This window comes from Pinus tabuliformis, chromosome 6, assembly GCF_031772625.1.
Source record: "Pinus tabuliformis cultivar Carrire ecotype Pingquan chromosome 6, CPIR1, whole genome shotgun sequence".
Taxonomy (NCBI): Eukaryota; Viridiplantae; Streptophyta; class Pinopsida; order Pinales; family Pinaceae; genus Pinus; species Pinus tabuliformis.
Window position 1 is genome coordinate 1,638,079,332 of NC_142292.1, and position 72,089 is coordinate 1,638,151,420.

A 72,089-nucleotide genomic window follows, 5' to 3' on the forward strand; every position below is an offset into this window, starting at 1 on the left:
CTTCTTCTTGATCTCTCCTCAATTCACCCATTCAACCTCTGCCCAACTCATTTACCCTCCAACTCATCCATTAAACGCTTAGCTCCATTTACTTGCACTTTCATTGATCCCATCCTTCCAACCATCAACCCACTGCATGCACTCTTCCTCCCTTTGATTTTTCTGCTCCTGAGCCATCACCAACTCCATCTCCATCTCACCTATCATCCCACACCACTCCAACACTTCACCATCCCCCAAAACTTCCACGGCCAAACATCCTGTAGAATTGCACAGACTTCCTGTAGAAACCCCTGAGTTTCCTGTAGGATCCCCTCCAGACTTCCTATAGAAACCTGCAAACTCGGTTGCTGAGCATCCGAACGTGGTAGGCTTCTGTGGACTAATGATGGAGACCCTCTGGGACCTCCCTTAGCCAACCTTACCTTGCCCATGCTTTCCTTCCATTCCAATCGCCCCTGCACAACCAAACCCTAATCAAAAGCATCATCACAATAAATCCAACCACTTAATGAAAAAATACAAAAACATGTCTTTTCATATGCAAGTAGCTTAGATGCATGTATTTCAGTTCACTGCAAGTAATGGCATTATTGGTAGTTGTTTCATTCACAGTTTTGCATAGTGAGGGTCTAGCTAGTCAAATTAGGGTTTACTAGGGTTTCCATGCTTTATTGGTTTTCAGTTTCCTTCTGCAATTAGACTAGTCTCCTTTGAGTTAGCTTTCGTCCATCATTCATAAAGCTTCTTCTGTGAGCCTATAGAGGTTGGCTGGAGCCCTAGCGGACTTGTGCCAACTGACCAAGTGACAGCTGCGACAAGAGCTAGTACTTGTGCATACAGCACCGTCGCTTCCAAGTTTGTACGAACTACCGGGTTGATAAAATTAAGAGACAGGAAGCTCCAGGAGTTGTAGCATTATTGCTACAATACTGGAGCCCACCACACCCCATCCCCATTTGTCATGAAATGATTTGAAGATGTCAATTGTTTAGGGTTTTGTCAAAGAGTGCAGGAAGTAGGTTACCATGAGCATCTCACAAGTATATTTTCCCTCACCTTGAAGGAAGAAAATATCACCATTGCAGGGATTGATTTCACATTTTTAGTGGATTCCATCTCTCAAGCTACATGCATACCAAACCTTGGTGAAAACTGGTTCAAAGGCATGAACCTAGACCTAGAAGAGTACAAACCCTACTTGAAATCACAATACAAAGGAGCTCACTCACATGTTTTCCCATTCAGATACTTTTTGGAGAGATATGCACCATTGATGAAGGTTGTCTTGAAGTTCTTCACATGTGAGGGAAGATTTTCCAGTTTATACCAATACCACATAAGGTTGCTCATGCGCTTTACAACTGCCAAGTCTCTCAATTTGTGCAACTACTTGTGTAGGAGGCTAACCAAAATGTCTGAAAGGGTGCAATTGAAAGGAAAAGAGCATTACCCCAGCCTCTTTCACCATAGCTTGATAAAGGTTATAGTACTCCATCAGTTGTCAGAGAAGAACATGACATGGGACACCTTCATTGAGGCAGCCTTGAATATGCATATAACCACTTCACCAAGCTAGCACCAAACCATGTCAGCACAACCCGTGGAGGTGGGGTCATCAAGAAAACATGATGAAGTTTCCAAGGCACCTAGGACTAAGGTGACTAAGACATATCAGAGAGGCAAAAGGCTTGTGTTTTCACCTCAAATTGAGGAAGGGGCCAAGCCTACTACATCAGTAGAACAAGGATCACCATCACATCATGAGGTTTATTTGCATGATGAGGAGCACATTGAGCATGAATTTGACCTAGTTGACTTGGAGGCACAATATGAGCATCAACCCTACAAAAATTCATCAAAGAGAAGGATTCTCATATCATGGAGCTCAAGGACAATTTGGCAAGGGCCAAATTCATCATTTCTTTCCTTAAGCAAGAAAACAATCAACTTAAGGAAAAACAACTAGTCATGGAGAAAGTGAAAATCAAAGCCAAGAAAAAAGAGATGAAAGGCAAGACAGTGGTGGACCATGAGGAAATTGAGAAACATGAAGGACATGTGGTAAGGAAGAGACCAAGGACAATGGGTCTTAGGAAGGCACTTCAGAGGGAAAGAGAGAAAAGGCCACCAATGGAAGACTTGACCTTTGAAGAGAGGATTACCATGGAAATAAATGAGGATAGGGAGTTTTGACTTGAAAAAGTCAATTTACACCTTGAGAAGCTCCTTTACAAGGCCAATAGGGATAACAAGTTGCAAAGGAAAATGGTCATCCACTACTACAAGGAAAATCAACTTTGCAAGGGAAAAATAAAGGAGTTGAATTCCCAACTAGATGGAACCCTAATCAACCAAGAGGATAAGGGTAAGTTAGATTTGCTTTCTTATGTATCCATGGTTGCATAATATACCTAATCAGGCATCTTTGGACAAATTTTGGGAGGATTTGGAGAAAATTTTGTGTTTTGGTGCAGACTAGTGCAAACTTGCAATTTTTGGCAATTTCTGTCTAGGAGCACAATGAGCTCACACTGCGCTTCTTCCTCAGGGCTCAAAATTATGGAAACTCAAACATTTTGGAAATATTATGACCCCCTATAAAAACCCATTTTCCCACTTTCCTGGTCTGGGGCTCAGTTTTTGAGAAATTTTCAAAAAAGAGGCCAACAATCACCTTTCTACCCCTCTTTTTCCATTTTGTTGCACACCTAGAGACACCTTGGGATAATGGCCATATATCAGCCAAAAATGGGTCATTTTGAGTGCACAAATACTCTAAAGACATATAAAATCTCCCAAATTTCCAGAATAGGCTTCATATAAGGATTTGGACTTCAAAAAGGCTCTCAAAAATGGCCTCCAACAACTTGTTGTGTACCTGGAAATTTCTGAGATTTTTGTAAAATTTTCACTGTGTAATTTTTTGTAATTCCTAGTTTGAATTTGGTAAAAGTCAAAAGGATGATGTAATTTTACTTTTCTGATGTCATGATGATATAATTATGTATAAATTAGTTTAATAATTTTATTTTTTTTTTAATGTTAACACAGGCCTCATTAATGAGGAAGAACACAAATCGAAGGCTAAATGAAGAGTTTGTATTCAGCCTTCTCAGTCTCACTTGTTGGTTGAGATATTCTTGGGAACTATTCCACCACTCATGGATTCGACCCTTGAGGGTGGGGAAACTGTTTATTTTGGTCTATATGTATCATTTTCTTAGTCAGAGAGAAGGGTTGGACATTTGAGGAGAGAACTCTTGTAGCTTGTGCTTGAGCATTTTTAGGAAATCAAAGGAACAATTGCAACTATTATCTAGGAATTCATGTGTAGTGAGTTTGTGATCTTGTATTTTCTCTATTATAGTTTCATATGAAAGATATTCATCTTCTCTTTCCATTCATAATTTCTTCAATGGTTTTTTCCTTAAGTTTATAAGCATAATTCTTTTCATAAAGCTCTGTTTTGATGGGAATATCATTATGTGTTATTTTCTTTCTTGCTTAATGAATTCATGATATATATGCTCATTAAGACCTCTTATTTCTTCTAAACACTACACTACACTGACAAACCCTAAACCATCACAAAACTATTGCTACCTTTCTCCTTTATATCTTTGTTGTTGTTACCCTTTTGATCCTTTGACCTAGTTACCTGGTTTTCATCCCTTGTCCAACATCAAAACCCTAAATTTTCAAAACCTACCTAAGCCTAAGATATCTAGCCTAAAATCCTTTTATATTCCAGTCAATTCTGTGGTTGTGATCTCATAGAGAGAGCCCTCTTTGGTTTGGTACGGCTAGTTACCAAACTGAAAGTTTGGTTTATGGTTACCTCCGTTGATTCCTCTCAGCGTGGGACATTGTGGAGGATAACACCACCAACAAACCCAATATCTACTCTCCAATGATCAAGATGTAACCAAGAGCCTTGCTCTGATACTAATTGTTGAAAACCTTTGAGCACTATTGGGGGGGGGGGGGTGAATTAGTAGTGTGATATCTATATCTATATATCTATCTATCTATCTATATATATATATATATATATATATATATATATATATATATATATATATATATATATATATATATGTTTGTCTTTTATTACTTCAACTGAATCACACGTATGTTAGATGCAATTCATGAAACATGTGCATCACATACGCATAACTAAAAACCATAAACAAGTGAAAAACAATAAAAAAGCACATCACATCAATCACACATGAGACACAATATTTCTGGTGAAAACCCTTCTGAGAGAAAAACCACCTTTGATATTGTTGCTCTGATCTTAATTTCTATTATGTCAAGTAATGATCTTTTACATAGTCGATTGACTACTATCAACATGGAGACCCAACCTCATATACAAAATGCCAACATCGATCGGCTAGGAGACTCGATACTATTGTTAATCTCGGAAGACTTTGTTCTCTATGGATATCTACAGACTACCATTCGCTAAAGGCCAACACGATCAGTCAATCTCCCAACTACCATTGGACTATCTAGCCACCATTGGATTGAGAAAGTTCCTCCTTTCACTGAAGCTTCACCATCACTGCTCCTCTCCACTATGCACACCTCCTTTCATGTATTTTCAAACTGGATCCCAAGACACTATTCTCAAGTAGAAATTATCTATGCATACATGCTCTCAGCAACAAGATCTCATCATCAAATAAAAGATAAAAAAGTAAAATTATGGCCACATAAAAATTGAATACAATCAGATCCTCATAATAATAAAATGCTTCATAATACAAATAACATCATAAGGCACATGATTATGTGCTACATGCATCAAAAGCTCCTGCAAAACAAGTGTGAGAGGATAACCAACATATACTCCAACAACATAAAAAAAACTCTTCCATCAATAATCTCTACTCCAACAACATCAAATTTGATCTACTGGGAATCATGCTTTAGATCTGCATGTTATTTAGTCATTAGCACTCATAGGCTGAAGCATTTACACTCTCCACTAGGTCTGAATCATACACAACTTCTATTCAACTTTCTCACTCACATATATCCATCATCAATCAATCCTCAGCCTCAAGATCACGTATATAAAAAATGTAGGACGAAATTGAGCTTGGGGCTAGGATCCAAGGTGAAAAAATTGGACCAAATCAACCCACTAAGGTCATTACTAGTGCACTAAATGCATGCACATCATGAGAGAACCTTTTCAAACCATTTCTGACCTTTTTCACTTTTTATGGAAGCTTCTAGGAATTTCCAATCTAATTTTCTTTCGAACAATGAAAGGAATGGAGAGGAAATCTTTTGAAATACCATAATCTCTCCATTAACACTATCAGAACTCGAATGAATCTATAACCACTCCCTTGAGCTATCCTCCATGCAACTAGAGCTTTCCAACCACTTTAATAGGCCTTTGTGCATGCGACTAGGACTTAGACTCAGTAAAAACATCAGTTCTTTAGTCCAAAACCTCTGTCACTTGTTGGATCCCTTGCCCCTACATCTTTACTATCCTCTATACCTATAACTTGGCCTTTAACACATCTACAAGTAGATCAAACATGCCTCCCAAGTGTCACTTCCAAGTTGACCTAGAAGGGCCAACAAATGAGGTTGGCAAGTATGCCAACAAGTCCTCCACTCTCCATCAAACCTCTGAACAAGCTGCAACACATTTTAATGACCTTTGCAACATCAATATCACATCATGAAGCCATCACGTCACTACTACAAGTCATGTTCATGAAGCATAAGCATGAAGACCTAGATGAAGACCTAGTTGACAACTCAACTAGTGTGCCATGAACCATCTTTATCATATGTAGATCTGATCATCACCTGTAGAAGCCTCCTCTACCTATAGAAACATCAAAAATCCATCATGACATGTCCATCAATGCACATGCCAACTCCTCCAAGGCCATCATGCTACCATCAAGCTCCATCAATGCCAACACATACTGACACATGTCACGGTCCATCAATCTGCATCAACATGAGGTTGACATAAGTGCATGACCTCAATATTTGGCATCAATGCCAACACATCCATATCACTGTCCATGCATCAATGCCAACCTATAGGACTGCTAATTCAAACATCCATCACACATGCATATGACAAGTATGACCATGACCATGACTTTTTGACATCAATGCCAACATAACAATGCCAATAGAGAATGGATGGTTTCTCTTTTTTAATACGATCAGTGAGATGGCATTACTTTCCTCTACTATTTAATCCTCGTATTCTATGAAATGATCTTCTTGATGAAGGATTGGGAGGAGGAGGTGGAAAATCCATCATAGAATCTGCTTGGTCCTAGCTTAGTTGGGATGATCATGTGATTTGTCTTGCTTCCTTCTTTGGTTTGTTGGTTTTATTCTTTGTTTCTTTATCAATAATTTCTTTCCCTTTTTCCTTGAAAATTTGGAAAGTTTGAGCTATTTGTCTAGTTGTGATGTCATCACGCTTTGTTTTCCACCGAAGATAATCATTTGAATATAATTTTTTGTTCTCTATACTCAAATACCCCAGATCTTGTTGGGCCCCATCATTCACCAGGGTAACTAAACACTTTTTCTCTTTTGTGAGGTCTAACAACTTCTATTGCAATAAAGGGGCCACCTCCTAAAAACCTGGCAGAGTAGAAATATCAAAACTTACTTGTGTATTATCGTCCTCTTCTAGTTTTTGTTTGTGTTTGCTTTTGTCCTAAGCTAGTTCAGTGTCCAACACTTCCATTTGAGCATCCTCCCCTTTGTGCAAGTCTTCTTCCATATATTCTAGTGCCAAAAAAGTGTTCTTATCCTTTGGATTTTTTGAGTTAGTCATGTTTCGGTTCCTATTATTATGTCTCTTGGATGGTACCTTGGGGAAACCATCTATTGAAAATGCAACAAGAAAATCCTAATTTAATTTTGTCCTTGAATTAAATTAGAAATAAAATTGTAATTCCACATCACAAGATAACCTGTACGAGTTAACTAAATTAAATTGACTTAGTTGGCTCAGTTAATTTGATTTGAGTGTAATGCCCCACTTAAATCTTATCCTACAAATTGTGTTAATATTTACATTATCTGAAAATATTGAGGAATATTGGTCTAAAATAAATTTTTGATTTCCATTATTCAAATTCCCCACTTACCTTCTCAATTTGAATATTGTGTAGGATATGGTCTCCTTCCATTAATTCAAAATATATTTATTCATTCACACACCCCAAGGTACCCTCACATTTAATAAGGAGAAGACAAAGTCCTCTCCATCTTATCATCAATATATATTTATTCATTTCACATTCCCCAATGTACCCTCACATTTACTAAGGAGGAGACATGGTCCTCCCCATGTAATTACACTTCACATTCCCAAATGTACTTCCCCATTAAATTCTCAATTTTAAATTCATATCACAATTCCAAATGTACTCTAGCTTGGAAGAGAAGTCAACCAAGGATGGGTGAGAGTTAATGACATTAATGAGAGGTGGTTGAGGAAAGAGGGTATAAAAGGGAAGGGGGAAGGAAGAAGAGGGGGAGTTGGAGTTTTGCTTAGGATTGTGGGGGTTGGTTGTGATTGTTTGGCCTTGTTATGATTTTTGGGAGACCTTGGAAACCTGTGGAGGTTTCTTGGGTTTGAGAGGAGGAAAGTATCATTATCTAGTTTTGCACATTCTTCTTGAGGACACACTATATCTGGTTGGACTTGGGCACGGAGGGCTAGGGAACCTGTGGAGGTTTCCTGGGCTAGGAATCTATTTCCTAGTTGGCTGGGAGGTAAATCTGGTTGGGTCAGCCAGAAGGAGCGTTCAGCTGGAGCTATCAGACAAAGGTATCGTCATCAACCGCCGGAACAGGTATTTTTCCATGGACTACTCTTGTTAAGTTGATATCAATGGAATGCTCACCTTAATTTATGTTGCTTATGATAAAATGATTAAATGGTAAATGTTTAAAGCTATGTGAAAAGGTCAGCAAGCTCCTTTGTTATTTATAAATTAACAGAAAAATAGATATGTTAGTGTATAACGAAATAAAGGCTCTAATAATAGGATTCGGGTTCTTACACATGGTATCATAGCTTTGGTTCAAAATCTGGACCCAAGGCTCACTAAACCCCAAATTTCGTTATAAAGAAATTGTAACCTTCATAAGGATTTATAATCCTAAAATATATTCATATAACAAATTAAAAAAAAAAAACCCTAACTAAAACTATAGTCAATTCCCTTGAATATATTTTCTCCTTACTTTGTTGTCCCGACTCAACATGATTGCAAAAGGCTGGTTTGTGATCGTATACCTGTCGAGTTGGTGACATTACCGTCACATACATGTTCTGCATGACAGGGATCTACACTATTTTCCAACTTAATGTTTCCATCCTCCTTTTCCAATATGCATTTTTTTTGTTCCAATTTTCAACCCCTTCAAAGGGGAGGCAAGCATTACACATCCTTGGTTGCGATGAGATCAGCTCACACAGCCCAACAAGCGGTACAGTTACTGAGAGATTCGGAGTTCACAGAGCACCAGGTAAGGAAGACTATTACCAGAAACCCAGCTATTCTTTTTCTCAATACTGATCGGCAGTTGAAACCCAAGATTGAGTTCATGAAAACATTGGGCCTTTCTGCACAAGACTTGGGAAATGTCATATCCAATGGATCCAGATTGCTTAATGGGAGTCTCGAGAAAACTCTGCGTCCCAATATCCAGTATCTTCAAAACCTGTTTGGATCAGAGGCTAATGTCTCAAGTGTTTTCAAATCGGCACCTCTTATTCTACCTAAACGAAACGGGCCTGAATTTTGGGAAAAGAAATTGAAGCATTTGACAAGTTTTGGCCTCCTTGAAGATGACATCAAGGAGCTTGTTAGGAGGCACCCACTTATATTAAAAGCTTCCATGGATAAGGTGCAGAAGAACATGGACTTTTTGATGCATACTGCAGGGCTTCCTGCAAAGTTTATTTTTTCATATCCTCTGTTAGTGTCTTGTTTCAGCTTGGAGTGTAGGATCAAGCCTCGCCACAAGGTGTTGAGTGCTCTTAGTGCAATGCAACCTTCCAAGCGTCCTCCTAGTCTCTTTAGTGCGCTTTGTTTAAGTGAGCGTAAGTTCCTCGAAAAATATGTCCAGTGCAGTCCTCATGCCAAAAAGTTACTTGAAATTTACAGTGGCAAGCTTGCTCGCTCGTAAAAGACTAGATATTCGGGTTTCTGTTTTGGTCAGGGTTAGATTGTATCGCATTTCCCTTATTGATTGAAAGAGGTTTAAGAACACTAACCAAGGATCATCTGTTTGTTATGATCCAGTCCCATGATCCCTCCAGCCCGCATGAGTAATGGCTGCGAATTAGTGTATATATTTATATATTATCACTCTGGGTCATGACACAGTCAGTTGAGGCCTGGGATCTTGTTTTGGCCAGTTTATTGTCACACCACAATCACGATCAACATACACTATTGAAGTATACTGAGTTGTAATACAATCACAGAGAAATGCCTCTTGGAATGCATCAGGTAACACGTTTTTGAAACATGAAAAATGAAACTCGCATCACCAGATAATTTGTTTTTTGCTAATAGTTTTGCAACAATCATGCATTGCTCCCTCCCTTTAAAATGTGATGGGATAGATGTGAATTTTTGACTGTTTGAATCATGGTTAACTTGTAAATTAAATATTCAAATCTCATAGGCAGACGTAGGGACTTTAAATTCTTATGTTTTCTTACAGTAGTATGATCTTATTGTTTCCACATCTGCTATATCTATGAAACTTAACTGGAATTAATACATTTCAAATACAAGCTAAACATTAGACACTAGTTTGCACACTTTCTCTTTGTGCTTTGTCAATGGTCTCTGTTTCTTTGCTTGGAAAGAAAAAAAGTTTGTGGTAATGACTTTTCTTGCTGCTATCATAGACTATTACTAGCGGTAATGGAATGAGATCCATTTCAATCACACGTCTTGTAAAGCAGAACCCTAGCCCCTACTCTAAAACACAGCTTCTGATGCATGATTGGCTAGGCAAACAATCATTGACACCTTCCCTCGTCCGAATGTGGTTGGACGCTCACTTATCCTTGGTCCGACAAATATTCATAAGAAGTTTGTCAACTCTTTGTTGCACGGTGCCTTCCAAATAGGCAGACGAGGTGACACTCCACCAGATGAGGGATGGGAACCATTGATATTTTTGGTCATATTGGGTTTAAACTATTTGCAAATGCTTTCTTGCTGTTTTCTTCATTAGTTTTCAGTGCAACATCTACAGTGAGCTGTGCACATCTGGGATAACCTGTTGCATAATATTTTTCCCCTTTGGGATGTTGGCAAGAAGAATTTGACAAGCCTAATGGATCAGAATCAGCAGCCTCGTATTTGAGAAACTTGCTAAGGAGGTAGCCGTCATTCTTATAACTAGTTGAAATTTGCTTCCTTTTGCCCCTTCATCACTTAGTTGATCTATAGTGCCGTCTTTCTAAAATGGTGTGAAAGTTAATGATGAGATCTACCTTTTTAATAAGTTTAAAATTTCACATGTCCAGCACTGATCATGCAATCTTTCCTGCCAAGGCTTTCTTTAAGATTTTTTCAGTTGGTCTAGCTGAGAAAGATAATGAAGTAAAAGTGAGAGTTCTCATTATAAAAAAGTTCATAGGCTTAGAGTAGGGATATCTGGGTGAACGCTTGTATGGGAATCTGTGAGAGAGCTCTTGGGCCTGAGCTTGTGACCATACGTTCTTATGAAAATTTTCTTGTCTTATGTGCAGTTGAATAGTCTATTTTATCAATAATGTTTGTTGAAGATTTCTGCAATCTTGTTCACTACCTGGTTTCCCAGTTTCTATAATTGCAGTTGTGGTGTTTGTTATGATTATTTTAGGTTAACATAAAAGCAGACCAGTACTCCAAATTATTGTTTTGCGCTGTAAAATCTATTATTGTTATAGCTGAATCTACGGCTGTTATAGGTAAGTCTGTTGTTATCATAATGTTGTTATTTCGAGAAGAAAATTTTAGGAACTATAGATCAACAAGTTATTACAGAGATATCATCAACATGTTATTACAGAGATATTAGTTTGCTGTTGATAGACTTGGTTGGTTTGGGCTTGGCTTTTACAGCGATAGTAATAAGCATGTCAGTGCATATTTTGGGTCCATAACTATTACTCATAATGCACAATAACTCATCCATATTATATCTTAATTAGACTTCATGGGAGCATCAACCACAAATTATATCCTTTGATGATAAGGATGCCGGACATGATTGTGGCATGCACCAACTCATATCACTAAACCAGGGACAGATTTCATGTGTTGCGCCACCCCAACTGCCCGACACAAGTGGGTATGAACCACAATGAGATTGTAAGGATCAGCATTGCATGAGCATTAACCTTGACAAATGGCTTAACACTAAGTGTTAAGATATCAAAGCAAGTGTTAACCAAAGCAAGTGTTTGCCAAACTATTTAATATAACCGTGCATAAGGTGGTCACATCCCACCAAACATTTAGAAACTTCTCTGCTAATGCTGTTTACTATACAAATACACTTGTGACGTTAGTAACTAGTGAAGATCAGTATGGAATAACTAGTGAGGATCAGTATGTAAAAATGGAGATGGAAATAGAACCGTAAACTCAATTCCAGTCACCATTGGTTGAACAAATAAGAGGTAAGCTGTCTCAACAAAGCTGTATCTCCCCATGTGAAATGTGGTCTAAATTCTGAAGTTGATCAATGTGCTAACAAGGTCACAGAACTTAGTAAAGGGGTGTACAAAAAAAATGGGGGTCATTACAATTATCTAATCCCATAAGGAATTCATATGGAAGGGCACATAAAACATTTAGCATTCAACTCTCACAAGCATCACAAATCAGTGCATTATTTCCCTTGTATCAATATGGGAGCTCCAAGGATGCCCCCAAGTACCAACAGAACACGCAGTAACAACTCGGCTTCAGAAGATGAAGGGCTCAGTATGAAATCTCATAGGTCCTATGGGGCAACAGAGAATCAAACCTTCGGAATTGAATGTTTAGGTAGTTTGGGCATGATGGTGGTAGCTCCTCTATTAAATACCATCCATGTACTTGGAATGTTTGATGGTTTTGGCAGCGTTTTTCCAAATTGTCATTGGAATGTGGCATCAGTGGAAGGTCTGGAATATTGAGGTGGTGGAACTGGTTACTATTCTGGGAACCTTTCTCTGATTCTTAAGCCTATCCTCCTCATTCAACTGGTTCTCTTTCAGTATCCATCTATTTCTTGGTTCATCCCCTCTAGGAGTTATGGTAAAGATTGCTAGGTATTTGGTTTGTCTTTGGCTCTCTGTTATTTCTGGTTGCATATATGGGAACATTGTTTGTAGGTATGAATTCTGGTGGTGGCATCTATTGCTCCTCCACCAGATGTCACTAATTTCTCTTCAAGTCTCATATTTTGGTTTGTTTAGTTCTTTTACTTTTTTCATTAGAATTGACTCCATTGGATCACACAGTGAAGCAAATCTGGGTTCTGGGTTTTATTCTGACTTAAGTATCACGCAGAGTGTAGGGTACATGAAGGCTCCTCCCCTGCGTAGCTAAACAGTGACCATCTCGTTGATTCTGCCACCTCTTGTTTTCTTCACTTCTTGGAGGCACCAAATATGGATAACAGAGACATTCAGGAATTCAACAAAATCCTGAGAAGGCAAGAAGATATCATACAATCCAACAGGAGTTTGTTGTTTTTGGTGACAAAAAAAAAAAACCGAAAAATGTGCACGAAAATGAGCACAATTGCTTCTCTCAACATGCTAAAATCATAAACCTGCCAGTGCACCAAAAGCAAAGGATTAATGTATTGGAAACTGAAAGTAATATGCTGCAAAATCTGGCCCTGAATCTGAGAAAAGAACCCTTGTTATTTTGATCTCACACACACTAAACATTGTTTGCAGACAAAAATGAAGGAGACTATAATCATTCTGAGTTGGACAATTCCAACACGTCTCATGTCTTCCACGTTTAAATTTCAGATTGAGAATATATTCCAAGAAAAGTAATGAATTAATTAATTGTGAATTGAGATAACAACGACATGTAACTTATGTAAATCGTGACAGTAGTTCAAGCAAAGTTGATTCAGTAGTTTTTTCATATATGGTCAGGAATTCACTATAGTTTACTTGTGCCAACATTGCATACAAAACTATATAATTGTGTATAGGTTGACGTAGAAACCAAGAGCCTAGCATAGCCTGAGGATTCCTCTTCGTCAATTGAATATTTGCTTGCACAAGCTCCAGATTGAGAGAGATCATCACATTCTACAGTCTAACAGGATTTGTCAATTGTGTCATTTGTAGGAGATTGAGTCAGAGGAGAACCTCAGCTTTAGGTGACTCATTTATGATGAGATTAGATGGAGGTTCCAATGAAGGTGCAATGACATAGTCAATCAAACAGAGTCTTTTAAATCAGTTCTTGAAATAAATTGAAAGTCAAGAAAAAAATATTACTTTTTAAAAATCCTCAACCGCACTAATAGAAAGTTAGAAATTATAGAAGTCTTCTCAGAAACTTTAAGAAATTGTCCCAGACAAACTATTCAATTAGTCTTGCCATTCTCCTGTTTTGATTCCTTCCAAAATCATAATTTTCTCCGATCTTGAACCTCCATTATGACAATATTTGTTAGGAGGTCAAAAATTTATTTGTTGTGCATACATGTATGGAGTCCAAATTTTGTATGGCTTCTCTAAGCCAAACGATTTAGCCTGAAAATTCCCATGAACAGTCACCCAAAAAAAAAAAAAATTGTCAAAATACTTATAACTATATTTAAATATCTCCTTCCAACCCTTTCAACCGGTGATTAGCACTACACGGTTCTTGCTGTCATAGGGGACAAACATTTTGTTCTTCTCATCTTTCATCCATTTTCATTCTTCTCATCTTTCATCCATTTTCACTGAGTTGAAGTTGAATATTCACTATCCATGTATGAAATGCTTGAAATTGCTACAGAATTTTGATTTCGGTTGCTTGAAGAGATAAATTTGACATTGGGAAAATCTAAATTATTGCATTGATATAACTGTCTTGATGTCATCATGTTAATTTGTATCGCTACAAGAGGAAATCGTGGAGCCTCACTAAGGTCAGAGGAACCACATAAATTAACAGTATCCATATTTCTTCTGGTTATCACATAAGCCCCAATTTCTGCAAGCAGAAATATTGGGCACCCATTCACATTAGCTGAAACTAGCAAAGGTGATTGTTGGTTTACAAGACTTGAATCAAATGATATCAGTGGGTAGCAATTCTGTAGAGAGTCAGGATTGGGTGCCAAATCTTTTCTAGCATCAGCATTTGGTGACTCATGTCACTTGATACCTCTGCATGCACAGAAACACTAAACCACTTGATCAGAGGCGTGGAAAGAACCTGCAGTTACAAAGAAGCAGTAAAACGGAAACTGTTAGAAAAATTAACAACAGACATGTAAACATGTATCAAGAACAAAATGACAATTCCACACTAAATTGATCTAGGTTATAAATCTTATAATATCACTGTATCGAGGTAGAATTACAACTAGGTTATCAACCTGCATAAACGCCAGTGTATCATGTTGCAGCTTGAGAAAATTGGGAAAAGAAAATGAGTGACACGCAGACCCTACATAAATAATTTTCATATATGCATAATTATTAGATCATATTGACAAAGAAACTTCATAAAACAATATAGAACAGTAGCTATAATAACAGAAAAATAGGAATCAGGCCCCTATAATGTTGTTGCTTTGTGATGGGTACCCTCTCATTCCAATTCTGCATGTCCTTATCCACTAATCTAGGAAGTTCATTATCACCAAGTGAAGTGAAAAATTGCACAAAACAAAATCTGCAAATGCTCTTTCTGGAGGAAGATCCTTGAATCCCTTGTTTTCTTCGTTGACTTGCATCTGCAAACAAACTACAAGCACAGCTGACCCCGTGCAGGATAGAACTCCTGAAAGAAAAGCATTGAAAGGAAATGATCCAACTATTGCCATGTAGACAACCTGCACAACTGCCGTGAGAACTGCATAGACCACATACAGATCGATGATCTTCAACTTGGTAGGAGTTGCAGAGTATGCAGATCGAAGGGATGCAACGAGAACTTGTGCATCCTTAGCTGTTGAGGTTCCCATTTAACATATAATGCAAGTTTTCAATTCTAATGCATTTCAAAGTACATATGATGGTACATACTACAGAACAATATGGATTTTGGACATAATAAGTCGATTTGAATTAGAATTGTCAAGTCAACCTAACTCATGTTTGACTTGGGAGTTTGAGTCCTCATTGCAACTCAAATTGATGAGTTTGACTTAGGATCGAATCATATTTAGAATCAATTCGACTCTGCTTAATTTCCTCATAGAATGGAATTAGACATAGTCTTTCACTTGTAGTCAAGGAGGATGGTGACACTTCACAAAAAAAAAAAAAACAGGATACTTTTTCCATATTGATGACCTGAGCTGCAGGTAAATTTGGGTTTCTAGCTGGACTAGAAGAGATATTATTTCAAACTTCCAAACCATTTGCCAGGTAACACTTTAATAGCTCTTAGTGTAATCAGCGATGGAAGGAACAATGTACATTGATTAAATGAGCAGAGCCATGACTCCATGGACCACCAATTGGCCTGACCACCCATTATGTCTTGATCTGAACATGTTATTGGCTCAATGTCAAACAACTTCCCTGAGACTATAAAATTAATCGACATTGGCATGATCTGTTCACTTCATGGCATCCAAATCGTCATAACTTATGGAAGATGAGCAAGAACATAAGTTATTGTTGACAGACCCAAGAATTTTAGTGCCAGATTGAAAATTTTGGAAAGCTCCTCCTTCCCTACTATATACATGCAATTCTTGCTATGACATTAGATACGTTGTTCCATTATTATGCTTCACTAATTGAGTGTTTCTGATGAAATTAATTATGTAGTTAATGGATATTTGCATTTTTAATATTTATGCTGGTTTCGCTATATTAGCTATGTCTTTAGTTGCCACTAAAAGCAATAATAAAATGGCAGAATTTTATGGATACATAGTATAAAGTAATGGTGGTTCGTGATGAGTCCTGACATGGAGTAAGGTATACTTGCAAGTATGAAATTCCAGGAGAGTGTGAACGTATATTGAATATTCATTTTCTCAAGGGGGTTGCATGTGGAGTGGGTCTAACCCTTAATTACCCTGAATTAGCAAGTTGTTTCCGTGTTTACGGCAACTGTCCAACTGTGAAGCAATCAGTGCATGCACAATCAATTTACAGCACTAATCGTTTTTCACTGCTACCACCACCAATGACTGATGATAGCCACTTGTTTGACATTCTTTGTGGTTGAGACGCAAACACTCTGTTTCCATAGTTTAATTGCATATTATGGCACATATGCATTATAATAAAGGTTAGAATTTGTATGATTATCTCAGTGGTTGTTCAACACATATATGTTTCATATATTTAATATAAGAGCTTTCATGGGCCAAGACTTATCTGTTTTCCTTGTTGTCTGCAACACACATATACAGCAGCAATGAAAGTGCCCTAAGGTATGATTGTAAAACTCTTTTAGTTTGTCAGGATTTTGTCTTTGTATTATATTTGGCCAGATTGCAGATAAGATAAGATAAGTAAATTAATGTCCACAAAATGATACATGCCCTGTGAATAAAATGTGGGAGTGCAAAAGCAACTCCTAGGTAACACTGGAAGCAAGATAAAGAAAGATTTCCTCAGCTTGCAAATGGTTAAAACTCTTTCAAAGACCCATCCAATTGTGCCATATTGTTGGGAAATCACAGTTTTATGATGGTTGGAAACAAATGCTGATTTGAGGAACCATCTAAAGATTTGTGATTTTAAAATGGAAGCTTATTTAGTCAATAAAAGACCAGTGAAAATAGTAGAACACACTCTTACCCTAAATAAATAAATAAATAAGAAGCCGTGAAAAATAATGTGTCTCTAGTTTTGGATAAAAGGACCCTCAACTTTCTTCACAACTTTTGTGGTCACTGGCCACTTGTGAAAGGAGTAGGCACCTTTAGAGATACAGTGCCATTTGGAAGGGAAGTACTAATAGCAGCAGGGCGAAGGAAATTATTCCATTCATTTAATTATTTCTCATTGTCTGGTCATATTGTGAGCTGCATTATATATCATGAAATTGTATTAGTACTAGTAAACAATGATTAAATATATAATAAATTTGAACCTTTTGGCATTTAGAGGACATTTCTCTCAATTTACAAAAAAATAAAGTATGAAAATCATGTTGGAAATAGTTTCTGAAGTTTTGAGTCGTTTATTTCCAAGATTAACTAAATGGGTTTGGAAGATGAAAAACCATCAAATTGGAAGAGTGGGACTTTTATACTCACTAAGGTTTTAAAGAAATTATATGCATAAAACTTATACTAACACCTTCTAGTGAAATTGATAGTGCACAAATCTGTTGCTTGGATTATTTTGGTTTGGTACCACCTTATAGGATATCTGGGTTCAAATGCTATTTTCCATGATAGATAGTTGAATCTATTTCAACTCTAATTGTTATTGAAAGGTTCCACAAGGTTGTCACATGAGCATTTATGATGCCCCTTTTAACGTAGATAGCCACCTATGTTAAGATTCTATTTTGCAGTTCCATGTTGTTGTTTATGAACATTATACACATTTGGTTGGACACGTGAAAATCAATTGATGGATTTGGTATTGATGATGGAAATGTTGGATGTATGACCAGATGTGTGACTTACTTGGTTACAATTTATCTAATGCATGACTTGTCAGAGTTATTGTTGCATTGTATAGGCTTATATAGATATGATTTATCTAATCAATGACTTAGTGAAATTATGATCTATCTGATGTAAGATTTATTTCCAGTATGAACAACAAAAATTGACACGTGGACACTGGGCTTAATAAACATGATGTTTAAGATCATGTATCTATATCCATTTTGTGGTTGTATATATGCATGGATGAGAACTAAACTACAGGTTGGAAAGAACCATATGATAACCAAGATCTACTATTCCATTGAGGAAGGTCGAGACGACCAATGAGGAAAGGTACGATGTACATTGTTCTATTACATTTGGTATCCACTTGATGTGCACTCTTATGACATGAGTAAAATGCAAATGACAGGTGGCAAGATGACCTGACTGGATTATTCGATGACAAGTCCAACCAGCTCTGTAGTGTGCTCCGTGCTCTGAAGGAGGGGTGGAGGTGTTTCCCACCGTGTATCCTCCGAAACCTGGAATCGTGGGGAGGACAGCTGAACGCTCCCCCTAGACGTGTGATGACGATTGCCAGATGCCTGCTGGGGAAAGTTCGGTCGAGGTATTCAACGCTTCCACCATGTCGGTTTTATCAGTGGTTAGTATGGTCGTTGCCACTGATATAGCAGCAGAGGATGGATAGGGTGGGAACGGAAGTAGGTCAAGATGGATAGGAGGAAATAGATCAGTTGGAGACTCTTGATGGGAAGTAATGTCATTGTCTGACTTATCAAATTTTAATGCTATAACTCTCTCTGGTTTGTTATGCTTTCAAACTCCTTGTATCTTTTCATTCTAACTTCGGGACGAAGTTTTCTGAAGGAGGGGTGTATGTAATGCCCCACTTAAATCTTATCCTACAAATTGTGTTAATATTTACATTATCTGAAAATATTGAGGAATATTGGTCTAAAATAAATTTATGATTTCCATTATTCAAATTCCCCACTTACCTTCTCAATTTGAATATTGTGTAGGATATGGTCTCCTTCCATTAATTCAAAATATATTTATTCATTCACACACCCCAAGGTACCCTCACATTTAATAAGGAGAAGACAAAGTCCTCTCCATCTTATCATCAATATATATTTATTCATTTCACATTCCCCAATGTACCCTCACATTTACTAAGGAGGAGACATGGTCCTCCCCATGTAATTACACTTCACATTCCCAAATGTACTTCCCCATTAAATTCTCAATTTTAAATTCATATCACAATTCCAAATGTACTCTAGCTTGGAAGAGAAGTCAACCAAGGATGGGTGAGAGTTAATGACATTAATGAGAGGTGGTTGAGGAAAGAGGGTATAAAAGGGAAGGGGAAGGAAGAAGAGGGGGAGTTGGAGTTTTGCTTAGGATTGTGGGGGTTGGTTGTGATTGTTTGGCCTTGTTATGATTTTTGGGAGACCTTGGAAACCTGTGGAGGTTTCTTGGGTTTGAGAGGAGGAAAGTATCATTATCTAGTTTTGCACATTCTTCTTGAGGACACACTATATCTGGTTGGACTTGGGCACGGAGGGCTAGGGAACCTGTGGAGGTTTCCTGGGCTAGGAATCTATTTCCTAGTTGGCTGGGAGGTAAATCCAGTTGGGTCAGCCAGAAGGAGCGTTCAGCTGGAGCTATCAGACAAAGGTATCGTCATCAACCGCCGGAACAGGTATTTTTCCATGGAATACTCTTGTTAAGTTGATATCAATGGAATGCTCACCTTAATTTATGTTGCTTATGATAAAATGATTAAATGTTAAATGTTTAAAGCTATGTGAAAAGGTCAGCAAGCTCCTTTGTTATTTATAAATTAACAGAAAAATAGATATGTTAGTGTATAACGAAATAAAGGCTCTAATAATAGGATTTGGGTTCTTACATTGAGGGTCTAACTTGAGTCATGTAGAGTGTATCCTACATTATAGGAGTCCTGGTTGAGTTTATTTTGATTTGTAATTAATTAGTTCAATTTAACTGAGTTAAAGTCAGTTAAACTAGTTCCAACTAATGGAAGAACTAGTAGGAGGTCAGATAGTGGGGTGATGCTTCATGTGCTCAACTAGTTAACTGATGATTCACTCATAGATAACTCACGTATGTCATATTTGAGAGTTACCCAGTTGATATTGGAGTTCAGGGACAATGCACTATCAGTTGTATAATCATCTGAATTATACAAGTGGTGCATGTAGTCAGAGGAAGACCTATGAGGATTGCACAATTAATATTGAGAAATTTCCCTAATTAATATGGGCTAATTCCCAAGGAAACAACACAAGGAAATAGGGACTTGGAAAAGTGAGACATTGGTTAAGTATTGGCCTAGGCTTGTCTAGGAAGAAGTGAGACCGATAGAGATAGTGCATATGTTTCTCAGGCTTGAGAAAAGCATTGTATTCTTATCATATTTTCTTTCTAATGCAATCTACAGATAACAGGGGCTTTTAGTTTTGGTTTTCCCCAGGAAATAATTGTGTAATGTGTTTTTTGAATTCTTTCTCTTGTATGATTCAAGATCAGTTAATTGTTTCCACTGATGAGTAGAGTAGATTCAATTATATTGTTTCAATAAATTACAATTAGCAATTTGAATCTACAAGGAATTTTTACATGGTATTAGAGTAGAAATCACTTTAAAAGAGTAGAATACGAGTTTGTCTTTTGTAGGTGAAATCGAATTTGCAGTATCATTCTTCAGAGCTAGTAGGATGTCGTACTATGGATTGAGACTCGAATATGCCATTGAGGGTAGTTCAAACTATATTTCTTGGAAGGACAAGATGGAGGCAATGTTGGAAGACAATGGGTTGAAGGAATTCATAGACAAAGATATTCACCAACCTCCAGAAATTGATGCTCAAGATCTGGCAGAGTGGAGGAAATGTGTTGCAAAGGAGAGAAGGATCATACTAGAAGGAGTTCGAGATCATATTATATCAAACCTCCATGGGAAGGAGACTCCATATGCAATGTGGAAGGCCTTGAAATACCTGTTTCAGAACAACAGTGACCACAGGAAGTTTGCACTGAAAGACAAGCTCAGGAAAATCAAGATGGAGAAGAGTGACACAATACCAAAGTACTTGACCAAGTTCACCCACTGTCGGAATGAGCTTGGAAGTGTTGGTGTTATATTTACTGAATATGATCTAGTCAGCCTAACACTTCTTGGCCTTCTCAAGAGTTGGCACAACTACCAAGATTCAGTGAATGGGAGGGAGAAGCTACCAAAGTGGGAGAATTCGTGGTTCGACTTGGTGCAAAAAGAGATTCAACGAAACACTAGAGATGGATCCTCATCCAAACATGATGATGAGGCGAATTGTGCCTTAGATGGAAAGGAAAAGAAAGGGAAAGGGAAGTCATCCCATTCCAAATCAGATTCCAGTCATGGTGGCAAGAAGAAGGACTTGTTGAAGATAAAAAAATTTCACTATCATGAGCTGGGGCACTATGCCATGAAGTGTTCACACAATAAGGTAGACAAAAATCCCTGAGGAGGAGCGGCTGATGAAGCTCTTGCTTCACAATTCTAGTTCCATTTCACCCTCATTTCTTGCATGGTGACGTAAATGATGGGTAGTGTGTTATCTGGAACTTGGAGCCTCATTCCATATGATCGACAATAAAGAATTCTTCAATGACTTCGAGGAGAAGGACCTCCATATGCACATCAAAATGGGAGACGATGGAAGGTATAGTGTGACCGACATCAGTACTGTTAATTTTCAGAGGGAGTTTGGTTCTCCTCTCACATTAAAAGGTGTCATGTATGTTCCTGGTCTGAAGAAGAATTTGGTTTTAGTTCCTATGTTGGATGACCGTGGCTACGATGTGATATTTAGAGAAGGAAAGGATTTCCTTCATTACATATCCTCAGGACAAGTGAAACTGAGCGGGGTTCAGGTGAAGAACCTCTACAATTGGATGTAGAATATTGTGCTTCATTGAGCACAAAAGCAGAGAAGGTGCAAATTCGAGACATCGATGAATTGTGGAATAGAAGATTGGGCCACTTGCACCATGAAGATTTGAATATCATGCAACAAATTTCTACAGGACTTCCCAAGGATGCACTAGAGCAGAGAGATACATGGAAAGGGTGTACATTGGGGAAGTACACTAAAGCCACCTTTCATGATAAGGAATGTTGAGCGCAAAAAGAGTTCACTCTGATGTGTGTGGAACGTTCTCGACAGCCTCCATGGCCAAGCACATATATTATGTAATATTTTTAGATGATTTCTCACGTAAGTGCTCAATTTTTTTCATGCAGAAGAAAGATCAAACGTTCTCTAATTTTTGTGAATATAAAGCACTTGTTGAGGAAGACACCGGTAGGAGAGTGAAGGCTCCTAGGAGTGATAATAGTGGAGAATCTGTGTTGAATGAATTCAATAACTTTTGTGCGTCAGAAGGAATTCAATGGGAGTTAATAGCATTGCATAACCCACAACATAATGGGGTGGCTGAAAGGAAGAAAAAAAGTATTGTGGGAGTTGCATGGGCGATGTTACATGATCAGGGCATGTCGTTGAACTTGTGGGTTGAAGCATGCAGCACAACTGTATATGTGCAAAACAAGAGTCCTCATCAGATTCTCAGGATGAGTACATTAGAAGAAGATTTTTCAAGTAAAAAATCAGATGTGGCACACTTCAAGATCATTGGATTATTAGTTTACTGTTATGTTACCAAAGATGCAAGGAAAAATCTAGAACCCACAACTGAGTTGAGAATATTTGTGGAGTACACTGATACACCTCATAACTATCAGGTGTACCTTCCATCTCACAGGATGACAGTGGTTTGTAGAGATTGGAAATTTAATGAAGATAAGGCCATGAGATGTTCCCTTAAGAGGGAGCTTCAGTTGCATGGAGATGAGAAGCTTTTAGCTCCAAAGGAAGAACCTCAAGATGATGTGGAGCAACCACATGCAAAGGAGAAGAGTGTGGAATCACCCACTCATGTAGAGACTTCTAGAGATGGAAGGAAGCACGCTAGAGAAACTGACAGATTGATGCATGATGCTAGAGAGAATGTGGGAGCATCCACATCCAAGTGTAGGCAGAGGAGGTCACCAGATCGGTACACTGGCTACATGGTTTTGATGAGCGAGAGTGTATATATTGAGTCATCCTCATTTGATGAAGTGGTATATTAGCCAATATGGGTTGATTCCATGGTAGAGGAGTATGACTCCATTATCAAAAACAATGTTTGGGAAGTGGTCCCAAGACCAACTGACAAGTCAGTGGTGAGTTCTAGATGGCTTTACAAGGTAAAGTAAGTAGCAGATGGGAGTGTGGAGAAACACAAGGCCAAATTTGTGGCTAAAGGGTTCTCTCAGGTGGAGGGAATTGATTACGAGGATACCTTTTCTCTAGTAGCAAGGTGCTCTTCAATCAAATCTATTCTACCACTTTCAACGTAGATGGGATGGAACATACATCAAATGGATGTGAAGAAAAAATTCCTAAATGGAGAGATTGAGGAAGAGGTGTACATTGAGCAGCTGGAAGGATTTTAGACTTTCAACAGATATTTGCATGTGTGTGGACTCAAGCAAGCATTGTAAGGATTGAAACAAGCACCTCGTGCTTGGTACACCAATATTGATAACTATTTCACGAAGTTGGGCTTCACCAAAAGTGAAGTAGATGCAAACCTTTACCATATTATGGTTAAAGGTAAATTGTTGATTATAGTATTATATGTCAATGATTTAATTCTAATAGGTGACGAGAAACTAGTAAAATATTGCAAAGAGGATATTGCAAGAGAATTTGAGATGAAGGACTTGGAGCTCATATATTATTTCCTTGGTATGGAAGTATGGCAAGGAGATGAGGAACTGTTTATCTCTCAGGGCAAGTATGTCAACAAGATACTAAAGAAGTTCCACATGGAGAGCAACAAACCCATGGAGACTCCTCAAGCAGTGTTGAGATTGCAACAAGATGATGGAGCTTAGTGAAAAGAGTCGCCTTCACTAAGTGGGCCCGCAGGCAAATTATGGCGCAAGTTCTATTTTTGGATCCCAACAGGGATGATCACAGCAGGAGTGACCACAGCAGGGATGATCACAGCAGGAGTGATCACAGCAGGAGTGATCACAGTAGGAGTGACCACAACAGGAGTGACCACATCAGGAGTGATCAAATTCTATTTTTAGACTGGTTGTCCAAAATAGAAAAGTCAAATATTATTGTCTCATAATAATATTTGGACTATAAAATTGATCTTATTCTCTTGGAGCACTTTAGTTTGAGCTATAGATGTGGCCCATGCAGCTGTCAGAAGGAAGTACGCTTTTCTTATGAGTCAGTTGAGTTGTTGCATGCATGACTTCAGTTAGAACTCAATCAGTTGAGTTTGGTGGAGTTGATTGTGGAGTTGATGGAGTTGTGTTCAGATTTACTTGGTTAAACTGGTTGTAGTTAGTCTAACTGAAAATAGACTAATGATGAGTTGTTAAACTAATTATTAACTCATAATACAACTATAGAATACATCGTTTAACTCAATTGCATGTCAGTGCATGTTCAGTTCAACAGGGACAGGTGTTAGAGAATCAGATTGCTATCAGTTGTGACTATAGTTGTGCATGAGGATTTGCACAATCAAGGGATTGAGTATGCTAATGAGTTTGTTCATGTATTTGCCCAGTATTATAGCCTCTTCTCACGTCTAACACAGTGTGAGTGATTCTCTGGAGGTGAAATACGAGTTTGGTAAACCATTCTCATTGATTCTTGAGCAGGTATTGAGCAGTGGAGGCAGGCAAGTAGTGGAATAGATTTGGAGATCAGATCTTAGCTGTATTGTGTGTAACAGGTGGAGCTGGTACTGGATTGCTTGTGATAAGCATTGTACTTTGTAATGTTACATGGTCTCAATCATTAATATACAGATAGTTGGGGTTTTAGCGAGATGCTTTCCCCGGGTTACATACTGTGTTAATGTGTGAATGCTCTTGATGTTTTATTGTTATTGATGCTGCTATATTGATGATCAACGTAGAGGAGCTTATGTATTGTGTATGTATTCCGCAATAGTACATGATCAGGATAATCTCTGTTGAATATGTGTTAAATTATTCAAAATTTCTACAAGCAGAAAATTGGAGGAAGGAAGATGCTACTTTAGGTGAAGTAGTGGAGGCTACTATTTATAGGTAGCTTGTGGGTTCACTTATGTATTTAGTGAACACACAACCAAACATATGTTTTGTAGTTAACCATCTTAGTCAAGCAATGGTTAAGCCAACCAAATTCTATTGGAAGGAAGCTAAACATGTGTTGAGATACCTCAGAGGCACCACTCAGTTTGGTCTTTGGTACAGATAGGCATAGGGAGTGAAGACGCAAGGATTCACAAATGCAAATTGGGTAGGAAGAGCACATCAGGGGGAATCTTCAGTATTGGGTTAACAATAGTTTCTTGGTACAACAGGAAGCATAGATCAGTTGCACTCAATTCAACAAAAGCAGAGTACATGACTGCTAGTCAAGCAACTTGTGAGCCTATTTGGATGAAGAAAATCCTTGTTGGATTATTTGGTCAACAGAAGGATCATACAATTATTTAATGTGATAATCAGAGTTGTAGCAAAGTCTCTGAGAATCCAGTTTTTCATGATCGGTCCACTCATATTGATATATGATATCACCATTTACGAGATTGTGTGTAGAGGAGAATCATGTTGTTGGAGTACATTCCTATAGAGGAACAAGATGCAAATATTTTAACAAAGGCATTGTCAAGATGAAAATTCGAGTTTCATAGAGGCATGATTAGGGTAGCAGATAATCCCTTTCTTGTTGAGAGGGAGTATTGAAAATGCAACAAGAAAATCTTAATTTAATTTTTTCCTTGAATTAAATTAGGAATAAAATTGTAATTCCACATCACAAGACAACTTGTACGAATTAACTAAGTTAAATTGACTTAGTTGGCTCAGTTAATTTGAGTTGAGGGTCTAAGTTGAGTCATGTAGAGTGTCTCCTACATTATAGGATCCTTGGTTGAGTTTACTATTAATTAATTCAATTTAATAAAGTTAAATTCATTTAAATTAGTTCCAACTTATGGAGGAACTAGTAGGAGGCCAGACAGTGGGGTGCTACTTCATGTGTTCAACAGTTTACTGCAGATGCACTGATAAATAACTCATGCATGTCAGATCTGAGAGTTACCAAGTTGAGATTGGAGTTTAGGGACAATGTATTATCAGTTGTATAATCATATGAATTGTACAGGTGGTGCATGTAGTTAGAGGAAGGCCTATGAGGATTGCGCAATTCATATTGAGGAATTTCCCTAATTAATAGGGGTTAATTCCCAAGGAAACAACACAATGAAATAGGGACTTGGGCAAGTGAGAAATTGGTTAAGTATTGGCTTGAGCTTGTCTAGGAAGGAGTGAGATAGATAGAGATAGTGTAGAGGTTGCTCAGGCTTGAGAAAAACATTGTAACCTTCTCATATTTTTTGACTCGTGCAATATACAAATAGCAGGGGTTTTTAGTTGTGGCTTTCCCCACGAAATCATTTGTGTAATGTGTTGTTTGAATTATTTCTCTTGTATGCTTCGTGATTTTGCAATTGATTAATTGTTTCCGCTAATGAGTAGAGTAGATTCAAGCCTATTGTTTTAGTAAATTACAATTAGCAATTTGAATCTACAAGGAATCGCTACACTGTCGTTTGTCGTTTGAATTCCTATTAGTTGTTCTTTTATTCTAAGTGGGCATTCTTTTATCAGATGGCCATGTTCATGGCAAAGTCTACATCTAAATGAAACATGTTCGTAATCTAGAGGTTGTTTCCATAAGTCCCCCTGATAATCTAACTCAATGGATTTTGGCAATGGCTAAGATATGTTCATATAAACACATTACTTGGCATACGACATATTTTTTCCCCTCTTGGTGATTTCTGAGAGCTTTACAAAGCGTCCTAGAGCTTTTCCAATTCCTTTTAGAAATTCTGGTATCCAAAAGGCCATAGGAAGAAGGGAGTATAATCTTACCCACACCGACGCTTCAGTGAACTCTTCAATGTCAAAGTTGAAGCAAGTCTCCAAGTGCCTGATATAGAGACCAGTGTCGCTGACAAAGTACAACCCACCAAAGATTCGAGCTTTGTCTTCAACGTTGGAAGAAATAACCGCCAAGAAGCCTTTTGGCCCTAATCTCAAATCCACTTCGCCGTTTGGTTGCCAATTTTGTTGTATCCATCATTCCAATTCCTTCTTCGTAAGTCAGATCCCTATAAACATACGGATAAATACATGATCCCTCATGTGTCTTCTATGATCATCTAGAACTTTTGAAGGGATAATAAATCTAGGGTTTTGAGGAGCCTTGGGAATCAATTGACCCCGTAGGTTCTTTTGCCATCTATCAAAAATACCCAACACAGATAAGAAAAAAACAAAAAACAAAAACAAAAACAAAACAAAACAAAAAAACTCCAAAATTTTCACCATTAAATAATATATGTATATATATATATATAGTTTTAATAACAATTTTATAATATTTAATATATATATATAGTTTTAATAACAATTTTATAATATTTAATATTAAGGGAGAGAGACTCCTTAATCTAATAGCCTTATTAAAAGTTCACTCTGAGAAGAAAATTTGAAAATAAAATAGGGCAGCTAAAAGCTAATGAACTTAAAGAAAATGAATTTTTACCCCCATAGTTAAAAGACTTGAAATTCCCATATTTAACGACTATTTTCAAGATGCTTCTCCAAGGTAAAAGTATGTGTAAAAGTATGTGAACAGATAATGATGGATTGCATACTGATGACATAGTGGTGGTATGGTATGTGTGAACACAGGAGGGTTGAGAGGCTTCGACAATGTGCTATGGAAAGTGCAAAAGTATAGAGGAGGGAGGAAGCCATCTATTCAGTTCACTTACCACAGTGTGGACGGCGAACAAGGTGAGCCATCTAGATTTAATGTGGATTCAGAATATGGGTGGGAGGCCTAATTCTCATCTCATTCTTGTTGTTATTGTACAGAAGTATTTAAATTTAAACATCTTGACATTTTCCATTTTACTCATATAAAATATTAACCATTATGCTGATGCATATATAACCTGCAAATTAAGCTATTGACTTCCATTAACATGCATGCAGCGTTCATTTAGAAAAATAATAAGCAACGTTTTGGAATAGTTGCTGATCTCATCTAATCCCATCCCATCCCATGTAGAAGCCAAGCCTGCATTTCTACAGATTTTAAAATTCCATCTCCTTGGATGGGGTTTGGTTGAAATAAGGGATTGTGGGTTTCCAAGTTGAAAATACTGGTAGGTGCTAAAGTGAAGTGATGGGAGATTTTGAAGCATGGAATGAACTTGATGGGAATTGCAGACCTACTAACTGCCTGCCTTGAGGGGAATTACAGACCTATTAACTGCCCTCATAATTAGGAGGGAAATTGCAGACCTATCAACTGCCCTGATAACTACGAGAGATGCTGGTGAACTTGTTGTTTCTTCCATTAATGATTTGATGGATGGAAAATCACAATTCTGAAAACTGCAATTTTACCAATGAAATGGAAATGGATTTGTAGACCCTGTTTTCATTGGAAAAGCTCCTCACTGCAATTTCAATAATCAAAGAATTGTAATTCAACCCAGCCATCACAATTCCGACCAGAAAACTCACCTAAAAGAACGGGATATTTGCTCCTTAATTATTGATTATTAATATTGTTGACAGATAATCATATTGGGTAGCTCTGTCTCTTCTTCTTCTTTGTTATTTTCAACTTGAATGAACAGTCTAATTTTTTAAATGGCATCTAAGGAAGAATCAGCTGATGTTTAGGGCTTTGATTTTACCAGGTTCATATCACTCAAGGAGACTATGAGGGTACAGCTGTTATTGTCTCTTGGATTACACTCTCCATGGTGAATGAATGTCTGGGTGCCTTCCTCCTTTTGCAGCTCTGCATTTATGTCGCTAACCAAAGGCCTGTAACAAAATATTGCATATATGTGGATAACTAAAAGTCTATAACAAAAGTGTAAAAGTATGTGAACAGATAATGATGGATTGCATACTGATGACAGAGTGGTGGTATGGTATGTGTGAACACAGGAGGGTTGAGAGGCTTCGACAATGTGCTATGGAAAGTGCAAAAGTATAGAGGGAGGAAGCCATCTATTCAGTTCACTTACCACAGTGTGGACGGCGAACAAGGTGAGCCATCTAGATTTAATGTGGATTCAGAATATGGGTGGGAGGCCTAATTCTCATCTCATTCTTGTTGTTATTGTACAGAAGTATTTAAATTTAAACATCTTGACATTTTCCATTTTACTCATATAAAATATTAACCATTATGCTGATGCATATATAACCTGCAAATTAAGCTATTGACTTCCATTAACATGCATGCAGCGTTCATTTAGAAAAATAATAAGCAATGTTTTGGAATAGTTGTTGATCTCATCTAATCCCATCCCATCCCATGTAGAAGCCAAGCCTGCATTTCTACAGATTTTAAAATCCCATCTCCTTGGATGGGGTTTGGTTGAAATAAGGGATTGTGGGTTTCCAAGTTGAAAATACTGGTAGGTGCTAAAGTGAAGTGATGGGAGATTTTGAAGCATGGAATGAACTTGATGGGAATTGCAGACCTACTAACTGCCTGCCTTGAGGGGAATTACAGACCTATTAACTGCCCTCATAATTAGGAGGGAAATTGCAGACCTATCAACTGCCCTGATAACTACGAGAGATGCTGGTGAACTTGTTGTTTCTTCCATTAATGATTTGATGCATGGAAAATCACAATTCTGAAAACTGCAATTTTACCAATGAAATGGAAATGGATTTGTAGACCCTGTTTTCATTGGAAAAGCTCCTCACTGCAATTTCAATAATCAAAGAATTGTAATTCAACCCAGCCATCACAATTCCGACCAGAAAACTCACCTAAAAGAACGGGATATTTGCTCCTTAATTATTGATTATTAATATTGTTTACAGATAATCATATTGGGTAGCTCTGTCTCTTCTTCTTCTTTGTTATTTTCAACTTGAATGAACAGTCTAATTTTTTAAATGGCATCTAAGGAAGAATCAGCTGATGTTTAGGGCTTTGATTTTACCAGGTTCATATCACTCAAGGAGACTATGAGGGTACAGCTGTTATTGTCTCTTGGATTACACTCTCCATGGTGAAAGAATGTCTGGGTGCCTTCCTCTTTTTGCAGCTCTGCATTTATGTCGCTAACCAAAGGCCTGTAACAAAATATTGCATATATGTGGATAACTAAAAGTCTATAACAAAAGTGTAAAAGTATGTGAACAGATAATGATGGATTGCATACTGATGACAGAGTGGTGGTATGGTATGTGTGAACACAGGAGGGTTGAGAGGCTTCGACAATGTGCTATGGAAAGTGCAAAAGTATAGAGGAGGGAGGAAGCCATCTATTCAGTTCACTTACCACAGTGTGGACGACGAACAAGGTGAGCCATCTAGATTTAATGTGGATTCAGAATATGGGTGGGAGGCCTAATTCTCATCTCATTCTTGTTGTTATTGTACAGAAGTATTTAAATTTAAACATCTTGACATTTTCCATTTTACTCATATAAAATATTAACCATTATGCTGATGCATATATAACCTGCAAATTAAGCTATTGACTTCCATTAACATGCATGCAGCGTTCATTTAGAAAAATAATAAGCAATGTTTTGGAATAGTTGCTGATCTCATCTAATCCCATCCCATCCCATGTAGAAGCCAAGCCTGCATTTCTACAGATTTTAAAATTCCATCTCCTTGGATGGGGTTTGGTTGAAATAAGGGATTGTGGGTTTCCAAGTTGAAAATACTGGTAGGTGCTAAAGTGAAGTGATGGGAGATTTTGAAGCATGGAATGAACTTGATGGGAATTGCAGACCTACTAACTGCCTGCCTTGAGGGGAATTACAGACCTATTAACTGCCCTCATAATTAGGAGGGAAATTGCAGACCTATCAACTGCCCTGATAACTACGAGAGATGCTGGTGAACTTGTTGTTTCTTCCATTAATGATTTGATGGATGGAAAATCACAATTCTGAAAACTGCAATTTTACCAATGAAATGGAAATGGATTTGTAGACCTTGTTTTCATTGGAAAAGCTCCTCACTGCAATTTCAATAATCAAGGAATTGTAATTCAACCCAGCCATCACAATTCCGACCAGAAAACTCACCTAAAAGAACGGGATATTTGCTCCTTAATTATTGATTATTAATATTGTTGACAGATAATCATATTGGGTAGCTCTGTCTCTTCTTCTTCTTTGTTATTTTCAACTTGAATGAACAGTCTAATTTTTTAAATGGCATCTAAGGAAGAATCAGCTGATGTTTAGGGCTTTGATTTTACCAGGTTCATATCACTCAAGGAGACTATGAGGGTACAGCTGTTATTGTCTCTTGGATTACACTCTCCATGGTGAAAGAATGTCTGGGTGCCTTCCTCTTTTTGCAGCTCTGCATTTATGTCGCTAACCAAAGGCCTGTAACAAAATATTGCATATATGTGGATAACTAAAAGTCTATAACAAAAGTGTAAAAGTATGTGAACAGATAATGATGGATTGCATACTGATGACAGAGTGGTGGTATGGTATGTGTGAACACAGGAGGGTTGAGAGGCTTCGACAATGTGCTATGGAAAGTGCAAAAGTATAGAGGAGGGAGGAAGCCATCTATTCAGTTCACTTACCACAGTGTGGACGGCGAAGAAGGTGAGCCATCTAGATTTAATGTGGATTCAGAATATGGGTGGGAGGCCTAATTCTCATCTCATTCTTGTTGTTATTGTACAGAAGTATTTAAATTTAAACATCTTGACATTTTCCATTTTACTCATATAAAATATTAACCATTATGCTGATGCATATATAACCTGCAAATTAAGCTATTGACTTCCATTAACATGCATGCAGCGTTCATTTAGAAAAATAATAAGCAATGTTTTGGAATAGTTGTTGATCTCATCTAATCCCATCCCATCCCATGTAGAAGCCAAGCCTGCATTTCTACAGATTTTAAAATCCCATCTCCTTGGATGGGGTTTGGTTGAAATAAGGGATTGTGGGTTTCCAAGTTGAAAATACTGGTAGGTGCTAAAGTGAAGTGATGGGAGATTTTGAAGCATGGAATGAACTTGATGGGAATTGCAGACCTACTAATTGCCTGCCTTGAGGGGAATTACAGACCTATTAACTGCCCTCATAATTAGGAGGGAAATTGCAGACCTATCAACTGCCCTGATAACTACGAGAGATGCTGGTGAACTTGTTGTTTCTTCCATTAATGATTTGATGGATGGAAAATCACAATTCTGAAAACTGCAATTTTACCAATGAAATGGAAATGGATTTGTAGACCCTGTTTTCATTGGAAAAGCTCCTCACTGCAATTTCAATAATCAAAGAATTGTAATTCAACCCAGCCATCACAATTCCGACCAGAAAACTCACCTAAAAGAACGGGATATTTGCTCCTTAATTATTGATTATTAATATTGTTGACAGATAATCATATTGGGTAGCTCTGTCTCTTCTTCTTCTTTGTTATTTTCAACTTGAATGAACAGTCTAATTTTTTAAATGGCATCTAAGGAAGAATCAGCTGGTGTTTAGGGCTTTGATTTTACCAGGTTCATATCACTCAAGGAGACTATGAGGGTACAGCTGTTATTGTCTCTTGGATTACACTCTCCATGGTGAATGAATGTCTGGGTGCCTTCCTCTTTTTGCAGCTCTGCATTTATGTCGCTAACCAAAGGCCTGTAACAAAATATTGCATATATGTGGATAACTAAAAGTCTATAACAAAAGTGTAAAAGTATGTGAACAGATAATGATGGATTGCATACTGATGACAGAGTGGTGGTATGGTATGTGTGAACACAGGAGGGTTGAGAGGCTTCGACAATGTGCTATGGAAAGTGCAAAAGTATAGAGGAGGGAGGAAGCCATCTATTCAGTTCACTTACCACAGTGTGGACGGCGAACAAGGTGAGCCATCTAGATTTAATGTGGATTCAGAATATGGGTGGGAGGCCTAATTCTCATCTCATTCTTGTTGTTATTGTACATAAGTATTTAAATTTAAACATCTTGACATTTTCCATTTTACTCATATAAAATATTAACCATTATGGTGATGCATATATAACCTGCAAATTAAGCTATTGACTTCCATTAACATGCATGCAGCGTTCATTTAGAAAAATAATAAGCAATGTTTTGGAATAGTTGCTGATCTCATCTAATCCCATCCCATCCCATGTAGAAGCCAAGCCTGCATTTCTACAGATTTTAAAATCCCATCTCCTTGGATGGGGTTTGGTTGAAATAAGGGATTGTGGGTTTCCAAGTTGAAAATACTGGTAGGTGCTAAAGTGAAGTGATGGGAGATTTTGAAGCATGGAATGAACTTGATGGGAATTGCAGACCTACTAACTGCCTGCCTTGAGGGGAATTACAGAGCTATTAACTGCCCTCATAATTAGGAGGGAAATTGCAGACCTATCAACTGCCCTGATAACTATGAGAGATGCTGGTGAACTTGTTGTTTCTTCCATTAATGATTTGATGGATGGAAAATCACAATTCTGAAAACTGCAATTTTACCAATGAAATGGAAATGGATTTGTAGACCCTGTTTTCATTGGAAAAGCTCCTCACTGCAATTTCAATAATCAAAGAATTGTAATTCAACCCAGCCATCACAATTCCGACCAGAAAACTCACCTAAAAGAACGGGATATTTGCTCCTTAATTATTGATTATTAATATTGTTGACAGATAATCATATTGGGTAGCTCTGTCTCTTCTTCTTCTTTGTTATTTTCAACTTGAATGAACAGTCTAATTTTTTAAATGGCATCTAAGGAAGAATCAGCTGATGTTTAGGGCTTTGATTTTACCAGGTTCATATCACTCAAGGAGACTATGAGGGTACAACTGTTATTGTCTCTTGGATTACACTCTCCATGGTGAATGAATGTCTGGGTGCCTTCCTCTTTTTGCAGCTCTGCATTTATGTCGCTAACCAAAGGCCTGTAACAAAATATTGCATATATGTGGATAACTAAAAGTCTATAACAAAAGTGTAAAAGTATGTGAACAGATAATGATGGATTGCATACTGATGACAGAGTGGTGGTATGGTATGTGTGAACACAGGAGGGTTGAGAGGCTTCGACAATGTGCTATGGAAAGTGCAAAAGTATAGAGGAGGGAGGAAGCCATCTATTCAGTTCACCTACCACAGTGTGGACGGCGAAGAAGGTGAGCCATCTAGATTTAATGTGGATTCAGAATATGGGTGGGAGGCCTAATTCTCATCTCATTCTTGTTGTTATTGTACATAAGTATTTAAATTTAAACATCTTGACATTTTCCATTTTACTCATATAAAATATTAACCATTATGCTGATGCATATATAACCTGCAAATTAAGCTATTGACTTCCATTAACATGCATGCAGCGTTCATTTAGAAAAATAATAAGCAATGTTTTGGAATAGTTGCTGATCTCATCTAATCCCATCCCATCCCATGTAGAAGCCAAGCCTGCATTTCTACAGATTTTAAAATCCCATCTCCTTGGATGGGGTTTGGTTGAAATAAGGGATTGTGGGTTCCCAAGTTGAAAATACTGGTAGGTGCTAAAGTGAAGTGATGGGAGATTTTGAAGCATGGAATGAACTTGATGGGAATTGCAGACCTACTAACTGCCTGCCTTGAGGGGAATTACAGACCTATTAACTGCCCTCATAATTAGGAGGGAAATTGCAGACCTATCAACTGCCCTGATAACTACGAGAGATGCTGGTGAACTTGTTGTTTCTTCCATTAATGATTTGATGGATGGAAAATCACAATTCTGAAAACTGCAATTTTACCAATGAAATGGAAATGGATTTGTAGACCCTGTTTTCATTGGAAAAGCTCCTCACTGCAATTTCAATAATCAAAGAATTGTAATTCAACCCAGCCATCACAATTCCGACCAGAAAACTCACCTAAAAGAACGGGATATTTGCTCCTTAATTATTGATTATTAATATTGTTGACAGATAATCATATTGGGGGTGTAGCAGCTAATAGTAAATCTTTGTTTGCTGTTATTTAAAATAAGAATAGTGTCATGCAGGTTTTCCTGGTGACCTGGATGTATCAGTGACTTATACAATAAGTGGAGACATGGAGCTGAGACTTGATTATGAGGCAATACCGAGGAACAAAGCTACGCCTGTGAGCTTAACCACTCATGCTTACTGGAACCTTGCAGGGCATAACAGCAGTAGGGATATACTGGACAATGCTGTCAAAATATGGGCTTCACATTATACTCCCACAGATGATCATCTGATTCCAACAGGCCAGATATTGCCTGTGGAGGGAACTCCGTTGGACTTCAGGAAAGAGACGATTGTTGGCACCAGAATTAATAAAGTGAAGAGTAGGCAGAGGCCCCCTGGGTTCGATAACAATTATGTTCTGGACGGACCCAAGTTGAAGAATGGGCTGAGGATTGCTGCGAGGATGAAGGATCCTTGGAGTCGCAGGGTGATGGAGGTGTGGTCCACTGCTCCAGCGATGCAGTTCTATACCAGTAATAATCTCAAACACACTGTGGGCAAAGGGGGCTTCCTGCACAAGCCACACACAGCACTGTGCTTCGAGACTCAGGGTTTCCCCAATGCAGTGAATCAGCCTAATTTCCCCTCTGTCATTGTCCAACCCGGCCACATCTACAGGCAAACCATGCTCTACAGGTTCTCACTGGATAAAGCTCCCATATGACATCTAAATTTTAGTCCAGCAATAATGCTGCACAAGTTCTCACTGCTCAGTGGATAAACAGATTCTTGTGTTTAATGGGCACCCTATTTCCATTGTAACCCCAGCAAGCAATAAGAGAATTCCACCAATAATTTCCTATTTCCAGCAATAAGAGAATTCTCAGAGGATCTGTATTTTTTATTGTAAGTCCAGCAATAAGAGAACAGAACAAATAATGCTCTAAAAGTTCTCAGTGGATAAATAGATTCGTGCGTTTATTATTTCCATTGAAGTCCAGCAACAATACAGAGAATTCTCAGACAGAGAATCAATATCTGTATATGTCTGCCTCTGTGCACTTACAGGACATTGGTTTTCATTTGACGGGGAATTTGGTTTTGTGTTTGGAAGTATAAAATGAAGTGAAAATAAAAGAAAATCGTGAAAGTGAATCTCATATATATATGTCTGCCTCTGGGCTTTCTCGTTAAATGTGTGTATTACAAAATGTTGGTTCCATTTGACCGGGAATAAATTGGTTTTCATTTGGCTTTTACCATTGGTGTTACATGTTTTTTTTTTTCAATTATATATTTTAGTTTTAGTTAGAAATATTATTGCACCTAAAATCATGATATTTTTTGTCCAGGTGTAAAAATCTATCATAGTTATGATGTTGTTTAATAAAATTTATATGATGTTGTTTAATAAAATTTATTGTATTAAATATGATATGATATTTTTTGTCCAGGTGTAAAAATCTATCATAGTTATGATGTTGTTTAATAAAATTTATTGTATTAAATATGATATAAATAATTTTAAGGGTGTGAGAATTTCGTTGTTTTTTTTTTTTTTTCCTTCTCAGATTTTTGAGTTATATATATATGTTTTAAAAAATAATTTCATTTATTTAAGATTATGATTTCGATTAAATTTCAGTTTTTAATTACTATTTATTATAATATTATTTATATATTTATTATAATATTATTTATATATTTGAATATTGTGGTTATTTTATCTTAGCTACAATGATTTGGTGAAAAATAGGTTCAAGTTTTGGAGACATGTTGTTATTGGTCTGTATGTGGCATTTATGAAATAGTTGTATGTGAAGTATAAAATGGATTTTTAGACGGAATACAACAATACAATTTCTAGTGATATTGTGATTGCTTGTTGCTCAAAATGCACTTTCGAATGCATAAATGGATTCAACACCCTAAAAAACCCATGAGACACTCAAACTAGTGTGATTTCTTGTTGCTTAAAATGCACTTTTGAATGCATAAACAGATTCAACACTCTAAAAAACCCATGAGACACTCAAACTTTGCAGATTAAGCTACTTAAACTTATGATTCTTAAAAACCCTTACGGGATTTCGGAAAAATGACAAAAAAAAAAGTGCCCCCAAAAAAAGGTCAGTTCATCTATTAGTTAGACTAGGTACCTTGTGTAATAGTGACAACCAATCTTTCAAAGCTACCAAGTCTCTAGGAATTCAATAAAATAAAGAGTCAAAATCATTGCAATTTAGTAAGCTAGGGAGCCGTCAAGAGTAGTTAAACTTACTAAACATATGTTTCATATTATTAAATCTATGCAAGTTCAAAAGTAGTCTTATCTTCAATCTTCATTTTATCATAAAAATTTTAATTTAGTTAGTCTATTAACGAGTTCATTGTGTACGTTGTTAGCATTGATATGAATCTTCACTATACTTGTTTGTTTTAAGCTAAAAATGTTTAAAAAATCATCTTTATCAACTACATTAATATTGATAAGGTCTTTGTGACATTTCCACTTCTTATTAATGATCCCATTATCTTTTTTATTACCAACATTAGGGTTAAATATCATATGCTTATAAACTTTTGACATAATCTATATTATTAGTACAATCGATTTTTCTCATATGTCTGTATAGTTAATCTAAACCTTAGAATCTCTAGCTCACTCCTTTTCCAATTTATAATAGCTACTATTCATATTAGAAGATACAAAACTAACCATGACTCAACTTCATAGATTTATGCTTATATTTTACAATCATGGCTTTAGTTTCTATTGAAGAACACCATGCCTCAATCAAGAGAATGGACTCAAGAGCATTTCCTTTTCTAGATTTATTTAATTATAATCTAATTCCTTTGCAAACCCAAACTTCACAAGTTGGGATAATTAAAATGTTGAAAATGAATTTTTTTCCTTATCCTAGTTCCAAGCCTCAACATTCCTACATTTGTTTCCAATACCAAAGTAAGCGTTCAAACCACAAATCATCATCTTCTTCATGCTATGGTTTTAATTTAAATTTAATGCCCAAGTATATGTAGGTGCAATCACCATAAAAGTAAAATTGAAAATGAGTTAATTTTTAGAATTTTTATCCTTCTCTTAGTTTATCAATATTAATGGTAAGCTCACCATTTTTCCAAAAATCTTGAAGAACATTAAGTTGCTTGTAAATATCACCAATATTTATTTGCGCATCGAAGCTAAATGGATTATAAATGTAGCTTGAAGAGATTTTGAAGAAGGGGTATGTACATCCAAGTGTGTCACTTTGGGGAGCCTCGATGCATTTTTTCAGAAATAAAGATGAAACATTAAGGTTGTGTAATGATTTCAGACAACTGAATACCGTGTTAGAGTCAGTATTTGCATATTGCCATCAGTGATCAAAACTTCTCTTTTATATCATACTAGTGTCCTATGTTGGAATTTTTTCATTCCACCTAGGTCATCGTGTAAAAATTTACTCACTGATGGTAGCCCAAGTTGAAACCCCATCCCCTCTCAAAAATTTATATTTGCTGGCCCACCTTCATGTGTCTTGTTGAGCATACATTGACTATAAAAGCTCTTTCATCATGGTTTGTGTTAGTCAAGTCCACCTGAAGTCCAATCATTCAAGGTCCCATTAGGTCACTAAGTTTTATTTTCCAAGGTCCAATAAAACACCATTTCATTGCATAAGGCCAACAAAGTATGAGAGTGAAGCAAATAATATCCCTTTGTAGTCAAACAATGGTTTACAAGCATGTAACCATGGTTGCTAAAGTTCCAATTTTGATTTTAAGTAAGAATTTCTTTCCATTTTGTAATTTTATTTCAAAAAAGAGAGATGTAATAATTTTTATTTATTTATGTAATTTTATGTTTATGTAGTAAGTCACTATTCTTAGCTCTTTACTCAAACTCCATTGCCAATATCATCCAAACTAAAGTAAAAAGTGAAGATTGCCAAAACTTCAGCATCATCCACCTGCAAAGGAAAAAGTCGGAAAGAAAATTAGCAAAGAGGACAAAAAGAGGTCAAATGAAACATTAGAAAGTGGGTTTGAAAAGAAAAAGATCGAATTCACTCACCTATAAAGGACTTCTTGGCTTCAAAATCAGCTTCATTTGCCTCCTAACACTCATTGAGAAAACCCCAAGAGAGCCTTTTCACAGTTCTGGGCAAAATCAGTAGAAACAGGGCAGGTGTTGCATGTTTTCTTCTGGCGCTGCATGTTCTCTTCTGGCACTGCGCGTTTCCTTAAGGCATTGCGCATTCCCTTAAGGCGTTGTGCGTTTTCCCGAGGCACTGTGTGTTTGTCCAACAATGCTCCAGTCACCTCCTCACCTCCTCTAAATCCATTTCAACCTCAAAACAAGTAAGTACTAGCTAAGGGATGTGCTTATCCTCCTCCTCAAGTCAATTCCTAAGTGTTTGAAAGGTTTTATTGAAGATTTCGTTTAATTGTTATATCTAAACTCTAGATCTCCCCCAAAAACTACCTTCCACTCTCATTCCCTTTTATACATTTCCCTCTATCCTCCTCCCCTTTCCCTAAACCTTTTTATCCCACATACCCTCTAACCCTTTGTCCTAAAACCCTAAGTCCTAGGTGATACAACTACCTAGGCTGTCAAACCCCCTATATTGAAAGCAAATTTCCCCCATCCCCAAACTATCATACTACTACCCTATATCCCTCTCTAATACAAATATCCCTTCACCCATCGTCTTCATCTTTACCCTTCCCCATTTACTATTCCCTAAAAATTGCTTTCCCCTACCTTAAACCTCCCTAGGGTTTGATACTAAACACCATGATAGAAGAGGAATATATGATCTCTATGCAGGTACAACAATGTTGCAACAATAGTAATCTTAGTGATGACCTTGATAGTGCAATGATAATAAAGACCTCGGTGAAGCAACAATGATGATGATGAACTCAACAGTGAAAAAGAAGAGGATTGGTGTGTTGTTCTTAGAGTGGCCTAATAATTCAAGGTTCATGGTCTTGGTATTCGTCATTTGGAATCTCTATAAGAATAATTGTGTGTGGGTTTTCCTCTCAAAGAGTGAGAGGTTTTGGCCCTGGCAAAAAGCCAACATCTTGTGTTCTTGTCTCTTGTATTTTGGTAACTGTTTGATGAAGTAAGAAATACACACGCTAATGATATCAAGAGAATATTGTGCTAATAAGAAAAAATTAAAATACCTCACAAATAGTTATCATGCTAAGAAGAATCACAATAACTACATTTGCTCTAGATTCTTCAACAAATACTAAATAAGTGTAAGTACTAATATCAGGAAAGATTAATCTGAGAGAGTGCTTAGATGACTATTGGGAATTCTTAAATCCAAAGTTTTCCATTGTAGAGTTAGCATTGGGGAGTCCGAGGAGGTTAGGATAAAAAAAATATTTCACAATAATTCTCTCCAATTTCTGATGCTCAATAAAGGTGATCTTAAGGGACGCAAGAAAATATTCTTTGATAATGTGTTAATATTGAAGAGTAGGAAAGGGTAAGAACTTCAATGTTGAAATAATTGATTTATATTTGATTTGTGATCTTTGATACAGGGTGTTGTGAGGGGAACAAAAGAATACCCTGAAATGTCATTGATGTCAGAGAGTTGGAAGAAGAAGGTTTAATGATGGATGTAATAGATTATGATATTCAACTTCCAAAATAGGGATTTTATAGGGAAGTAGAGAATACCCCAACAAGTAAGTCTTGGAGCCTATTCAAAGGGTGATCTTCAAAGGATTTCTTTGTTAGAATCCTTAGATTGATGGGAAGAGGACTATGAAGGGGCCCCATATGATTGTTGAATATTTCCAATTAGTAGGGGGAGGTTGTTGGGCACAACACTCACTTGTAAACTAATTAAATGAAAGTAAATGGAAATAGCATGAACTTTCTTAAGAGAAAGGAAATAACTACTCTACTAATAAAATGAAGTGAATACAGTCCCTTAATTCTACTTATAGGAAATGAAATAAACTATTTCTCTCTGGTCAACGAGTTTGATGCTTTAACTCCAATTTCTAGAGTGGTTGACTATGTTGGTTGTATGGAGGGACCACATTCAAGTATAGTCAAAGCACATTTGCACATTTTGCCACTAGAAACCCTATTTCTTGCTACCAATCAATGAAATTCTTTTGTAAATTTATGGTATTAACAATTTCATCATTTTTCTAGCATATTATTATGTGGGTGGGAGTATAACTCCATAGGACTTAGAAAAAATAAATTCCTCATCCCACCCTTATTTGGGACCTATCTCAATAGACTCCTTTCACCAGAGTGATCACCCTAGCACATCTCTTTAGTAATCATTTTCTTCATGGATTGACTTGACCCATTACTTGAAACCTATCTCAATAGCCTGAAAAAGCATCATGAAGCACATTTGTACCACTCTCCAATAAAAAAAAATCTATTGAATCTCCTTCTATTTGAATACTATAAGTAACTATCTCAAAAACTATATATTTAGCTTGGAACTATGTGCGAGGAATTGCATCACCAAATAGGTCATGCTCAATCCTTAGCTAAGTAAAGGTTTTCTTTAGTCCATGTTAAAATTAACAAACTAAACTCGGTCCCCAAACAACTATCCCAAGTCATCACAATCTATAATAATTCAATCAACAATCATAACAATGAGAGGGAGTTGAACCAATTAATAACATAAGGCCTAACTCTAATGAATTTTCTTGTTATCCTATCACTCATACATGGCATCAACTCCCTAAAGTGGAGCTAAAAAAAATTATCATTCCAATCCCATAGCCTATATCACTCACATGGAACAATAATTTTCCATACTTGGAATCATTGAAAACTTAATGAAAAGTCATGTGGGTGTTTTATATTTAGATATTGAATGGTGGAAATGGTGGAAATAGCATAAGAACTTCCATAGAGGTTATATTACTTGGACAAAACATTTCATAGATATCTATGAAAAAATTGAACTAGACACCCATTATTTATTCTATTTGACTAAGCTTAAACAATCAACTATAGTTAAACAATTCCTACGCTCTTGTATCGGGTAGGGTCGTGCCTCGTTGTTTCTCTGTCTGTCTATTTCGAAGTGTTTGCTGTTTGTAGTCTTTACTTGGTCTGTTGTCGAGGGTTGTGGCTTCAGCCTCACTATTTCATGGTTCTGTGTATTTATGCCTCCGGGCTATTAACTTATGAAATTATAATTATGTCGGCTCTGTGGTTAACTTTTGAACTCGTAGTTATATTCAGCACTAATGAATCTACCTTTTGAATCTCTTTCTCTATAAATGCATTCTATTTACCTTTACTTATGCAACTATTAAAGAAAAAAATGCAACAACTAAGTTTTAGGAGAAACCTCACTATGGTAATGCACAAGTTCTTGCCTCTCATCTTACCATCTCTCCTTCCCCAAATTTGTGTAAAAAAAACAACATAAGTTAAAAGGCAAATTGTTTGTACACTTCTTCAGCAATGATGCCAAAATTGTTAGTAAATTCAATCAAACTATAATTTCATTACATCTAATCTATCAATCTCGGTTTGTAAGGATGTGAAGTGTAATGTAAAATATATGGTAGAATTTGGCTTCTAATCTATCTCATAAAAAATGAAATTAAAAATAAATTTTAGTCTATTGAAAATAACTGACAACTAAATCATAGTTCTAAAAGACTTATAGATCTTCATAAACGTCTAGAGAATTTTAATGATTTCGATAACAAAAATCTTCAAATATTTTTAATATAATTGTTTGAAATTTTAAAGCTTAATTCCTATTCAATCGAAAATATCCTTTTGATTACCCTTCATTATATTGACACACACAAGAAAATAAAATTCACACTACTAAGTCAATTGAAAGCACAATGCAAGAAAAAAACCAAAGTGATTACTGTGTTCTAGATATTCTTTGATTATAAACTCTATTAAAATTGTTATTAAATCTTTTAAACAAAGAGCTATGAAAAAGAACTTATAAAAACACAGTACTATATCTATGAACATAGAAGACTAAAGACGAAAGAAACTATATTATTTAAAAGTAATAAAGCCCATCAAATGAGAAGCAGTGTGCGTCCTAGTATAGGGGGGCCTCCTAGTTGAGTCGCATGCACTAAGAGACATTAGAACCTGTAACTATTAATTGAAGTCACATCAAAAAACACATTCATGCATATGGAAGATATAACTCCGATGGATCAAGACTATATCAGAAGCATAAAGTTTATACCAAAAAAAAAAGATTCTCTAGGGTTTTACTTTTTTGGGTTTACCTAGGTTAGGCTTAGATATTCAAGTAAAAGGTCTACCTGGGTTAGGCTTAGATATTCAAGTAAAAGGTCTACCTGGGTTAGTCTTATATTCAAGTAGAATGGTTGTCGCCGTAGCCCCTAAGGTTCAGTGAAAGTTCAGTGAATAATATATTTTTGAAAGGTAAAAAGATAAGAATGATATTAAATCAAAAAAACTTTACAACAAAGTGCAAAAAAACTTTACAACAAAGTGCATTTATGAAAGGTAAGATGATAAGAATGAAGTAAGAATTGATTTTAAAATGTTCAGATTTTTGAAAAGTTAGAAGATAAGAGTGATATTAAATCTAAAAAATCACTTTACCTTTTATGAAATGTAAGATGATAAGAATGAAGTGAAAAATGTTCAGATTATAGAATTCAAGATTTAGTGTTAGTTTGTATAAAATTCTATTTTTATAATTTGTAAATTGTTTGATAGATTTATTTTTAAAATAAACTATACTAAATTATTTTATATTATGCAAATAAACTGAACTTCTAAATTATATTTTGAAAATAAATTGAACTTCTATACGTATGCAAAGTGTGAAATGTATATGGTTTATAACATATCATCCGTGAACAAAAGATTTATCAGGCCAGAAACTGGTTTTGGTGTGCAAGTCCCTGGCTAATGTCATAGTATCCTTCCTCACTTTGTTACTAACATTGTAAACGGTTTCAGTGCCATGCCACATGGGCGATCTTTGGTTTGTGGCTGTTTTCTATGTGATATTTCAGGTGATCTTACTGTAGTGGCATAACTGGATGTCCCTATTTTGGGATTATTGTGTGTATTTTAACATTGTTGTTGGGATTATTTCTCTGAAGAATTTTCAACTTCAAAAGAAGTCAAAATGGCAAAAGTATTTGTTGTTTTGGGAATTCTCCAACATTTGTACCTCACTCTGCTGCAGTGGGATTATATTAGAATATCTGAAAACAAATATCTAAACATTTTAATACTCATAATAAATTCCATTGTAGACCTTGATGTTCTCCCTGTGTTTTATACATTATCCTATGTTAAAATGTCTATTAAGTATCTAATAGAGATGCGAGGAAGGAATTACCGAGAGAAGTTGCAAGTGGGTTAATGTAATGGTTAGAAATTCACAAATTGCCTGTGGAGCTCCCAAGTCACCATGACATCATGGTTGCTGAAGGAGCACATAGTTACATTTGAGCATTTTTCTTTACTGACTCAGACTCAAAATCAAACATATTAGAGCACGGTTCTTACAATTCCTCTACTAATTATAGCAACCATCGCTTTGGCAGTGGACTGCCTGCCCCTCCTCCTGCTTATTAGTCTTCTTTTATACATTAGGTAGGTACGGTGCTTATCTTACCGTGGTCAAGCAAGTTGTGAAATGTATATGATTTATAACATGTCATCCATGACAAAAGATTTATCGGGCCAGAAACTGGTTTTGGGTTTTGGTGTGCAAGTCCCTGGCTAATGTCATAGTCTCAATAGTCACTGCTAGACATGTCAGCATTCACACTGGCTTTGACACCTTCAAACCTTACTATACTTCAATTCGTTCTATTATTATAATAAAGTATTATTGTTTGTACTATTCAATTTTTCCTGGTAAAAATAGTACTAGAGTACATTCCATACATTGCAATTTCATACTGACCTCCCATCATGGTGTTGTCCTTTCAACCTAAATATGGAGGAGATTAAGCCCTTTCATTGCTTCCACCGACAGTGTGTGAAACCATCTAATTTCGACCTAACTCAACATAAATCTCAGGGCCATATCTGCACTTCACGTGTATTGCTTGTACTACCAGATTTCGGTTCCTTTCTTCTTCTCTATCAATCTCATTTCAATAAATTATAAATTACGGACATTCATTGACGCAGTTTCAGAAAGGGTTTCCCCTGCATATTGGGCTCACATGAATAAATGAGACAGAGCAGGCTCGACTGGGGTGACCTTGCAACACATTCACAGGACTAATGGAGAGATCAAGAGTTTAGAGTAATGTGGATGTGTTCCCAGGTCGCCCCAATCGAAACCTCCTCTACTACTGCTGCTTTAATGGTGTCCTCCGCTTCTCTTCACTTCTTATCTCACAACCAATACCTGCTTATCAGTCTTCTTTTATACATTAGGTAGGTACGGTGCTTATCTTACCGTGGTCAAGCAAGTTGTGAAATGTATATGATTTATAACATGTCATCCATGACAAAATATTTATCGGGCCAGAAACTGGTTTTGGGTTTTGGTGTGCAAGTCCCTGGCTAATGTCATAGTCTCAATAGTCACTGCTAGACACGTCAGCATTCACACTGGCTTTGACACCTTCAAACCTTACTATACTTCAATTCGTTCTATTATTATAATAAAGTATTATTGTTTGTACTATTCAATTTTTCCTGGTAAAAATAGTACTAGAGTACATTCCATACATTGCAATTTCATACTGACCTCCCATCATGGCGCTGTCCTTTCAACCTAAATATGGAGGAGATTAAGCCCTTTCATTGCTTCCACCGACAGTGTGTGAAACCATCTAATTTCGACCTAACTCAACATAAATCTCAGGGCCATATCTGCACTTCACGTGTATTGCTTGTACTACCAGATTTCGGTTCCTTTCTTCTTCTCTATCAATCTCATTTCAATAAATTATAAATTACAGACATTCATTGACGCAGTTTCAGAAAGGGTTTCCCCTGCATATTGGGCTCACATGAATAAATGAGACAGAGCAGGCTCGACTGGGGTGACCTTGCAACACATTCACAGGACTAATGGAGAGATCAAGAGTTTAGAGTAATGTGGATGTGTTCCCAGGTCGCCCCAATTGAAACCTCCTCTGCTACTGCTGCTTTAATGGTGTCCTCCGCTTCTCCTCACTTCTTATCTCACAGCCAATATACCCAAAGGTAAGGACAGATGATCCAGGTGGATATTGGTGGCCACCTGCCAAGTCCACCTAGACCCCCACCATTGTCCCTCTTGACATTTTCAGTTTCCTTAATTATAGCACAATTTACTATTTTTAGCAGTTTTCGGGTCCTGAACTTCCGGAGCCGTTTTGAGGCCCTAAACGATGTTTTTTGGGAAATCCTGCTCCTGCGATTTTTTAGATAAAAAAATCGTTGTTTGCGTTATAGTCCTCAGAAAGATCTTTTCAACGGGCTATCATGCGCGTAAAACGGAGATCGTATGCCAAAGTTACGACCCCGGGAAGTTGATGTACCAATTTACCCAAACGGGGCCCATAGTTTGGCGTTTTCATCTTCTAGGGTTAGGTTTTGGAATGTTTAGGGTTTTCCATTGTTTCTCAATAATAAATAGGCCTTCGAGCCTCATTGTAAAGACAGTTCGGAACAGTTCAGAGGCATGTAGCCGACACATCTCTTCTCAGAGATAAGCTACCATCGCCCTAGCTGGGTCATTTCTATTTGTAAGCATATTTCAGTATTCTCCATTAGTGAAATGAAGTATTATTTCCGCTGTATCTCTGTTTTTATGGTTATCGCATCTCTGTATTTATGGTTATCTCTGTAATCTATTGCGTTCCTACTTAAATCCGGATCAGTGGTATCAGAGCGGTCTGCTTTTTCTCTGTTTTTCTTTGCATGTCCCCGACGAGGTCGGGATATAAGGAGTTAGGGCTTGAGCTGGTCGAACCCTTGCAAGACCAGCCTCGCAAATCTCGACGGCCTCCCATGGCGGATAAGAAAGACGAGGGAGCAGGAGATCCCATCAAAATCTTGCTCGAAGAAGCCCTCGAGCGACAACGGAACGCGATGATGGACAACTTTGCCCAAATCCTTCAGCGGCTACCCAAAGGTGACGCATCAGCTTCCAGCAGCTACTCTGGAAACGCCACACCGTTTAAGGTACAAGTTAATTTTGACATCCCCATCTTCGAGGGTCAAATAGACGCAGATGCCGTAGATAAATGGTTAAATCTGCTAGATGGGTATTTTTCTGTTCATGAATTTTCAAGTCGGGAAAAGATTGTTTTCGCTCTTCTCAAAGCAGCCCCCCACGTCAAGGACTGGTGGGAGACCTACTGCGAGCAGAAGGATGAAACTACAGGCTCGCTATTCTCAGCCGCACCCACCTGGAATTCATTCCGAGATGCCATCAAGGAGCAATACTACCCTGTTGGAAGCTATGAGGATGAATACATAAAGTGGACCACGCTGCGGCAGGGAAGGGATCAAGATGTGCCAGAGTTCACCAATCTTTTCCATACCCTTCGCACGAAGTTGGGTATCAAGGATTCGGAGCAGCATTTGATACTCAAATACCGCGGCTGCCTGCACAAGTACATCCAGGAAGAAATGGAATTCCTGAACATCTCATCGCTCGGCATAGCATACCGATATGCCGTCAAGATCGAGCAGAAGTTTAAACAAAAGAAGCGAGACTTTGGATCTACAAATCCAAAGCAAGGGAAAGGTGCTCCTAAACCACAGAACAAGGGACAAAGCCAAGGCGGGGCAGCCCAAGACAACCCGCAAAAGCTACAAGCAAAGAACAGTGCCGCAAAGCCGAAAAAGGACACGGGAAAATGGTGTGAGTTCCATAAGAGCTCCACTCACAACACAAGTGAGTGTCGGGCCAAGCAGTCACTGATGGCTGAACTAAAGGTTTCAGAATCAGATGCATGTTCCGACTCTGAGTCAGAAACCGACAAGGGGAATGACAAAGGGAAGCAGATCATTGATGCGGATCCCAACGCCACTGTTGCTACTGCCAAGATCCAGAAAAATGAACCCGAAGATCCAGAGGAGGAGGAGCGTCTCTTCCACTCCCAGATGTGGGTAAGGGGCTCCCCACTACAGTTCATTGTCGATAGCGGGAGCCAAAAAAACCTCATTTCGGCAGAGGTCGTGAAGCGGTTGGGCTTACCGACCACAGCACATCCACAACCGTACACTATCGGGTGGCTGCACCAAGGACGGGATCTTCGCGTGAGCCAACAGTGTCGCCTTCCATACAACATCAAGCCCTTCACAGATGAGGTATTGTGTGACATTGCTCCACTTGAAGTTTGTGATGTATTATTAGGACAACCATACTTGTGGAAGCGACATGCTGTGTATGAATCAAGGCCCCGTGCTGTTATTATTACTTTGGGAAATCAGTTGTACAGGATACCAGAGGTAGCACCGCCTACTGCCATCTCTTTGATTACTGCAAAACAATGCAGTAAGCTCATTTCAAAAACTGGAAAATTTGTTTTCCTGATGATACGCCCTCAAGGAAAGAAGAAGACGGTGGCCACAACCTCCAGACAGGGCCCCTCTGCACGACAACTACAGATGGACAAGGTCGTGGAGGAGTACGAGGACATCTTCACCTCCCCCGTAGGGGTTCCTCTGCACTGTCAGGTCAAGCACTCCATCGATCTGACCCCAGGTGCACCCTTACCCAATGGACCAATTTATCGGCGCTCCGTTTTGGAGAACGATGAAATCAAGAGGCAGATTCAGGAGCTTCTGCAAAAAGGCCACATCCGTCCGAGTTCATCGCCTTGCGGGAGCCCAATTGTGTTGGTACAGAAGAAGGATGGGACTTGGAGACTCTGTATTGACTATCGAGCGCTGAACAAGATCACTGTCCGTAATAGGTACCCGATCCCGCGGATTGATGACCTCCTAGACCAACTAAAGGGGGCAAAATATTTCAGCAAGATTGATCTGAAGTCAGGATATCACCAGGTACCAATTGAACCCTCTGATGTGTGGAAGACTGCCTTCAAAGCCAAAGAGGGCCTTTTCGAATGGTTGGTTATGCCTTTCGGGTTGACAAATGCTCCTGCAACCTTCATGAGGCTAATGGATGACATCTTGCGGCCATACACCAACTCATTTGTAGTGGTATACTTGGATGACATTCTGATCTTCAGCCAGAGTTGGGAAGAGCACCTCCACCACATCCGACAGGTTCTCCAAACACTGCGGCAACACAAGCTATGTGCCAATTTGGAGAAATGCACTTTTGGCATGACCCAGGTTCAGTATCTGGGATACATTATTGATGAACAGGGGGTGCATGTGGATCCAGCCAAGATCAAAGTCATTCGGGATTGGCCATCTCCGACCACTCTGACAGAGCTCCGCAGCTTTCTAGGTCTTGCCAACTTCTACCGCAGGTTCGTGTTGGGTTTTTCTCATATCACTTGGCCTTTGAGTCAAGTCACCAAGGGCGGGGCGAAGGCAAAATTCTTTTGGTCTGAATCTCAACAGAAGGCATTCATAGAGTTGAAAGATCGCCTCTGCACAGCACCAGTGCTCGCTTTACCAGATTTACAACAACCATTTGAGGTCGAGACAGATGCCTCTGACTATGCTATTGGGGCAGTCCTTACTCAACACGGGCATCCTGTGGCATATCACAGTGAAACACTTTCAGACACGGTCCGGAAGTATCCCACTTATGATAAAGAGATGTATTCCATTGTACAGGCTTGTCGGCAATGGAAGCACTACATTTTGGGGAAGGAAACGGTCATCCACACAGACCACCGACCCCTACAGTTCATACAGACCCAAGGGAAATTGCAGAATGATCGCCATCAGAAGTGGTCCACATACCTGCAACAGTTCCATTTGAATATCAAGTATAAGAAGGGCAGCACTAATAATGTTGCAGATTGCCTCAGTCGACCACCAATCATGGCGTTAACCACCGTCCTCAACTCTTGTGGGCACGAGACTTCTGATTGGCCACTGCTCTACAAAAGCGACCCGGAATTCGGCCACACATACCAGAACCTCTTGGAGGGTCAGCATGTTCCAGATTTTCACCTCCAGGACGACCTGTTATGCCACTTGGGTCACCTTTGTGTTCCTTCAAGCGAGCGTGCCAAGATGATTTGGGAAGCACACTATAGTCGAGTTGCTGGTCATTTCGGGGTCGAGAAAACAGTGGCAGTGCTGCAAAAGTATTTCTATTGGCCGAATCTTCGACAGGATGTTGGGAAGTACATCAGATCATGTACTGCCTGTGCCATTGCCAAACCGACCATCAAGAAGCAAGGCCTCTATACCCCACTGCCTACCCCTAGCCAACCTTGGGAATCCATCTCCATGGATTACATGTCTGGCCTTCCTTCCACTAAGCATGGAAATGACTGTGTTTTTGTAGTCGTCGACAGGTTCTCGAAGATGGCCATCATGGCGGCCTGCAAGAAGAACATCACAGCAGAAGCCACTGCTAAACTCTTCTTTGAACGAGTTTGGGTGCACTTTGGGATTCCACAGTCTATCATCTCAGATCGGGACAGTCGGTTCCTCAGTACATTTTGGTCCAGTCTCTGGTCAATGCTGGACACCAAACTCACTAAGTCCACCGCCTTCCATCCTCAAACTGATGGCCAGACAGAGGTTGTCAATAGGATGATTGTACACATTCTGCGCATGTACAACTCAAAGCATCCACGCACATGGGACGAGAGCCTCCCCTATGTTCAACACAGCTACAACCGAGCTCTTCACAGCTCCACTGGCCATAGCCCTTTTCAGGTGGGCTTGGGATTCCAGCCATTATGCCCCATTGATGTGGCCATGCCATTTGCAGCTACTCACGCAGATTCTGCTCATGTCCAGTCTGAAACAAACAAGGCGACCAGCTTCATTGAGCACATCCAACATATTCGCCAGCAGGTCCATGACATTCTGGAGAAATCAAATGCCAAGTTCAAGCAGCGACATGATCAACATCGAGTGCCACACAAGTTCCAGGTGGGTGACAAAGTCTGGTTGCATTTACAAAAGGAACGCCTTACTGGAGCCTATCGGAAACTGAGACCACTCCGATATGGTCCCTACACCATTACTAAGGCTGTGGGAAACAATGCATTTGAACTCAGCATTCCCCCATTCCTTGGCCTGCACCCAGTGTTCAATGTGGACCGCCTTCGGCCATACTTTCCACCATTGCTAGATACATCCGACATTGCAGAACAGCTCACCCCCACAGAATTAAATCCAGATTGCATGGAACAAGCTGCAACTGATCGAATCATGGACACACAGATCAAGAATACTCGCCAACAGAATATTCAACTGTATCGAGTTGTCAAAGCAGGCCAACTCCTTCACAATGGCAAGTGGCTCACCAGGGACCAAGTTCAGCAAAAGTTTCCCCATCTCATGGAGGAACTCAACGCAATGGGGACCATTGCTTCCTAAGGGGGGAGGAATGATCCAGGTGGATATTGGTGGCCACCTGCCAAGTCCACCTAGACCCCCACCATTGTCCCTCTTGACATTTTCAGTTTCCTTAATTATAGCACAATTTACTATTTTTAGCAGTTTTCGGGTCCTGAACTTCCGGAGCCGTTTTGAGGCCCTAAACGATGTTTTTTGGGAAATCCCGCTCCTGCGATTTTTTAGATAAAAAAATCGTTGTTTGCGTTATAGTCCTCAGAAAGATCTTTTCAACGGGCTATCATGCGCGTAAAACGGAGATCGTATGCCAAAGTTACGACCCCGGGAAGTTGATGTACCAATTTACCCAAACGGGGCCCATAGTTTGGCGTTTTCATCTTCTAGGGTTAGGTTTTCGAATGTTTAGGGTTTTCCATTGTTTCTCAATAATAAATAGGCCTTCGAGCCTCATTGTAAAGACAGTTCGGAACAGTTCAGAGGCATGTAGCCGACACATCTCTTCTCAGAGATAAGCTACCATCGCCCTAGCTGGGTCATTTCTATTTGTAAGCATATTTCAGTATTCTCCATTAGTGAAATGAAGTATTATTTCCGCTGTATCTCTGTTTTTATGGTTATCGCATCTCTGTATTTATGGTTATCTCTGTAATCTATTGCGTTCCTACTTAAATCCGGATCAACAGATACTATAACTGTCTCTGTTTATAGTTATGACAAACTTTATTGGTCAGCTGGTTTTACCTTGTATGTCTAGCTAAGCCAACTTCAACTCAGTTTGGTGATTCTACAACTAGACCTTAGTTGATATCAACTCCACTACACATTTTTACATCAACTCAACCAAAGCTAACATGAACTTGGCTCATTCAGTGGACACAATCAACAAAGACTTGAAGTAACGGGAAACTCAATCATCATGGCTTATCTGATTGTTTCTAACATGTGTAGGTTTCTGAAATTGTTAATTTATGGTTTTAACTATGTTTCAAAAAGAATAATCATATAGAAGTTGTTGTAATAAATATCTTTTTTATTATGTTTACGAGCTTAGATAACCACTCATTTAGAAACAAATTGAACATGCTTCTTGCCCTTTCTCCACACCCATTTAATCTAACAATGGACATAGAGCATGTATATTTATACCTGTCCGTTGGAAATACCATTTTATACTTTAATGTTTATTATTTTTGTTTTATTATTATTACTTGAATTTCTTCTTAACAAGTGGTTGTGTTTCTTTTCCTATTAGTGAAAGTATGGGCTCCAATGTTGGCTCTCTTATTATGGAGTATAATTCATCTTTGAGAATTTTTCAATTATTAAATTAGGTTAGTCAATTGCTTAAACTATAAAATTTATTTCAAAAAGTTTTTGTTACTTTATAGGTTAGACACTGGCTTGAAATATTAAACTTATTTCAAAATGTTTTTGTTACTTTATAGATAAGGCGTAGATTTCTTGGCTCTGTGATGAAAATAATGAAGGGAAAATACATGTTAATCTGTTACTTGTGCTCTTTGATGGAAGTTTTGTAATGCATGACTGAAAAATACATGGTGAGAGAAAAATGCATATTATGCTAATTGAGGAATTTTTTTCGCTTGTCAAACTTACAGTATTGAATTTAACACACTAACACTTTACAACAATGAACTAACAATATTCATGATGAAAATAGCAATATGGAAGATTTATCTGCATAATTAAAAACACAATATGGGAGATTCCAATCACGTTCCAAGGCATTTTCTAAAATGTGGATGTGACAAAAGGTTGTTGTGGAAGGTGCTGTTTGTATATGGGAAATTTCTTGATCATTGTATATAATCCTAATGTTGATAGATATGTCTACTAACTGGTTTCAGTTAATGGGGCATTGATTTGAGCGTTCAATATATTTTTATTCTTTATCAAAGTATTCTTTTGTTGTATTTGTGTTCTTCAATTTATGCCTTACGGCGTTTCCTTTGCAACATCTGGTGCAAATGCTAGTTAACGACTATTTTCAAGATGCTTCTCCAAGGTCGTCGAACTTTGCCCCCAGAGTTAAAAAAAAACTGTCAAATAAAAGAAAATTACGCGGTTTTACCCCGAATTAAAAAACTGCTAAAAGTAAAATTACCAGAAACGCCGTCTGTGGGAATCGAACCCACGACCACGTGGTTAAAAGCCACGCGCTCTAACAGCTGAGCTAAGACGGCAGTGCTGTGGGATTCACGTATTAAACTATAAAATAACTAAAATAATTTAGCCACATGGTTAAAAGATACGCTCTCTACCGGCCGACCTAAAACGGCAAAAATGGTCGATTGGAGAACAAATTTAAAAATCACAGCGCCGTCTGTGGGAATCGAACCCACGACCACGTGGTTAAAAGCCACGCGCTCTACCAGCTGAGCTAAGACGGCTAGTACATTTTCATCTTAATGGATATTTTTCAGAATTAATACATAAATGATTGTATTTTATATCAACGCAAACCTGAAAGCTCAGATTGTCTATTAATCCAATTGTTTTCACAAATTCATTGGCTATAAATTTGTTTTGTGGAAAAGGGAATAATTAAAATATCGCTGATTGTCCCTTCGGGTTTGTTGGGTTTGTTTATATCACTTTTACTTGAGATTTTACAAGCCTTAAGTAAGGTACATCAAATTTTAAATAGTTAGCCGTTATTCATAATTAGGAGTGTTATTTTATCAATAATAAATTAATTTTACGATTAGATATCAAATTACTTTATTAGATTAAAATAAAAGATGCTCATTAAAATTTACAATTATTTAATAAGTTTATTAGATATAAAAAAAAATTGAAAAAACAATAATTAAGGAATTAACGATTATACCTATTTGAATTTGTTTAAATTACTTTTTTTAAATTTTACCTGAATTAACAATTGAGTTGTTTTTAGTGTAATTTTTTGGAAGCTTTTTTGGTCTCTTTGGTTTAATTTCTCTAAAATCTGGCAAGAATTCATTGAAATCACAAATTTGATGGGTAACCTTACACAATAGAAGCGCCCTAGAGGTTAGGGCCTTAGAGGTTTTTCAAGGTGCCGAATCCATATAGACAGTAAAAAAAACTAGTTTAAATAACACAAATATGGTCCTCATGATCAATGACACTAGTTGGTTCTAAACACAGTAAAAAAAAACTAGTTTAAATAACACAATTATGGTGCTGATGATCAATGACACTAGTTGGTTCGAAACAGTCTGCCAAAAATTTGTGTTATGTGATTTCTACCGAAAGACTTTGGTTAACAAATCAAGATTTCACTACAAAATTTTCCGCAACGGAAACTCCTAAAAGTCGCACTAAATACAACTCCCAAAAAGTCATACTAAAGACAACTCCATTAACAATGCGCTTAAATATATTATATACATATTTTTTCTAAACATGTTATATAAAATTTCAAATGGCTAATTACTATTTATAAGAAGTATTATTGTCCTCAGGCGCTCTCCAACAAGATAAAATTATTGTACAGAGAGGCTCTCTTTAACCCAGTATGAAAAATATGTTGTAATGTATTGTCCTGTCCTATTTAATATTTTCATGTGTTGTTCAACATTTTGACTTCACAACATAATCATAATAATAATAATAATAATAATAATAATAATAATAATATTTAAATTAGATTAATAATAATAGCTCTATGATCCAACATAGAAGAGATGTACAATGTCATGTTTTGTTTAATATTTTGACATGGTAAAATTATTTAAAACCATAGAAAAAATGTTATAATGTCATGTCCTATTTAACATTTTAACGCTTAGTAAAATTATATAAAAATAAAAATAAAATAAAATTCATTTAAATTAGATCAATAATAACTAGCGGTGTGGTTTGACTAAACCTAATCAATATTGTTTGTTTTTCTTTTATGTATTCTCCACTTGGAGAAGAAGATGGGTTAAGTGCACATGCTTATCAAAATTGGGAAAGAAAATGCAATTTGGGTAGTGCCATTAAATTATTTACGCCATGTTTTTTATAAATAATATATATGACGGTTATGTTTAAGTTTTTAATTTAATTTTTATTGAATGTTTTTTCTGTTAGGGTTTTAAATTCTATTAAGGGTTGGGAAACTAGTTCCAATGGTTTTCCAGGTCCTGGGAGCTTTGGAACTGTATGAGAACGTTCCCTTTTCAGGGCCAGCTGTAATGGGAGCTTGGGAAAGTTCCGGGAACTTTGAAAACTGTTTTCTTTTGGAGTTTCGATGTTCCTTGGGGTTGGGGAATACAAATTTTGTAGAGAAATATGGTGAAATGCCCACAAAACATGAGCCTAAGTTGAAACCTTAGCAGGAAGAAAGGCCAAAGACATCCTTAACACCAATATCCTTAAAGTGTGACACCTCGATGTAAGAGAAATATCTAGGATGTCATGTTGATGAGTATTTCTTTTGTTGTTTATGTATATATATCGCAGAAGATTGTGTGTGCATATTGTATGTGGCAGTCAATGCTTAAACATTAGAGTTGCTTTACTTTTTCTCTTAAGAATAATTAGAGAAATATATGTAAAATTGTTCTTTTGTATTTTTAAGCCAAATTGTTTCAAAGACTCAGTCATATGTCATGATGAGCTTGATACTTTAATATTTTATATATATATAAGGGAAAGACTCACACCCAAAAAATATATTTATATATAAGAAAGATTATGTATTTATTATTTATATATTTAAATTAATTTTAATATTTGAATATTTTGATTCAATATTAGTTTTGATTTATATAAATTATATAATTAATTTTTTTTTTATATTACCACTTTTGATTAGCCATTTCTTGTACATTTTAGAGAAACTTCTAGCCGTTCCCAACACTTGTACCCAAATTCTCAACATTCTTACATTCCAGAAACTCATACAAAACATGTAAAGTTTTGGTTTCGGATATACAATACGATATTGAATAAGAGTTTTAAAAGTAAATTGATCGTGGTTTCTATTTTTATTCATTAGATTCTCAATACCCAATGCTCGTGAGTTCATATATGTTTTAGTGTATCTTGTACTTAAACGTTTGAATTGAATCAAATTCACCTTTTAACAATGTTCTTATTTATTTAAAATGCATATATTTTCACAATTTTTTTAAATCGTTAGTGTTTAAATTAAAGGCAGTAAATTTAACTGTTGATTATGGTTATGTTTGGTGAAACTGAGTAATTATTATTGCTGTTACTGTTTTAATTAATTATGTTGATAAATTGTTATTGGTTGCCATTAAGTGTGGTTTAAAAAAAAACAACTGTTAATGGTTATAGTGCTTCCTCATCAGAGGGGTATTAGAATTAAAATATGACATCTGTCAGAAAGGAAAAAAAACCTAACTACCTTCAGATGACGGTTGAGACCCTCATAGAGGAAGGATACTTAATGTCAAAAAAAAGAGAAAAGGCTGCTACGTCTGGTAAGGACCAGATAGCAAGGCTCAAAAAGTTGCAATTTGGCAGCGAACGCTAAGTCTGGTAAGGACCAGATAGCGTATGTTGGGAAGCAGAGAACTCCCTGAAACTGCTACGTCTGGTAAGGACCAGATAGCGTAACTCTGGTAGTGCCAGAGGGTTTGCAGACAACAAGAATCTTGCAGGAGTGCTTGGGGGTGGAAGGTCGAGGAGGACCCTCCTAAGGTCGGGAGGTTTGACAAGCGCATTAAGAGGTTTTCCTCTGAACAGGTATGGAATGACCGAGAATTTGATAGTCTGTATATGCTGTAGAATTAATTAAAATTTATGACAGAGCAGGAAACTGTGAATGGTATATGGGAAATATTTTCTGAAATAATGCAAGTAATAAAAGACATGAGTTATGTATAGACATTAATCTTTTAAAAGAATGAAATTCCTGTACGTCTGCCATAAAGAAAGAACAACCAAAAGAAAAAGAACAAAACCCAGAATAGAGTTAGGTTCACTGATTTTCTTCTGGAAATGAATCCTGAGTAAATTAAGTAACGACTAAATGGAATAGAATTCTGTGAACATCTATCTCGGTATATGAATCTAAATCAAAAAATATTATAGAAGTATATGTACATATAGATCCATAGACGATACCGACGAAACAAAAGAAAGCAGCAATAGGACGACAAGAATAAATAGACTCGTGTGTTCTTTAGAATAATTTTCCGAACAGTGACCGCAAGACTTCTTCCTTTAAAATGTAGTATTATAGATGTGCCATACGATAGCGAGATACCTCAGTCTTAAGGGGCTAGGGAGGGCTTGCGCCCATGCCATGAACTTGTCCTACCCCTGTATCAAACATTCCAAATAATCGTGGAACACCATTGTGAAATGGGCGGCCGTAGCTAGTATGAACATAGTAGAGAAGCCAACGAGTAGCCACCAAGTCGAAACCGGTAAACCTCATTCAACAAGAAAATAATAGCAAGAAAACATTGGGACTAATGATCCTATTTGAAATTGAAATTTACAAGAAATCTTCGGAGCAGACAAATGTAGCAAATGTTCCACAGTGAGCAACTGTAACCACAAACCAAATGAGAATATCGGTATTAACCCAACAGAAAACTCAGAACCATAATAAGCAGTAACACGTTACCATGGAATATATATATATATATATATATATATATATATATATATATATATACAATTCATTATCCAGTCAAAGAGAAATTACAACAACTGTAACCGCTAAGTATTACATGAATGTTCACCGCAGGGTTAACCCTCGGCCCTGTATTAAAATACATAATAAAAGCCATGTAGCGTGCGCAACCCGGTTTGGGCATCGCCGCCAAACCAGTTCTGGGCAGAACCCAAATTTGTTACAGAGAAACCAGAGCGGGTTGCTGTTTTCCCACATTAAGGGAATGACTCAGAATAACAAAAAAAAAAACACCGTAGCTCAAACATAGGTTCAGGCAGCCTGCCAAGAAGAGAGTTGGCCGGACCTACTCTCGGAATCTTCTCTTAACTCTTAAAATCTATGGCGACAGGTTCCTCTTACCAGGAAAGCGGAAAGAGGATGGACGGAGCTGGTCTTCCACCATGCGCTGGTCACGGCACCTGTATTCCGCACCTGTGACAGAAGGGTTGCCAGAAAACAAGGAAAAGAGTGAGTACCAGAACTATAACAAAGTAAAAGAATTCAAAACAGTAAACAGGGTAGCATTCACTGTGAGCAAGGAGGCGCATGAATACCGTGGCCATGGCTGGTAGGCGGAAACACTATCTCCACCATGGATAGGCATGTTGGTAGTCTGCGCTGTGCGAGAAATACTAATCGCCAGAGACCTGTAGAGGTCGAGAGTTACCGCGAGAATGAACTGCAAGGGCTCAAATGCGGCATTGAAAAACCCTCAAGTCTTTTTACCCATACCTGGTTTGTTTCCAATCGTCGATCTAGGAGGACCCATCTCCACCGTAGAAATGGGCGCGGGATTTTCAGGAGGGAAGCTGTCACATGGGCTTGCTCGTGCCGTGTACCAGGCGCATTAAGTTCCGCCTTCAGCGTTGGTAACCGGAGTAACAACCGGCATGCTACAGCTTAAGCCAGCTGGCTGGTTACACGCCTTACACGCCAGGTGGACGTCATGTGGAAGCCCAAGTCATCGTGCACCAGAAACGTTTGGTCGGAAAACGATAACCGGAGCAAGCTCTCCAGCATCGCGAAAACCCAGGCCTGTCTAAATAAATGTTGATATGGATAGCCATCGTTCACATATGAAAATCATAAATAGCAATTGCAGAATCCGCAGGACGAATACTTAATTAAGTATCAAATCATTCAAACCATAATGGTAAAGAATATCTTTGCAAACCGCCGGATGCTTCTCGAGACCGAGGATAGGGTCAAGCCTAATAATTATCCGAGCATCATAATGTTACCATAGTCCAATGTATCATGCATACACTTAGTGTTAACATGCTTACACTTAATGTTACCATGGGTAAATACTTATAAAGTGCTGTGACTAAGAATAATGTTACCATGTGTAAAAGTGCATGTAAAGTGCTGATTTTTTTTTCCATTGGAAAAATCTGTAACTTTCATTAAGTAGAAAATTACATATTGTAGATGTTATGCGCATATGCCCGAGGTCACTATACACAGTGTGTCTGTTAGTTACAAAAAAGATTCAGTTCCTATATATCAGATCAGATGTACCTCGCAGGGTCATCCTCCAATATTCTATAATATACTTGTTTACAAAATATGTCTTCCGGCTTTTCTTTGCTGTTCAAAGACATGATTAAAAATTTACAAAAATACTGTTTCTGTACATGTACAAAAATTTTCAGATTGTTTATTGCTCAAGTGCATGCTGATATCTCGGATCGTTATATGGACGATGGTAGTATTTGTATTCCTGATGGCCTTGAACCTCTGTGATCTCCCATACTCCTTTGTCCATCAACGAGGCCTCCTTGGATAGTTTGTCAGCACTCTCGTTATGTTCCCTGTAGATGTGTGAACATGTGATGATGTCAAAAGCTGCTTTGAGTTCAAGAACTTCATTCAATATGATGCTGAGTGTGTGAATGTGACAAATAGATATGTTGTTGAACCAATTTATGATGATTTTTGAATCCCCGAATATGTTAATGCAAGAGATATGATGACTCAAAGCAAAGTGAAGTAAATGACGGAGGGTGATGAGCTCTGCAAAATTGTTTGTTCCCATTCCCAGGCCTGATTTAATTTTGTAATAATGTTGGTCGGTTTTGTAAATGATGAGTCCGCCCCCACAGCTCTGCTGGTTTGCAGCCCCATCGAAAAATGCCCAAGGTGTGTTTTGGTCTATCCAGGGCGGTGGGTGAGGGTGGAGCACATGCGGGGGAGGGGGATCTGGTAGTTCCCTATAAGCAACGATAATGCCGGCCTCCACCAATTGCCAGAGAATAGGCTGGTCGTTGAAGATGAGTCGGTTGCGAGCTTTCCAAATGTGCCAAGTAATAAGGATAGGAAGGTTAACAGTCTTGGTTCCTTTATGCCGCAATACCCAGACTGTCCAAGCCTCCGTTGTATCGGTGCCTGCCCAGATGCCGGAGTAAGAAATGGTATTTTTGATAGCTGACCACAGTTCTATTATCAACCTGCATCTCAAGAAAAGATGTTCTGTAGTTTCAGATGCTTCTTTGCATATCGCACACCAGGAAGGTCCGAGGTATGCTCTGTGCGTTAGATTTTCTCCGGTGGGCACCTTGTTTTTAAGGACACACCAGAAGAAGAACTTGGATCGCGGGGAAGCGGAGAGCTTCCAGATGCTGTGCCACCAGGTCGAAATAACCTCTGGCTTCTTGTGGCTAATAAGTAGGGTGTAGCCATCCTTTGGGGTGTAAAAACCGCTCTCATACTGGCTCCAAATTAGTTCATCCGGCCCCTCAGTGATTCTGGTGTGTGATTCTATCAGGGCTTCCCTGTATGTCTGCCATACCTGATGCCATCTAGGAGGGAGGTTTATTTGATGAGCTGTCCTCCAGGCCTGATGCAATATATCAGAGGCTTCCCTATCAGGGCTCTGGGCAATCAATTTGATATTGTGAGCAGATAAGTGATTAACCAAGTCTTGAGGCAGGGTGTGCCTACCACCACTGCCCACCCATGGGTCGATGCCAATTCTAGCCAGGGTCCCGTCTCTGATTTTCCAGGCCAAGTTGTCTCTGATCATAGGCATTGAGTGTAGAAGAGCTTTCCAAATAGATGATACACCTGTTCTGTTCCAATTTGGGAGTCTGATCCAATCCAGAGTGCCAAGGGGCCAAATGTATTTGTGGTAAGAGAGGCGGGTCCATAGGTTCTGGCTATTTATCAATGCCCAGCTCATTTTTGCTGCCAATGCTTGTGCGAACAGTGGAAGGTCTTTTAGACCCCAACCTCCCCACTTCTTTGGGAGAGCGATCTTCTGCCATCCTATCCAGGCAAAAATGCGTTTGTCTTGGCTTCCTGCCCAGAGATATCTGTTGCAGATCTGCTGGAGGCGAGCCAGAGTGTGTCTAGGAATCCATGCTAGAGCCATCCAGAAAACTGGAGTAGCCTCCAGCACTGATTTGATGAGGATTAAACGGCCTGCCCTGGAGAGGTATCTGTGGCTCCAACATGAGAGCCTCTTTTCCAATTTAGATACCAGCCAAGTCCAATCTGCAATCTTCTGGCTAGTGGGTTTTAGCCAGAAACCTAGATACTTTAGACCCCTGTCCAATGGATGAATGCTGTAGGGGAAAGCCCGTAGAGCAGCTTGGGATTCATTGACTGTGGTTCGGGCCAGTGATATAGTAGATTTCTCTCTGTTTACCTGCATGCCCGTGGCTCATGAGAAGAGCTGTAGTAGGCGAGAGAAAGTCAGTGAGTCTCTTATGCTACCATCAAGTAGAATGAGTACATCGTCCACGAATAGCAGGTGTGTGAGGAAACATTCTTTAGTGATCTTGAGGCCCTTTAGAGTCCCCTCCCTTGTAGCAGAGATGATTATGCGGCTCAGTCCTTCCATGACTAATAGAAATAGTAGGGGTGATAGGGGACAGCCCTGCCAAAGCCCCCTTTCAGAGTGAAAGAAGTGGGAGGCTGATCCATTGATCAGGATGCTGAACGTAGGAGAGGTGATACAGGCCATAATCCAGTTTATGAAGGGAAGAGGGAAGCCCAGGTGAATAAGGAGCATCTTAATGTAAAGCCAGCTGACCCGGTCGAAGGCTTTTGATAGATCGATTTTCAAGAGAGTGCACTTGAGATGTTTGGACCAGATAGAGTGCAGGGCTTCCTGGGCGGACCCAATTGCTTCATGAATCTGCCTATCCTCAAGGAAAGCAAATTGCTGGGGAGCAATGTGATTTGATAGGATAGGTTTAAGCCGGTTAGCAATAATCTTAGATATGATCTTGTAGAGTACATTGCAGAGTGAGATGGGGCGGAAATCATCAAATGAAGATGGGGTGTCAGACTTAGGAATGAGAGCAATGAATGTCGAGTTTATGGCATGATATAAACACCCCGATGATCTGCTTTCCTCTATCACACTGAGCAGGTCCTGTCCCAGCAGGTCATAGAAGGATAGGTAAAATTCGATGGACCAACCGTCAGGGCCGGGGCTTTTGTCTCTCTTGAACCACTTGAGTGTGTTTTCCAGTTCCTCCAAAGTTACCTGGGCCGTGAGTTCATCCGAGTCATCCTCGTTTACATATATGGGGAAATGTGTGGCCACATCAATGATATCTGCCAAGTTTGAACCAGGAGGGCTTTTGTACAGGCTTCTGAAGTGTGAGGTACCCAGCTGGGAGAGTTTATTGAAGGTGTCTGCAAGGCCCCCTTCAGGTATAGGAAGGTTCCAGATAGTGTTGGCCACTTTCCTTCCTTTAGCATAGTTGTGGAAAAATTTAGAGTTCTCGTCCCCTGCTTTCAGCCAAATAGCCCTGCTACGTAATCTGAGGTTTTCCTCCCTTTGTCTAAGCAGAGTAGATCTCTGATTTTCCAACTCAATCAGTCGGGTCTTGTCCTCGGCCGAAGTGAATCCCAGGTTTCGCTCATCCAGCAGGGTTCTCAGCTCTTCTTCAACTGTTGAGAGCTGGGCCGAATCCCTTCTGTTCTTCTCCTTGGCCCAATTTATGACAATGTGCTTTAGTTCCGTGAGGTTCTTACAGAAACCCTTTGACAATGATGCTTCTCTGTTTATGGGATGAGCCTTCCAGTAATCCGAGACCAATTTTATGAAGTCTTGATCTTGGAGCCAAAGATGATTGAATTTGAATGGGGCTTTTGGCTTATGGTGAGGCCCTAGGATTTCCAGAAAGATAGGGGAGTGATCTGATAAACCCCCAGATCCTACCCATTGTTTGAAGTGATGAAGTTGTTGAATCAGAGGTCCTTTAAGAAGGAATCTATCCAGTCTTCGAGCCAAAGCAGCAATACCCACCCTTCTGTTCCTCCACGTAGGCATAGGCTTCTGTAAGGGGATATCAATAAAATCTGTCTGTTCTAGGGAATTCCTCATAAAGTCGGTGATGGAATCCACTTGTGCCATGGAACCCCAAGATTCACGGAAGCCCAGAGAAAAATTTAGGTCGCCCCCCAGGATGGTATGGTCCGCTGCTAATAAGGAGAGATTTAGCAGATGCCTCCAGAATGGCTCCCTGAGGTGGCAAGGTCCATATACATTCACTATACAGAATGTTTTTCCAAGTTCTGCAGCGAAGATGTCCACTCCCATGAATCCTTGTCTGCCCTAGGATGAATCGATCCTGATTGATCTAGGGTTGTATCCGATCGCCAGACCCCCTGAACGACCCGAGGCATCTGAGGCCAAGAAATTCCGTCTCAGTGCTAGAGTGTTTAAGCAGTGAGAGATGTCCTCTGCCGGGCCCAGAGTCTCTTGGAGGAGGATAATGTCAGGTTGCTCAATCTCAAATAGCCTCTGGATGGCTAGTTTTTTGGGGGCACTAGCCAAGCCCCTGCAATTGTATGATAAGCACTTCATGGAGGACCGCCTCGTGGGGTAGTGGCTGCTCTAAGGACCCCATCGATAGTGGACTGCCAAACTGATGCGACCTCCGCACCGGCCCTCCAGATGGCTTTGGTGAGATCAGATTTTCTACCCCTGGACGACAGAGGTCCCATACCCAGAGGGACAATGCCCAGGCCTCCCTGAGAGCCCGGTAGCTGGGGACGAGGGCGAAGAGAGTATGGGTGGGAGGAAGACCGCGAGGAGGATGACTGGGTTAGAGAGGAAGGGAGTGGAGGCACAGAAGGTGGAGCAGTAGAGGTACACAGAGGGGGAGTTGATAACAGACAATGAGCCATAGTGCAAGGTGCAGATGATGAAATAAATGCAGATGAAGTATTAAGTGATAAGGAGGAAGGGATTAGAACAGTACCCGAGGCCAGTGCGGCAGCTGCAGCGGCCCGAGCCCTAGTCATAGGGGGCGATGACGGATCCGGCCCCTTCGATCCAGACTTCACTGGCGAGCCCTGTACAGATGCTTCCCCCTGAGCTGGACAAAGGATGATCGAGGATGCCTCTCGTGCTGATATGGGAGAGATCTTTGGGGATGACTCTGGACTCTTGTTCAACGGACATTCCTTAAATAGGTGTCCCACTTGGTGACAACGGTTGCAGCGGAATGGAACTCCTTCGTAGTCGAGTATTTGTGTCCTGCTGTATTTGCCCCATTGCAGAGTGATCTTCTCTTCTAAACCTTCACGCATGTCCAGGTGAACCAGCACACGAGCTAGGGTTCGCTTCTTGGATTCAACATACGTGCGGTCATGATCCAGATATGTGCCCAGAGCGTTCCCTGTCTTGATGAGCGCCTCCTCACTCCAATACTATAATGGTAATCCGGGCAATCGTACCCACAGGGGGCCTGCTCCGATCTGTTCACGTTCTGGGTCAAAGAGGGGACTCCACCTCTTTAACAGGACCGGTGCAGTTTCAATGTGCCAATATTTCGCCAAAACCAAATCCGTGTAGTCCTCCTTAGTGAAATGGAGGGAGAACCACCCACGGGGGAGAACATGAACCTCCGGAAGTTCTTTGAGCAGGGCAACCCAGATTTCCTTAACCCATTGAGTTAGTCGGCTTGCTGTGTAGGTGCGTCCCCTCACATGTCCTACCAATACCGTACAGTCCATGGGCACCACTTCCCCGAGAGCCGATGGATCACCAAAGGAGACAATAATATCTTTGGTCGTTGCCTTAATACACCTGGATTTCCTCTTCTTAGTGCGAGGTGCAGATGGGTGATCAACAAAGGGATTTGCTACGCCTTCAGGGGGGATGGGCTTCGAGGGTTTGACATTGACCGCCGGGGTGCTAAAGCATCCGGAGGGCCGAATCCCAGAGGGGGGAAGGGTTTGGGGTCCCGTAACCGGGGATTCCTCAGGAGGGGCCGGAAGATCCGAGGGTAGAAACGGGGGCTGATCAAAAGACAGGATCTGCGGCGAGAGCGTAGCGAGGAGCTGTTTCGTGCCGGGTGAAAGAGGAGGGGCATCAAGGCCAGGGGGGGAAATCGCGGTGATATCAGCGATGGAGCGATTAGTGAGTGAGGTTGAGTGCGCGACCACAGACGAGGTAACCGGTGAGCAGTGAACCGAGGCGGCTTGTGAGGCTATAACCGGAGCGGTGAAATTAGGGTTGTCGAAAATGATGCGGTCTTCGAATGGATTCGCGGAATAATCCACAATGTCCGTCTCCATGTGGCCTTCCATGACGGTAACAGGTGAGGCAGACAGTAGCGGCTGAGGAAACGACGTAAGGACGACTCCGTTGGGGCTGCTGAGGAAACGGGTAACCGAAAACCGTGACTGCCTGCGACTGCCAGCGAAACCCTAAAGAGCTAACCTAGACCCGCGCGCTCCTGTAGCTCCATCAGGCCCCCTCTCCACGTGATTCCGTATGTAAAGTGCTGATATCAATAAGGTTAAATAAAAAAAAAAAAATTCCTAGCAGGTAGTTACAAGTGGTATCAGAGCGAGGTTGCAACTCTGTGACCTCGGGTTAACCATAACTGAGAAACTGATATAAATAATTGAATTAATAAGCAAGTAGGGGTCATCCAACAATGTATTGCATATAATATCTGTTGAAAATGAACTAATCTTCTGAACAGGTGACAACAGAATGAGGAGAACGAGCAGCGCTCCTCATGGAAATGTGGACAGACCAGACAACGTCACCCACCCTCAGGGGAATCCTGAGATTTGGGTGCAGCTAGGGGAGGAGGCACGCAGCACCAATTTGACCATATTGGAGACAGTCCAGGAATTGAAGAACGAGATGGCCCGTTTGCGTGAGGACAACACCAGATTAACCATGGAACAGGAAAGGATCCTGAAAAGTTTATCAGATAAACAAAACCAGCACCAGCCTAACCCCAGTCCAGAGCAAAAGCGTGTATCAGAAGAACAAGATTACCATACTGATCAGGAAGAAACAGAGGGAAGGGCGGAGGTTCGAGGAGAGAAATCTGACAACGCCTCTGAACATCAAACCTCAAAAAGACAACGGATAGAACTACAAGGGGAGTTTCGGAAGATTAAGCCGCCGCATTTTGATGGGGAGTCTGAGGAGGCTGCGGAAGCTTGGTTAATTAACATGAACAAATATTTCCAAGTTTACGAATATGACCACCATCTTAAGGCACGGCTGGCTATTTTCCAGCTGCAGGCCAAAGCTACATTATGGTGGGAGGAAGTCAAGATGGTGCGGGGAGTGAGTGAACAAGATATAACTTGGGAAATTTTTCAGAGGTACTTCAAGGAGAAATACCTGACTGAACGCTTCTACGATGAAAAAGCACGGGAATTTCATGATCTGCGGCTTGGGCAACAGACCATGGATGAATTCATTACCAAATTTACATCTCTACTCCGCTATGTACCATATATTCGGGAGGAAAAGGCAAAAGTGCAGCGGTTTGTTAGCAGTCTACCCCAAACAATGCGGGAAAGGATCGAATTTGATAACCCGAAGACCATGGATGAAGCGATTCGGAAAGCTAGAATATGCTATCAGCAGAATAAACAAAAGGGAGAAAGTTTTGGGAAGCGTTGGGCAGATAAAAAGGGCGGCAGAACCACTATGGGAGTTAAGGGAGCTCGTGGCAGTTTCAGCAAGGGAGGCTCAAAAGGGCCCAGCAATAGGAACCAGTCTAGAAATCAGCTCAGATTAAAACCACCTAATGAACCCAAATATAGCGAGCAGCCGGGCAGAGTTGATAATGAGGGGACAGCTAGACCGCCAGTACAGTGTTGGGGTTGTGGCGGGCCACACTATATTAAGAACTGTCCTCACCGAAAGGGTAGTGATCAGGTGTCCCAGGTTTATGAAGCCTCTACAGTGGGAGATGTAGCCCGGTCCATACCAAGAATAAATGCCGCTCTCGAGGACCGTCAAGCTGATTACCAGCCAACGATGGTAGAGTTCGAAGGTAAGATTTTTGATCGAACTGTTTCTGTTTTAGTAGACCCAGGAGCTACATTAAGTTATGTTAGCCCCAAAGTAGTGGAAAGCTGTAATTTACAATCTGTTAAGTTTAAGAGTCCATGGTTAGTTCAGCTAGCTACCGGGGCCAAAAGGCGGGTGCTGGCCAAGGTCAACAACTGCCCATTGAAGATAGCAGGTCAGACAGTGACGGCAGAATTAAATGTACTTCCTCTCGGCTCTTATGATGTGCTAATTGGAATGGACTGGCTGGAAAGGCGGTGGTCCATAATAAATTGCAAAACCAAGACAATTTCTTACCGGGATGAACTGGGAAATGAACAGGAAATTCAGGGTATCCTGAAGCCAGTACAGATCCGGCCAATTACTGCCTCACAACTGGCTAAATGCATCCGGAAAAAGTGTCAAGTATATGCAGTTCAAGTGGGTCATGCCAAATCTGAAGATAAAGATAATGCATTGGGAAGCATACCAGTAGTGCAAGAATTTGCAGATGTGTTTCCCGAAGAAATACCAGGACTGCCCCCTAAAAGAGATTTGGATTTTACCATAGAGCTGGTACCTGGTGCAGCCCCAGTGTCCCGAGCACCGTACCGGATGAGTGTGCCGGAATTGACAGAATTAAAGATGCAGCTGCAAGAGCTGTTGGACAAGAAGTACATCCGTCCCAGTGTATCACCCTGGGGAGCCCCTGTACTGTTTGTCAGGAAAAAGGATGGAACTCTCTGTATGTGCATAGATTATCGACAGCTGAATAAATTGACAGTGAAAAATAAATACCCACTACCCCGTATCGATGAACTGTTCGATCAGGTGAAAGGGGCGACGATATTTTCAAAGATCGATTTGAGATCTGGTTATCATCAAATCAGAATTAAGGAGGAGGACATAGCCAAAACTGCTTTTCGAACCCGTTATGGGCACTATGAGTTCGTGGTACTGCCTTTCGGGTTGACCAATGCACCTGCGACGTTTATGTGCCTGATGAATAGTGTATTTCATCAGTACTTGGATAAATTCGTGTTAATTTTTATTGATGATATACTGATATACTCTCGGAATATTAAAGAGCATGAGGAGCATCTCAGACTCGTGCTACAGACTCTACGGGAACATCAGCTATATGGAAAATTTAGCAAATGCGACTTTTATAAAAAGCAGATCCAGTATTTGGGGCATATCATCACCAAGGAAGGCATTGCTGTGGACCCTGAAAAGATTAAAACCATAATGGAATGGCCAACACCAAAGGACGTGGCAGATATCAGGTCTTTCATGGGGCTGGCTGGATATTATAGGCGGTTCATGGAAAGTTTTTCCAGGGTTGCATACCCCATCACCTCCTTGCAAAAGAAAGGAAAAATATTTAAGTGGACAGCGGAGTGTCAACAGAGTTTTGAACAACTCAAACACCTACTCACCACTGCACCTGTGCTGAGCATTATAGACCCGGAAAAAGATTACGTAGTCTGCACAGATGCAAGCAAAGAGGGTGTAGGAGGGGTGCTGATGCAAGAGGGGAGGGTGATCGCGTATGAATCCAGAAAATTGAAAGAACATGAACAGAAGTATTCAGCCTATGATCTGGAACTCACTGCTGTAGTACATGCGCTGAAAATGTGGCGCCATTATTTGGTGGGAAGAAAATTTTTATTGATGACAGATCATCACAGCTTAACTAGCTACTTAAGTCAACCAACTTTAAACGCTAGGCAAGCTAGGTGGGTGGACTTTTTGGGCAGTTTTGATTTTGAAATCAAACACTTAAAAGGAAAAGAAAACCGGGTGGCGGATGCATTAAGCCGAAAAGCGCATTGTCTCTATGAAATTGGCCTTAGTGAAGGACGGTCTACCTTTAGCAAAGAAATTATAGAGGCTGCTGAGCAAGATCAAATCTACCAGCAAAAGAAACAACTTGTGCAGAACTCAAACATCCACATCATGCAACAAGGTTATGAATTGGACGCAGCAGGCATTTTATGTTACAAGAAAAGAATATGTGTACCCAATCAGAGCGATATTAAGAAAAAAATTCTGGATGAAAATCATAAAAGTCCTTATGCAGGACATCCGGGTTATCAAAAGTTAATCACTTCGCTTCGGAAGGAATATCACTGGCCAGGCATGAAAAGGGATGTAATGGAATATCTGGCACGATGCATAGAATGTCAGCAGATTAAAGCTGAACATCAACACCCCGCGGGTTTGCTACAACCATTACCTATACCAGAATGGAAGTGGGAGATTATCACCATGGATTTTATTACAGGGTTACCGAAGTCCAAGAGGAACAATGACTCTATTATGGTTGTAGTGGACAAACTCAGTAAGACAGCCCACTTCATACCAGTTCAATCTACGTATCGTGCAGCCCAAATTGCAAATGTTTTTATGCAGAACATATTTAAGCTCCACGGGCTGCCAAAAACTATAATATCCGATCGCGATGTTAAATTCACATCAGCTTTTTGGAGGACCTTGTTTGAAGGTCTGGGAACTCAATTGAATTTTAGCACCGCATATCATCCGCAGACTGACGGACAGACTGAGCGGGTGAATCAAGTGGTGGAGGACATGCTGAGGTCTTATGTGATGCAACAACCCACTCGGTGGGAAGAGTATTTACATCTTGTGGAGTTTGCTTATAACAATGGATATCATGCATCCTTGCGGATGAGCCCATTCGAAGTACTTTACGGCCGAAAATGCCGCACGCCATCCAGTTGGAGTGGATCGGAAGACAGACTCATGCTGGGTCCTGAAATGTTAAAAGAGATGGAGGCTATGGTTAAGAGAGTGCGAGCTAATTTAAAAGTAGCCTAAGACAGAAAAAACGTTTTGCAGATCGGAAAATGACCTTTAGGGAGTACCAAGTGGGAGAACATGTATATGTCAGGATTCGGGCAAGGAGAAGTGCTCTACAATGGAATGGTTGTGCCAAATTGGCACCCCGTTTTTGTGGACCCTTTCAGATTTTAGCACGAGTGGGGCCGGTAGCTTATCAGCTAGCCCTACCTAGCCACATCCGGGTCCATAATGTCTTCCACGTGTCAGTTTTAAAAAAATATGTCTATGACCCTAAACACATAATTAGCTGGCAGGACATACAGGTAAGTGGATACTGTAAGAAGCATAAACTAAAAGTGTTTGCTAGGGAAAGCACTGATCAGATTGTTGTGTGTTTCAGGTGGAACCGGAAGGAGAATTCCTAGTCGAGCCGGTGAACATACTAGATCGGAGAAGGGTCGTGCTGCGGAAACGAGTCATCACCTAGGTTAAAGTGCAGTGGCAGCACTTTGGGCCAGAAGAGGCCACCTGGGAGGATGAACAGAGCATGAAAGAAAATTATCCCGAATTGTTTATGGGTGAACAACATCGGGACGATGTTGAACTTCAGGAGGGGGAGATGTAATGCCCCTAGTTAATCGTTAGTGTTTAAATTAAAGGCAGTAAATTTAACTGTTGATTATGGTTATGTTTGGTGAAACTGAGTAATTATTATTGCTGTTACTGTTTTAATTAATTATGTTGATAAATTGTTATTGGTTGCCATTAAGTGTGGTTTAAAAAAAACAACTGTTAATGGTTATAGTGCTTCCTCATCAGAGGGGTATTAGAATTAAAATATGACATCTGTCAGAAAGGAAAAAAAACCTAACTACCTTCAGATGACGGTTGAGACCCTCATAGAGGAAGGATACTTAATGTCAAAAAAAAAGAGAAAAGGCTGCTACGTCTGGTAAGGACCAGATAGCAAGGCTCAAAAAGTTGCAATTTGGCAGCGAACGCTAAGTCTGGTAAGGACCAGATAGCGTATGTTGGGAAGCAGAGAACTCCCTGAAACTGCTACGTCTGGTAAGGACCAGATAGCGTAACTCTGGTAGTGCCAGAGGGTTTGCAGACAACAAGAATCTTGCAGGAGTGCTTGGGGGTGGAAGGTCGAGGAGGACCCTCCTAAGGTCGGGAGGTTTGACAAGCGCATTAAGAGGTTTGCCTCTGAACAGGTATGGAATGACCGAGAATTTGATAGTCTGTATATGCTGTAGAATTAATTAAAATTTATGACAGAGCAGGAAACTGTGAATGGTATATGGGAAATATTTTCTGAAATAATGCAAGTAATAAAAGACATGAGTTATGTATAGACATTAATATTTTAAAAGAATGAAATTCTTGTACGTCTGCCATAAAGAAAGAACAGCCAAAAGAAAAAGAACAAAACCCAGAATAGAGTTAGGTTCACTGATTTTCTTCTGGAAATGAATCCTGAGTAAATTAAGTAACGGCTAAATGGAATAGAATTCTGTGAACATCTTTCTCGGTATATGAATCTAAATCAAAAAATATTATAGAAGTATATGTACATATAGATCCATAGATGATACCGACGAAACAAAGGAAAGCAGCAACAGGATGACAAGAATAAATAGACCCGTGTGTTCTTTAGAATAATTTTCCGAACAGTGACCGCAGGACTTCTTCCTCTAAAATGTAGTAATATAAATGTGCCATGCGATAGCGAGATACCTCAGTCTTAAGGGGCTAAGGAGGGCTTGCGCCCATGCCATGAACTTGTCCTACCCCTGTATCAAACATTCCAAATAATCGTGGAACACCATTGTGAAATGGGCGGCCGTAGCCG

At 39.0% G+C, this 72,089-nt stretch overlaps 3 protein-coding genes, 1 long non-coding RNA gene, 2 other non-coding genes and 1 pseudogene across 6 annotated transcripts; 3 read left to right on the top strand and 4 right to left on the bottom strand.

Moving 5' to 3' along the window:
• The first annotated feature begins 8,481 nt into the window (after positions 1–8,481).
• Positions 8,482–9,213, top strand: LOC149265211 (transcription termination factor MTEF1, chloroplastic-like). Its single transcript, XM_089402151.1, has one exon. The coding sequence runs from the start codon at positions 8,482–8,484 to the stop codon at positions 9,211–9,213; it is 732 nt and encodes a 243-aa protein (XP_089258277.1).
• A 5,588-nt stretch (positions 9,214–14,801) lies between these two features.
• Positions 14,802–15,382, bottom strand: LOC149265212 (dolichyl-diphosphooligosaccharide--protein glycosyltransferase subunit DAD1 pseudogene; annotated as a pseudogene).
• A 12,354-nt stretch (positions 15,383–27,736) lies between these two features.
• LOC149265213 (uncharacterized) lies at positions 27,737–29,001 on the top strand. The gene is made up of 2 exons (XR_016260043.1): positions 27,737–27,862; positions 28,780–29,001. It is a non-coding gene; the product is annotated as an uncharacterized LOC149265213 (long non-coding RNA).
• A 1,290-nt stretch (positions 29,002–30,291) lies between these two features.
• Positions 30,292–36,014, top strand: LOC149265214 (uncharacterized). Its single transcript, XM_089402163.1, has 6 exons — positions 30,292–30,415; positions 31,360–31,398; positions 31,589–31,693; positions 32,867–32,971; positions 34,145–34,249; positions 35,119–36,014. Exons 1-6 carry the CDS (start codon positions 30,292–30,294, stop codon positions 35,769–35,771), a joined length of 1,131 nt encoding a protein of 376 aa, XP_089258289.1. The 3' UTR covers positions 35,772–36,014.
• Positions 36,015–53,643: 17,629 nt separating this feature from the next.
• TRNAK-UUU (transfer RNA lysine (anticodon UUU)) lies at positions 53,644–53,716 on the bottom strand. The gene has a single exon. It is a non-coding gene; the product is annotated as a tRNA-Lys (tRNA).
• Positions 53,717–53,850: 134 nt separating this feature from the next.
• Positions 53,851–53,923, bottom strand: TRNAK-UUU (transfer RNA lysine (anticodon UUU)). Its single transcript has one exon. It is a non-coding gene; the product is annotated as a tRNA-Lys (tRNA).
• A 4,327-nt stretch (positions 53,924–58,250) lies between these two features.
• Positions 58,251–63,715, bottom strand: LOC149265217 (uncharacterized). The gene is made up of 4 exons (XM_089402176.1): positions 62,195–63,715; positions 60,344–61,807; positions 58,519–58,639; positions 58,251–58,360 (listed from the first exon to the last, which is right to left on the bottom strand). Exons 1-4 carry the CDS (start codon positions 63,713–63,715, stop codon positions 58,251–58,253), a joined length of 3,216 nt encoding a protein of 1,071 aa, XP_089258302.1.
• Between the last annotated feature and the right edge of the window lie 8,374 nt (positions 63,716–72,089).

Coding starts and splice junctions, on each gene's coding strand:
- LOC149265217 (XM_089402176.1), bottom strand. CDS start 63,715: ATGGGAGTGGACATCTTCGCTGCAGAACTTGGAAAAACATTCTGTATA. Junction 61,808..62,194: donor TATCAAAAGCCTTCGACCGG/GTCAGCTGGCTT, acceptor ACGGGCATGCAG/GTAAACAGAGAGAAATCTAC. Junction 58,640..60,343: donor CAGATCCCCCTCCCCCGCAT/GTGCTCCACCCT, acceptor ACTTTGTTATAG/TTCTGGTACTCACTCTTTTC.
- LOC149265211 (XM_089402151.1), top strand. CDS start 8,482: ATGAGATCAGCTCACACAGCCCAACAAGCGGTACAGTTACTGAGAGAT.
- LOC149265214 (XM_089402163.1), top strand. CDS start 30,292: ATGGTATGTGTGAACACAGGAGGGTTGAGAGGCTTCGACAATGTGCTA. Junction 30,416..31,359: donor CAGTGTGGACGACGAACAAG/GTGAGCCATCTA, acceptor GGAGACTATGAG/GGTACAGCTGTTATTGTCTC. Junction 31,694..32,866: donor CAGTGTGGACGGCGAAGAAG/GTGAGCCATCTA, acceptor GTGTGAACACAG/GAGGGTTGAGAGGCTTCGAC.